General features: G+C 42.2%; 5 long non-coding RNA genes across 6 annotated transcripts in view; all 5 read left to right on the forward strand.

Annotated features, from left to right (window-relative positions):
• The first annotated feature begins 24714 nt into the window (after window positions 1–24714).
• LOC133141390 (uncharacterized) lies at window positions 24715–36301 on the forward strand. The gene is made up of 4 exons (XR_009710097.1): window positions 24715–24843; window positions 30619–30732; window positions 34266–34358; window positions 36224–36301. It is a non-coding gene; the product is annotated as an uncharacterized LOC133141390 (long non-coding RNA).
• Window positions 36302–38645: 2344 nt separating this feature from the next.
• On the forward strand, window positions 38646–42312 carry LOC133141389 (uncharacterized). The gene is made up of 3 exons (XR_009710096.1): window positions 38646–38731; window positions 39697–39789; window positions 42211–42312. It is a non-coding gene; the product is annotated as an uncharacterized LOC133141389 (long non-coding RNA).
• Window positions 42313–43815: 1503 nt separating this feature from the next.
• On the forward strand, window positions 43816–47200 carry LOC133141388 (uncharacterized). The gene is made up of 3 exons (XR_009710095.1): window positions 43816–44317; window positions 44714–44767; window positions 46769–47200. It is a non-coding gene; the product is annotated as an uncharacterized LOC133141388 (long non-coding RNA).
• A 6667-nt stretch (window positions 47201–53867) lies between these two features.
• On the forward strand, window positions 53868–57176 carry LOC133142467 (uncharacterized). Its single transcript, XR_009710185.1, has 2 exons — window positions 53868–54006; window positions 55144–57176. It is a non-coding gene; the product is annotated as an uncharacterized LOC133142467 (long non-coding RNA).
• Window positions 57177–60989: 3813 nt separating this feature from the next.
• Window positions 60990–72089, forward strand: part of LOC133141656 (uncharacterized) — a 23225-nt gene continuing 12125 nt past the window's right edge. The window contains exons 1-6 of one of the 2 annotated variants that reach the window (XR_009710107.1): window positions 60995–61211; window positions 62371–62457; window positions 65028–65096; window positions 66234–66308; window positions 70044–70157; window positions 71324–71422. This is a non-coding gene — a long non-coding RNA (uncharacterized LOC133141656). Of the gene's footprint in view, window positions 61212–62370; window positions 62458–65027; window positions 65097–66233; window positions 66309–70043; window positions 70158–71323; window positions 71423–72089 lie in introns of those variants that run through there. The other variant, XR_009710108.1, reaches the window with a different exon arrangement.

Here is a 72089-nt window from a genome sequence, read left to right on the forward strand (position 1 = left end):
CAGTGCAACAGCCTGGCTACAAGAACAGGGTAAGTATGAAGTAGCATGATCACATACTGTATGCAATCATCTGAAAATAAATGGTTGGGTCTCTTACACAGAAATTCACTCCAAATTAACTAGAAAAGGGTAAAGCACAGAGCATATTGTGTTTTAATAGTGAAATACCGATGTTTTATTAATTATATATTTATGCTTTGAAAATGCTTTGCATTTTGTCATCCAGTATATTTTGTCATAACATTATGTCTAACATTACAGTCTAACAGACCGTACAGTGTACCTAGAATATAAAATCTAAAAGAATGGTGAATACAATCAAATTTTCAAGTTATAAAAGCATATGCTTCTGCCTGAAATCTGTTCTAATGTTATTGTTGTGTTTTTCCTTCCTTCACGATTCAGACCTGGTTTAAGGGCTCTTCAGCATGCATGGTTGCTTTCTTAGTTTAAAGTCTGTCCTTCATGTTTCCATTTTGGTGGATTTGGCAACACCTGTGGTGACTGGTGGTCTTTGGAATGCCTCCCTTACACCAATCTGTTATTTAGATGTAGCGAGCGCTACCTGGTCTCATGTGCAGTGTGCAATTAATTCAGATCACTGTTCTCATATACAGTGGTGTGAAAAAGTGTTTGCCCCCTTCCTGATTTCTTATTTTTTTGCATGTTTGTCACCCTTAAATGTTTCAGATCATCAAACAAATTTAAATATTATTCAAAGACAACACAAGTAAACACAAAATGCAGTTTTTAAATGAAGGTTTTTATTACTAAGGGAGAAACAAAATCCAAACCTACATGGCCCTGTGTGAAAAAGTGATTGCCCCCCCTGTTAAAACATAACTTAACTGTGGTTTATCAAACCTGAGTTCAATTTCTCTAGCCACACCCAGGCCTGATTACTGCCACACCTGTTCTCAATCAAGAAATCACTTAAATAGGACCTGCCTGACAAAGTGAAGTAGACCAAATGATCCCCAAAAGCTAGACATCATGTCGAGATCTAAAGAAATTCAGGAACAAATGAGAAAGAAAGTAATTGAGATCTATCAGTCTGGAAAAGGTTATAAAGCCATTTCTAAAGCTTTGGGACTCCAGCGAACCACAGTGAGAGCCATCATCCACAAATGGCGAAAACATGGAACAGTGGTGAACCTTCCCAGGAGTGGCCGGCCGACCAAAATTACCCCAAGAGCGCAGCAATGACTCATCCAAGAGGTCACAAAAGACCCCACAACAACATCCAAAGAACTGCAGGCCTCACTTACCTCAGTTAAGGTCAGTGTTCATGACTCCACCATAAGAAAGAGACTGGGCAAAAATGGCCTGCATGGCAGAGTTCCAAGACGAAAACCACTGCTGAGCAAAAAGAACATTAAGGCTTGTCTCAATTTTGCCAGAAAACATCTTGATGATCCCCAAGACTTTTGGGAAAATACTCTGTGGTCTGACGAGACAAAAGTTGAACTTTTTGGAAGTTGTGTGTCCCATTACATCTGGCGTAAAATTAACACCGCATTTCAGAAAAAGAACATCATACCAACAGTAAAATATGGTGGTGGTAGTGTGATGGTCTGGGGCTGTTTTGCTGCTTCAGGACCTGGAAGACTTGCTGTGATAAATGGAACCATGAATTCTGCTGTCTACCAAATCCTGAAGGAGAATGTCCGGCCATCTGTTCGTGACCTCAAGCTGAAACGAACTTGGGTTCTGCAGCAGGACAATGATCCAAAACACACCAGCAAGTCCACCTCTGAATGGCTGAAGAAAAACAAAATGAAGACTTTGGAGTGCCCTAGTCAAAGTCCTGACCTGAATCCTATTGAGATACTGTGGCATGACCTTAAAAAGGAGGTTCATGCTCGAAAACCCTCCAATGTGGCTGAATTACAACAATTCTGCAAAGATCAGTGGGCCAAAATTCCTCCACAGCGCTGTAAGAGACTCATTGCAAGTTATCGCAAACGCTTGATTGCAGTTGTTGCTGCTAAGGGTGGCCCAACCAGTTATTAGGTTTAGGGGGCAATCACTTTTTCACACAGGGCCATGTAGGTTTGCATTTTGTGTTTACTTTGAAGAATATTTAAATTTGTTTGATGATCTGAAACATTTAAGTGTGACAAACATGCAAAAGAAATAAGAAATCAGGAAGGGGGCAAACACTTTTTCACACCACTGTACGTGCACCTTACAGTTCAATGTTATTGGGAAAATGTCTGAGCTAGCCTGAAGAAGCTCTGGTATCCTTGTAGCTTTAGGGTTCTCTTCTTAGGGCTTGTTATCAATGTGATCTGGACAGATTCAGAATTTGTATTTTGGTTCTTGACTGGCATAGTTAACTGGGTCAGGTCTGGTACTGTTGCTCATATTAATCAGCTAAATTCACTTCTGGTTCTGTTACATTGTAAGTCACTCTGGACAAGATAATCTGCTAAATGACTGAACCTCTTCTAAACAAATCTCACCTGTATCTAAAGACCTCAGCCATATGTTATTATTGATTACCAATGATGAATTATTGAATGCTTAATAACATTATTATTTTTCAACAGTGTCTGACTACAGGGGGAATGGGGATAGAGATGGGTGTGGGCCTCAGATTCACTGAAATCTCTGTCACAGGTTTTTCCACCTTACATTTGTGCGTCCTGGGTTTAACCATGGCTGCTGCAGTTTTTGCAGTTTTAAGCTGCATTCCTGCTGTTTGCTGGATAAAAACAGCACAAAAAGAAAAACGAGAAAAAAAGAAAAAAAAGAAAGGTAGGTGTTTACATGTTTTCTCCTATTTCAATTTATTTAACACTTTGCTTCACACCAGTGTTCAGTTATGTGGTGTTGTCTTTATACAGCAATAATAACTCAGGCAGGTCAGTAGCTAGCTAGCTAACAGTAGTACACACGTTTTTAAAGGTGCACAAAGTAATTTTATCTCATTTATCTGTTTAATTGTCATCTTTTGTGTACTAGAATTCAATTTACATCTCATTTTTCAAGGCAATTGTTTTCCTAAACAAAGTAAACTTTATGTGTTTGGTTAGATTGAATTTTTTTCAAACATTGATCACGTAATTTAAAATCTTATCTTGCTGCATTGATGAATATAGTGCTGGTATTTTAAATACAATTTAGTTGGTAAGTAGAATGCAGGTCACTGGTAAGCAGGAAAACATAATTAAAGATAAGAATTTAACATCATTTTGTTGATCATGAGCACACTAAGTTCATGCAAAAAGCCACTAGTTTGTTGTTAGCAAATCTGATAAATGTGTTTTGTCTAATAGACCGACAGAGCCAGGGAGCTGCACAGCATCAGAACAGGAGCCTAGGTTGGATAAATAGATGTGCTTTTGGAGTCTTGGGCTACATTGAAGCATTTTGTAGTTGTTGAATTACATTACATTATATTATTGGTATTTGGCAGACGCTCTTATCCAGAGAAATGTACAGTTGATTAGACTAAGCAGGAGACAATCCTCCCCTGGAGCAATGCAGGGTTAAGAGCCTTGCTCAAGGGCCCAATGGCTGTGCGGATCGTATTGTGGCTACACCGGGATTAGAACCACTGACCTTGTTTGTCCCAGTTGTTTACCTTAACCACTATGCTACAGGCCTCCCCCTGTTTGAATGTTTTCATCTATGAAGAAGCAAGCTAACTAGAACATTACTAATAAAAATAGTTCCATAACTAAAATTATTTGTGGAAGGTTATGTGTTTATATATACAGTGGGAGCAATAATTATTTGATCCCTTGCTGATTTTGTAGGTTTGCCCACTTACAAAGAATGGAACTGTGTAGAATTTTAATCATAGGTACATTTTAACATTGAGAGACAGAATATCACAAAATAATCCACAATAACAACATCAGATGAATTTTATAAATTTATTATCGTATATTTGCATGAAATAAGTATTTGATCCCCTACCAATCAGCAATAATTCTGGCTCCCACAGACCAGTTAGTTTTCCTTTAAGAAGCACTCCTAATCTCAGCTCATTACCCAAAACATCTGTGTCAACTCGTTACATCGTTATGTAGCTGTATAAAAGACACCTCTCCACACAATCAATCAGATTCCAACGTTTCCACCATGGCCAAGACAAAGGAGCTGTCTAAGGACATCAGGGACAAAATTGTAGACCTGCACAAGGCTGGGATGGGCTACAAGAAAATAAGCAAGCAGCTTGGTGAGAAGTTAACAACTGTTGGAGCAATTATTAGAAAATGGAAGAAACACAAAGTCACTGCCAATCTCCCTCAGTCTGGGGCTCCACGCAAGATCTCGCCTCGTGGGATATCAATGATCATGAGAAAGGTCAGGGATCAGCCCAGTACTACACAGGAGGAGCTTGTTAATGACCTGAAGGCAGTTGGGACCACAGTCACAAAGAGAACCATCAGTAACACACTACACCGTGAAGGATTAAAATCCTGCTGCACGTGCAAGGTTCCTCTGCTGAAGAAATTTTGGGCGACAACCTCCTTCCCTCAGTGAGAGCACTGAAAATGGGTCGTGGATGGGTCTTCCAACATGACAATGACCCAAAACATACGGCCAAGGCAACAAAGGAATGGCTCAAAAAGAAGCAAATTAAGGTCCTGGCATGGCCTAGCCAGTCTCCAAGCAACAGCCTTGGAACCTTAAGGATTTGGAGAGGATCTGCAAAGAGGAGTGGACCAAAATCCCTCCCAAGATCTGTGCAAACCTGGTGAAAAACTACAACAAACGTCTGACCTCTGTGCTTGCCAACAAAGGTTTCTCCACCAAGTATTAAGTCCTATTGTTCTATGGATCAAATACTTATTTCATGTGAAAATATGATATTAAATTTATACAATTCATATGATGTTGTGATTGTGGATTATTCTGTCTCTCAATGTTAAAATGTACCTATGATTAAAATTCTACACAGTTCCATTCTTTGTTAAGTGGGCAAACCTACTAAATCAGCAAGGGATCAAATAATTTTTGCTCCCACTGTATATATATATATATATGTATTTCCAAATATTCATTTTCCGAAAGATTTAATTTTTCAGAGACATTTATATTTAATTGAAAAAAGTTACATATTACTGTAAGCAATTGACTACTTTTTACATAAAAACTTGATCAAGGCTGTCTGAGATCAGAAGTAAGGAGCCAACCAAAGTCTGCAGAAGAACTGTAGAAAGTTCTCCAACATGCTTGGAACAACCTCCCTGCTGATTGTCTTATAGAACTGCAGGACAGCGTTGGCCATCTCAGAGAAGTGATGCAGTTTTAACACTGAAGAATGGTCACAAAAAATATATTTTTGATTCAGTTTTGAATGTAAAATAATGTAAATAATGTATAGTACGTTTATTTAGGACTTTTCATTGAAGGTGCCAAAGACTTTTGCACGGTACTTTATATATATATTTCCTTCTTCAGGGTTAATGACAGAGGAGGAGGAAGATGAGGAAGAAGAGGAAGAAGATGAGGAGCTAATAGGTAAGCACCTGGTATTTTCAAAAGTCAAATACAATGGCCAAATTCAAGAAATTGTCCTATTTTATGATTCACAACATTTAAAAACTACTTCATTGACATAAAGGCAAAAAAACCCCATAAAAGATATAACTTACTCTTTTCACCTCGCCTCTCATTCTCAGCAGTCTTCGCAATGATTACATACGTCATATTTTTTGACAAAATGGGGGTAGTAATAAATTAGCCCACTGTGAAAATAGCTTTAGGCCATTAAAGAATGAGCTCTTACAACTTAAAGTGGCAATCTATTGCTCTTCATATGAGCAAATTTCAGACATATTCTCACTGGCATTTTTCTGGCAATGACCTTTGAGACCATTTGCGTTGTTTAATTTTATTTATCATTTCAAGTTAGTCAAAGGCCCGCCATTCCCGCCCTGCATGGAAATGTAGGCATGGCAACCACAGAAACACTGTTGCGAGTGGGGAGATGCTTGATTTGCATAACACGTAAATCCACCAAAACCAAGGAAATTATAGAATGTCCAATCCAAGTATCTGTCTCTGCAGACTGGAGTAGCATTTTTCCTGTGCATATCGAAAACTGTGCAATTGTAGAAAACCGCTATCCGTTTAAACCATCTAACTACATTTTAAAAATAAGATCAGTACTTGTATGAGCAAAACGTAGACATCTATGTCTTACCGGTCCGTTCCGGGCCACTAATAAAATGACTGACATATGGCAACCGAGCCTGCTGTCTTTTCGTAATGTTCTAGTCAGAAAATGTTCAACATTTGTCGCTACACACAACAACACATAGGTCTCATTTTCTGTGGATGTCAGGGTTGGAGGTAGTACTGGTTGTGGCCATCAGGGGACTTATTACTTTCACCTGATGGTCATTAGTGCTTACGTGATGCCTACCTCCTGAAGGTACTTAAAGCCCGCATTTCCCCGCAGTCTTCGCTTCGGTGTCACTGTTCGCTCTGCCACCTGGCCGGTATTAGCACATGGTAAGACTCAGCATTCGAGTCCGGTATTGTGCTGGTTCAGTATTCAGAAAAGGTAAGGAAGGGGTCTGCACGTTAGTGTGTGTACACTGCGGCCGCCTTCCTGTAGGTTCTTTGGTTCTTTGTTTCGTTTTGTTTTCGGCTCGTGTGAGTCCGTGGGTGAGGGACGTTGTCCCCGGTATTTTGTATTTTGGTTTGTGTGTTTTTTCGGAGCTGCGACTCCTGAGTCTTTATTTTCGTTAGCCCAGTCTTTTATACTGGGTTGTACTTTTATTTTGGGTTTTCCCCGGTCCGGGGCAGTAGTGCTAGCCTTTACGCACTCATTTTTCGTTTGTGATTTTCGCCCTGGTTTTGGAGGGTAGTTTTTATTTCCTGAGCCGTTATTTGGGGCTCTTTCTTTTATTTGTGCGGAGTTGTCTCCGTGTACAGTGCTGTCTCCTCTACCCCCCCGGGGTCTTAGTGGCGGGCTCGTTTGTGGGTCCGCTTACAAGGGGTCACCCCCTTAGTCGCACCTGGCTCTCCGCACCTCCTCAACCTCACAGAACACCGAAGCCAGCATGGAGAGGCCAGCGACTAGTGTGGGAGGGGATTCTCCTCTGGAGGCGGTTGTATCCGCCCAGCAGGCTGCTCTAGTTAGGCAGGAGCAGGAGTTACTAGTGTTGCGTGCACAACAAACTGCCACTGCCGAGCAGCAAACCAGGGTATTTCAACGGCAGGAGGAGATATTAACTAGGTTAGACCAACAGCAGGAGGTATTGTTCGGACTCGCCGAGACGTTCCGGCAATTAGCCAGCGAGTTTCGGTCTTCTCCTACACCTGCACCCATCTCTGACACCTCCCAATCGTCCCGTTCCCCCCCTACTTATCAACCCATTACACCGGTGGTTAGGGAGCCCAAGCTCCAGCTCCCTTTGCGGTATGGTGGAGAGGCAGGGAGATGTAGGGGGTTCCTCTCCCAGTGCCTAATTTTTTTTAAATCTCAACCCTCACGTTTCACCACAGAGGATGCTCGGGTCGCGTTCATTCTGGCTCTATTGACGGGGACGGCTCTGGCCTGGGCAGACCCGTTGATTCGCGGTCAGGCTCCCCTCATGAGTGACTCCCAGCTCCTAATGCAGGAGATGACGCGTGTATTCGACCACGATGTCACGGGTAGAGAGGCGGCATCTCGGTTGACATGGATAAAGCAGGGTGCCCGGAGTGTTGCCGAGTTTTCTGTCGAATTTCAGGCTCTGGCAGGTGAGACAGGGTGGGCGGACGACCCACTCATAACCTTGTTCACTAGCGCATTATCTGACCCAGTCCGGGATGCCCTGGCTACCATGGAGCCACCGGGGAGTTTAGGTGCGCTAATATCCGCGGCTATCCGCATTGACAACCGGGTCCGTGAACGGGAGAGGGAGAGAGTGGGCAGGGGAGGTCGGTCCAACTGGCCCATTCCGCTTCCTCCAGGCAAGGCTGTCAGTACCGTGGGGGCACAAGACACACACACAGGGGAGGTACCTATGCAGGTGGACAGCGCTACTCTGGTGCGCCCTAAGAAACGTCCCTGGAAAGAGGGATTGTGTTTCTTTTGTAGGCGACCGGGGCATCTAATTAGAAACTGCCCCGACCTGAAGGGAAAAAGCGCAGTCCCACTAGTGGAGCGAAAGTCACTAGTGGGACTGGTAAGAGGTATTAGCTTTCGCACGTTTCTCCCCGTCAACTTGACGTGGAAGGGGGGTGAGGCTCGGGCAAACGCCTTTATTGATTCCGGGGCAGTTGACAATTTTATCGACCGACAGTGGGCAAGACACCAGAGCCTGCCGGTTCGGTCTTTGCCACAGCCCCAATCCATCACGGCGCTGGACGGTCGCCCGTTGGGGTCCGGGGTTGTGCGTCAGATTACTGAGTGGGTGGTAATGCGGATTCCGTTTCTGGGGCACCGGGAGCGCATTTATTTTTTTTTGGTGGAGTCTCCGGTGTACCCTATTGTACTAGGCCACGGGTGGCTAGTAAAACATCAACCCCGAATAAACTGGGGAGACCGGAGCAATCCGGTGTCCCGGTGGGGTCCGCAGTGCGCCAATCACTCTGAGCAGACGCACACTCCCGCAGCCCCACCCGTAGAGACCGATATAAACTCTGAGGGGGACGAGGAGGAGGCTAGGGGGTTCCCCAGCCCTCGGGCTAGTTCTCAGGTGTCAGATGCGCAGGCGGAGAGTCTGGAGTGGGACTCCGTCTGTGACTGGAGTCCTCCCGTGGACGAGGGGGAGATCAGTGACGTCACTGACCGGGACTCTGAGGGAAGCTTGCAGGACTCTGACAGTGGAGAGGAGGGGCGGATGATAGGGGCTGTTACGTTTCCTCTTCCGCAGAACGTTCCCAGGGAATATAGGGAGGTAGCGGAGGTGTTTAGCAAACAGCGAGCCACTACGTTACCCCCGCACCGACCCTATGACTGTGCCATCGAGTTATTCCCTGGAACGTCGCCACCTAGGGGGTCGCTGTATTCGTTGTCAGCACCGGAAAGCAAGGCCATGAACGAATACATTTGCGATGCATTAGCTAATGGATTTATTAGACCATCTACATCACCAGCGGGGGCCGGGTTCTTTTTTGTGAGAAAAAAGGACGGGGGCCTGAGACCTTGCATAGACTATAGAGGGTTAAATACTATAACCATTAAAAATAGGTATCCCCTACCGCTAATGAACTCCGCGTTCGAGCGCCTGCAATCTGCATCTGTGTTTACCAAACTCGACCTCCGTAATGCGTATAATCTTGTACGCATACGCGAGGGCGATGAGTGGAAAACAGCGTTCAATACCCACACCGGGCATTACGAATATCTAGTTATGCCGTTCGGTCTTACTAACGCCCCTGCAGTATTTCAGGCACTGGTAAATGATGTGCTCAGGGAGACGTTGGAGAGATTTGTGTTCGTCTACCTGGACGATATTTTAATTTTCTCCAACAATCACACCGAACACATTCAGCACGTGACCCAGGTCCTCACGCGTCTTTTGGAGGCGCGCCTATTTGTCAAGGCGGAGAAATGCATTTTCCATGCGAATACGGTGTCTTTTCTTGGGTTCATTGTGTCTGAGGGGAGAATTGAGATGGACCCAACGAAAGTAGCGGCCGTTAAGAACTGGCCTACGCCCACGTCAATAAAACAGGTTCAGAGGTTTTTAGGGTTCGCAAATTTTTATCGCCGTTTTATCAGAAGTTTTAGCACGGTGGTCGCGCCCATCACGGCGCTTACGAAGAAGACGGTTCCACGGAGGCTTTTGTTCGGCGGTGCCGTGGCACCTGGAGCAAAGTACGGGCGGCACTCCTACGGGCTACTGCTACCCAGAAGCGACTGGCCGACAGACATCGCCGTTCAGCTCCTTCCTACAGGGTAGGGCAGAGGGTGTGGCTGTCCACTCGCGATCTGCCATTGCGAGTGGAGTCGCGGAAGCTCGCCCCCCGCTATGTGGGCCCTTTCCGCATTGTCAGGAAGATCAACCCAGTTACGGTGAGACTCCAACTGCCCCGGTCCATGAGGATCCATCCCACCTTCCACATCTCACGCCTTAAACCGGTATTCACCAGCGTGCTGGCCCCGGCGGAGGTTCCTCCACCGCCTCCACGGATAGTTGACGGGGGTACGGCCTATACTGTGCGCCGCATCCTGGCTGAGCGTCGCGTGGGCAGGGGCAGACAGTACCTTGTAGACTGGGAGGGCTATGGTCCTGAGGAGCGCTGTTGGGTCCCCACTAGGAACATTCTGGACCCGGAGCTCATCCATGAGTTCCGCAGGCGGGGGGCTGAAGGAGCGTCTGGGGCCGCTCCTTAGAAGGGGGGTCCTGTCAGGGTTGGAGGTAGTACTGGTTGTGGCCATCAGGGGACTTATTACTTTCACCTGATGGTCATTAGTGCTTACGTGATGCCTACCTCCTGAAGGTACTTAAAGCCCGCATTTCCCCGCAGTCTTCGCTTCGGTGTCACTGTTCGCTCTGCCACCTGGCCGGTATTAGCACATGGTAAGACTCAGCATTCGAGTCCGGTATTGTGCTGGTTCAGTATTCAGAAAAGGTAAGGAAGGGGTCTGCACGTTAGTGTGTGTACACTGCGGCCGCCTTCCTGTAGGTTCTTTGGTTCTTTGTTTCGTTTTGTTTTCGGCTCGTGTGAGTCCGTGGGTGAGGGACGTTGTCCCCGGTATTTTGTATTTTGGTTTGTGTGTTTTTTCGGAGCTGCGACTCCTGAGTCTTTATTTTCGTTAGCCCAGTCTTTTATACTGGGTTGTACTTTTATTTTGGGTTTTCCCCGGTCCGGGGCAGTAGTGCTAGCCTTTACGCACTCATTTTTCGTTTGTGATTTTCGCCCTGGTTTTGGAGGGTAGTTTTTATTTCCTGAGCCGTTATTTGGGGCTCTTTCTTTTATTTGTGCGGAGTTGTCTCCGTGTACAGTGCTGTCTCCTCTACCCCCCCGGGGTCTTAGTGGCGGGCTCGTTTGTGGGTCCGCTTACAAGGGGTCACCCCCTTAGTCGCACCTGGCTCTCCGCACCTCCTCAACCTCACAGTGGATTAATCACAGGAGATGTAGTATCAAAGGATCACTTGCTGGTAGACTCCACCGTTGTTGATAGGCGAGGTTTATGCTTGTGCATGTTTCAGAATAAACCGCCCTGCCCCCCCCACCCATATAATAATAAACATGATATGACATCATCAAATTTGACATCAGGGCCGGATCTAGGGGGGGGGGGGGCGTGCCCCCCCAAATTTTTGTTGTGCCCCCCAAAAACTTTGTCCATTGACCTAAAATAATCAATTGCTTTGATTATGTGGTTGCAAAGATACATGCACACACACACACACACACACACACACACACGCACACACGTATATGCAAAGGAGGGGAAAAAGCCTCGGAACTGTATGGCACACACAGTGCCCTAAATAAAAAGGTGCCCCCCCCCCCCCAAATTTCTGTCTGACCCCCCAATCACATGACATGATAAATGATAAACGTGGTTATATGGTTATTATACACAGATCACTTTATTAGGAACACTTTTACTTTATTGCACCTACTTATTCATGCCATTAACTAAGCCAATGGTGTGGCAGCAGTGCAATACATACAATCATGTAGATACGGGTCAGGAGCTTCAGTGAGCAGCTGTTCTGCAAACAGAAACGCCTTGTTAATGAGAGACGTCAGAGGAGAAGGGCCAGACTGGACAGAGCTGACAGGAAGGAGAGAGATAACAAATAACCATACATTACAACAGTGGTATGCAGAACAGTATCTCTGAACACACAACCCATCATAACTTTAAGTGGATAGGCTACAGCAGTAGAAGTCTAATAAATATCGAATAAAGTGCCCACTGAGTGTATATTATAATAAAATATCCATCCATCCATCCATCCATCCATCGTCACCCGCTTATCCGGAGTCGGGTCACGGTGGCAGTAGGCAAAGCCGGGTATTCCAGGGTCCCTCTCCCCAGCAACGCATTCCAGCTCCTCCTGGGGGATCCCGAGGTGTTCCCAGGCCAGGAGAGATATATAATCACTCCATCGGGCTCTGGGTCCACCTCCCGGTCTCCGCCCAGTTGGACGAGCCCGGAAAACCTCCAAAGGGAGGCGCCCGGGAGGCATCCTGATCAGATGCCCGAACCACCTCAATTGGCTCCTTTCGACGCAAAGGAGCAGTGGCTCTACTCCGAGCTCCCTCCGGATGTCCAAGCATCCTCACCCTATCTCTAAGGCTGAGCCCGGCCACCCTACGGAGGAAGCTCATTTCGGACATCCCAGAGGGAGCAATCCACCGTTTCCCGGCAGAGAACCATGGCCTTGGACTTGGAGGTGCTGACTCTCATCCCAGCCACTTCACACTCGGCTGCAAACCGCTCCAGTGCGTGCTGAAGGTCACGGTCCGATGAAGCCAGCAGGACCACATCATGCGCAAAAAGCAGAGATGCGATTCTGAGGTCACCAAACCAGACACTCTCCTCACCTCGGCTGCGCCTTGAGATCCTGTCCATGAATACCACAAACAGGACCGGTGACAAGGGGCAACCTTGGCGGAGTCCAACACCCACTGGAAACGTGCTTGACTTTGTGCCGAGAATGCGGACACAGCTCTCACTTTGGTAATACAGGGACCGGATGGCTCGTAACAACGGCCCCGGTACCCCATACTCCCGCAGTACACCCCACAGGGTTCCCCGGGGGACACGGTCGAAAGCCTTCTCCAAGTCCACAAAGCACATGTGGACTGGATGGGTAAACTCCCATGACCCCGCCAGCAACCCCGCCAAGGTAAAGAGCTGGTCCACTGTTCCACGACCAGGACGGAAGCCACATTGCTCCTCCTGAATCCGAAGTACGACCGTCGGTCGGAGCCTCCTTTCCAGCACCCTAGAGTAAGCTTTCCCAGGGAGGCTGAGGAGTGTGATACCCCGATAATTGGAGCACACCCTCCGGTCCCCCTTCTTGAAAATGGGGACCACCCCCCCGGTCTGCAACTCTGCAGGTACTGACCCCGACCTCCACGCGACACTGAAGAGGCGTGCCAGCCAAGACAGCCCAACAATGTCCAGAGCCTTCAGCATCTCAGGGTGAATCTCATCCACACCCAGCAACTTGCCACTGAGGAGCTTTTTGACTACCTCAGCAACTTCAGCCAGGGATTCAGCAGATTCCCCCGAGTCTTCAGGCTCTGCCTCTTCCATAGAGGACGTGTTGTTCGGGTTCAGGAGCTCCTCAAAGTGCTCTTTCCACCGCCCGACAATATCCCCAGTCCGGGTCAGCAGTTCTCCTCCCCTGCTGAAAACAGCCTGAGACAAGCCCTGCTTTCCCTTTCTGAGTCGTCGGATGGTTTGCCAGAACTTCCTCGAGGCCAACCGAAAGTCCTTCTCCATAGCCGCCCCGAACTCCTCCCATACCCAGGTTTTTGCTTCAGCGACTGCCGAAGCTGCAGCACTTCTGGCCACCCGGTAACTGTCTGCTGCTTCAGGGGACCCCCGGGCCAGCCAAGCCCGAAAGGCCTCTTTCTTCAGTTTGACGGCCTCCCTCACCGCTGGTGTCCACCAGCGGGTTCTTGGGTTGCCGCCCCGACAGGCACCGATGACCTTCTGGCCACAGCTCTTGCTTGCCGCCTCTGCAATGGAGGCTTTGAACATGGGCCACTCAGACTCCATGTCCCCAGCTTCCCCCGGGATGTGTGAGAAGTTTCTCCGGAGGTGGGAGTTGAAGACCTCGCGAACAGGGGCCTCCGTCTGACATTCCCAGTTCACCCTCCCTACATGTTTGGGTTTACCGGGTCTGTCCGGCAGCCTCCCCGGCCACTTGATCCAACTCACCACCAGGTCGTGATCAGTTGACAGCTCTGCTCCTCTCTTCACCCGAGTGTCAAAGACATACGGCCGCAGGTCTGATGATACGACCACAAAGTCGATCATCGATCTTTGGCCTAAGGTGCTCTGGTACCAAGTACACTTATGAGCTACCCTATGCTCGAACATGGTGTTTGTTATCGACAATCCATGACCAGCACAGAAGTCCAATAACAAGACACCACTCAGATTCAGATCAGGCAGGCCATTGCTCCCAATCACCCCCCTCCAGGTTTCTCCATCATTGCCCACGTGAGCGTTGAAGTCTATGCAGAACTATGGAGTCTCCGGGTGGCACCCTTTCCAGGATGCCGCCCAGTGACTCCAAGAAGGCCGGATACTCTGAACTGCCGTTTGGCGAATAAGCAAAATGACAGTCAGAGCTTTCCCCCCAGCGACATGTAGTCGCAGAGAGGCGACCCTCTCGTTCCCTGGGTGGAACTCCAACACAGTGGCGCTCAGCCGGTGACTTGTGAGTATCCCCACACCCGCCCGGCGCCTCTCACCTTGAGCAACTCCAGAAAAGAACAGAGTCCAGCCCCTCTCCAGGAGTTTGGTTCCGGAACCAGTACTGTGCGTGGAGGTGAGCCCAACTATATCTAGTTGGTACCGCTCCGCCTCCTGCACTAACTCCGGTTCCTTTCCCACCAGAGAGGTGACGTTCCACGTCCCCAGAACCAGTCTGCAAAGCCGAGGATCAACACGCCCGGATCAACACGCCCGGATCCCCACCTTTGCCTATATCATACAACATAATAAGCATGGTTTCGCCATATTGTTTATGTTGCTGTCTCCAGCTGCCGGCAAACGTTTTCCCCTCCATTTATGCATCTGCTCCTCCCCTGCCACTTCTTGCTGGGAGGTACCCTGGCTGTATGAAAAGGAGCGGACCCAGTGAATGGACTATTTCCACAGAAACAGTTTTCAGTCTTTGGAGGATACTTTTACATTATTGGCATTTGGCAGACGCCCTTATACAGAGCGACAACAAAGTGCATACCCATAACCAGGGCTAAGTGCGCTGAAAGACCCTAGAGGGAAGTACAATTTCAATTGCTACCCGTACAACAAAGATAAGGACCAGGGCCTATTTTTTTAAATCAACAAATAAACAAACAACAAAGCAAAAGTGACCAAACGTAATGATCCAAATACTGCTTACCTAGCCAAATAAAAATACCGAAACACTACGTAAATCACAAAGACAGCAATTAAGGTTCACAGGGAGGTAGGGAGGGATGGGGAGAGGTGCTGCTTGAAGAGGTGCGTCTTCAGTTTGCGCTTGAAGGTGGGGAGAGATTCTACAGTTCTGACCTCAACGGGGAGTTCGTTCCACCACCGTGGAGCCAGAACAGACAGTAGTCGTGAGCGTGAGGTTCAGAGAGGGGGAGGTGCCAAGCAGCCTGTGGAGGCTGAACGAAGAGGTCTGGCAGGGGTGTAGGGTCTGATGATTTTTTGTAGGTAAGCTGGGGAAGACCCCTTATCTGCTTGGAAGGCTAGCACCAATGTTTTGAATTTGATGCGAGCCATGACAGGTAGCCAGTGGAGGGAAGTAAGCAGGGGGGTGACGTGTAAGTATTTGGGAAGGTTGAAGACCAGACGAGCTGCTGTATACTGGATAAGTTGGAGGGGTCTGATGGCGGACGCTGGGAGGCCAGCCAAGAGGGAATTGCAGTAGTCCAGGCGGGACAGAACCATCGCTTGGACCAGGAGCTGGGTCGAGTAGGGGGTGAGAAAGGGGCGGATTCTCCGTATGTTGTTTAGGAAGAACCTGCATGACCGGGTCATCGCCTCAATGTTCTCGGAAAGGGACAGTCTGCTGTCCATCACCACGCCGAGGTTCCTTGCACTGGGTGATGGCCTGAGTGTGGTATCCCCGAGGAAAATGGAGAGATCCAGGTGGGGAGAGGTTAGCAGAGATGAATATTATTTCAGTCTTGCCTGGGTTGAGCTTTAGATAGTGGTTATCCATCCAGCTCTGGATGTCACTCAGACAAGCAGAGATACGGGCAGAAACCTGTGCATCAGATGGTGGGAACGAGATGAAGAGTTGGGTATCATCCGCATAGCAGTCGTAGGATAGCCCATGTGCAGTGATCACAGGGCCAAGGGAACGAGTGTAACGAGAAAAAAGAAGCAGGCCTAGGACTGAGCCCTGGGGAACTCCTGTGGCAAGGGGTCGAGGTGTCGATACCGTACCAGCCCAGGCAACCTGGAAGGAGCGACCAAAGAGGTAGGACTCAATCCAGTCCAGGGCTGTGCCACAGATGCCCGTTGTTGACAGGGCGGACAGGAGGATGGAGTGATCCACAGTGTCGAAGGCAGCAGAGAAATCTAGAAGAATGAGGACAGAGGAGAGGGAGGCTGCTTGTGCGGCATGAAGCGACTCACTGACGGAGAGGAGCGCGGTCTCTGTTGATTGGCCTGATCTGAAGCCAGACTGATGGGGGTCTAGCAGGTTGTTGTTAGAAAAGAAAGAAGAAAGTTGAGTAGAAGCAGCTCGTTCTATGGTTTTAGAAAGAAAAGAAAGAAGAGATACCGGGCAGTAGTTCTGGATGATGGAGGGATCCAGGGTAGGCTTTTTTAGCAATGGAGTGATGTGGGCCCTCTTGAAGGATGCTGGAAAACAGCCGGAAGACAGGGAGGAGTTGACAAGGGAGGTGACAAATGGGAGAATGTCTGGTGTGATAGTCTGGAGAAGAGAAGAGGGAATAGGGTCAAGGGCACAGGTTGTAGGGTGGTGGGAGAGCAGGAGTTGAGAAACATCAGAGTCTGTAAAGGGGGAGAAAGTGGAAAAGGAAGGGATGGGCCTAGAGGGGGGGAAGGGCACAGTAAGGGGGGCGGTGGTTGTAAAGGATCTGCGGATGACTGTGACCTTCTCATCGAAAAAGTCAGCAAAGTCATCAGCAGCGAGGGAGGACTGAGGTGGAGGAGGCGGTGCGTTGAGGAGAGAGGAGAAAATGGAGAACAGTTTCCGGGGGTTAGAAGCAGAGTTCTGAATTTGTGTCTGATAGTATTTTGCTTTGGCGGCAGTGACAGCAGAAGAGAATGCCGCCAGGAGAGACTGGTTAATTGTGAGGTCTGAAGGGTCTCTGGATTTTCCCCATTTCCTCTCCGCTGCGCGGAGGCTGGTCCTGGAGGTACGGAGGGTGTCAGATATCCAAGCACTGGGAGGGGATGTGCGAGGTGGCTTTGAGACAGGGGGACAGAGAGAGTCAAAGGCGGAGGAGAGAGACGAAAGGAGGGTGGCAGATGCAGAGTCAGTGGGGAGTTTGAAGAAGGATTCGAGAGGGGGGAGTGAGGCGGTGACAGTGCTGGCAAAGGAAGAGGGTGAGAGGGAGTGGAGGTTACGGCGGGCTGAGGAAGTGTGGGTGGGAGGAGGGGGAGGAGGATGAGATGAAGTGGTGATCAGATGTATGCAGAGGGGTAACCGTGAAATCGGAGCATGAGCAGTTCCTCACAAAGACAAGGTCTAGGACATTGCCCGCCTTGTGGGTTGGAGGAGAGTGTTGCAGGGAGAGGCCGAAGGAGTGGATTAGCGGTAGGAAGGCAGCAGCCTGGGAGGCTTCAAGGTGGATGTTGAAGTCTCCAAGGAGAATCCGTGGGATGCCATCCTCAGGGAAGGAGCTGAGAAGTGTGTCCAGCTCATCAAGGAAGTTTCCCAGGGTCCCCGGAGGACGGTAGATAACTGCAATGAAAAGGTTAGTAGGGTAGGATACTGCAACAGAATGGAATTCAAAAGTGGATATGGACAGGTCAGAGAGGGGGAGAAGAGAGAATTTCCATGAGGGGGAAATTAAAAGACCAGTACCACCGCCACGGCCGGAAGGCCGGGGAGTGTGCGAGAAGGAGAAGGAGGATGAGAGGGCAGCGGGAGTGGCGGTGTTGTCAGGTGTGATCCAGGTCTCTGTGAGGGCAAGGAATTGTAGGGACTGGAGGGAGGCATATGCAGGGATGAAGTCAGCCTTCCGAGTGGCAGACTAGCAGTTCCATAGTCCCCCTGTGACAGCAAAGTCCTCACAGGGGATCGGCGGGGGGTAGCTGAGGTTCGAGGGGTTCCGACGCCGTGGAGGCCCACGTCGAAGGGGGGGTCTTCGAGGGAGAGAGCAGACTGGGATTGGGTGAAACATAACATCACAAACTGGGATGGATCGTCGCTCTGACACGCCTATTAAAATCGCCTACAATCGCTCACAAGCAATATCAAATCAAAGCTAATCTACTGATAAACTCCACAGCTATTTAAGCTATTTAAGACAAACGTTCAATCCCTCTACAGGTATGCAACTAGTAGAAGTGATTAACAGCAATCGAGACAAACAAACTGGCTCAAGCCCTAACCCTTGCTGTTCAAATTAGCAATTTAAACGTTACCGCGTCTAGAGGAAAATCCGCAGCGATACTAGAACACCTGGTTGGAATGATGCACTTACTTTTGATGAGTATGATTATTGTGTATGAGTATTGCTTTTCTTTGCTCCTTAGTTGAAAGCAAAGGGACTGTGTTGCTATTTTGCCTTCAAGTCTCCGTTCCCTGCATCTTGTTATCTATCGCCTTCGCCATATGGGGTAAAATTGAAAGTAAGTGTCTGCTTTACTTTTTTTGTATTAAGATTTCCAAGTCTAGTTCCCTCCTTCATTTTGAATATGCAATGAGCTATTTACAGTCATGTTCATGCCGTAATCCCTACAGTTTATTTTGGAGAGTGTAGGCACAAACGGTTCTCCCCTGAAACATGTGGTCTCGGCTGCCAATCAAGCAGTGGGGGTCACAGGAGGGTTCGATATTGTTTGGATTTCATCAATTCTGATTCTGATTGTGATTTTGCTTATCGAATCTGATTCTTATTGAATCCTGGTTCTGATTCAAAGTGGTCTGATTCAAAATGTTGTTATTCAAAGTCATTTTAATACTGAACAAAAAGTATTGAAACAGGGCAATTATTTTGTTTTTGTTATACACTGAAGACAATTTAGTTTGAGGTCAAAAGATTTACATGAGATGACAGATCTGTATTTCAGGTTTTATTTCCTGGTATTTTGATCTAGATTTGTTAAACAACTTAGAACATATCACCTTTTGTATCAGACCACCCAATGTTTTGGTGAGCAAAAGTATTTGAACATGTGACTGACAGGTGTTTCTTGTTGTCCAGATGTGTCGTGTTAGATTTATTGTTAGGTAACTATTAAACAATAAATAGTTAAATAGTTCTGAATGTCTACTCTTGGTTTTAGCCTTGGGTTTTGCCTGTGAAGACTGCATTTGTGTAAGAAAAGATGAACCAACCAGAGAGCTGTCTTTGGGTGAAAAGCTTCAAGCTTAGAAAAGAAAAATCGATCAGCCATTGCCCAACATAGATTCTTCACCTCTTGTACTTTGATGTCCTTTTTTTCGCATGTTCTGTTGGAGAGGCCTATGTTTGCAGTGCTATAAATCTTGTGAGGATCCTCGTAATATTTAAGGTGGCTCCATATGTACTTGGTGGTAAGTTTCAATTTTATGATGCAGAATTTTCTGAAAATATGTACAAATTACACAATTAATGTTTCCATTGTGTCCAAAAATCCATCAAACACATGGAATCGATATTGCTAATATTGTACTTTAATAATGACCTTATTAATGATTCTACTTACAGCCATACATCTCTCAACACGACAAAATAAAAACTCAGCACCTTTAAAGTAGCAACGTACAATTTTTTCATATGCACAATTGCTATATGAGACGTATTCCCACTGGCATCTCTCTAGCAATGACCATTGAGACCAGTTTCATTGTTTAATTTCATTTCTACATTAATATTAAGTTGGTGGCCGTTACTTGCAAGCCAATGCACGTCAGTCACCTTGCAACACACTTACGACACACGTGCGCCAAATCCCAAGAGAAACCTGTGGAGACACACAGCACCATAAGCCAAGGTGATAGGTGAGAAAACCCAGATGCAGCAACCCCAATATCTCACCTCAAAAACTGTGCCGGGTGTATGCACCAACCAGAGAAAGGAATTCACCACCCGGGGCGCCGCTGCCAGCTACTTCAGGGAACACCTGAGACAGGAAGTTACACTATAATATCAATGGACAATGGGGGGCTGGGCAACCAGAGGTAGCACTGCAGGTAGCCAACGCTATGGCTTAAAAGTATGTGCATGCAGTCTTGGCAGGGCCGAGAGGAATAGCCGTAGTGGCTAGCATACAAATCATAGGCCCAGACAGACACCAAACAAAGCATGCATTAATGAAGGTAACCAATCTAAATAAGAAGCAAATCAAAATGAACAGAAGAAATAAACACTGGCAAAGCAGCAGTGGTGTAGCCATGTATGCTAGGTCACCTCAACAACCACACAATGCAGTCCTTCATGCTGTTATGGATTTCACGTCCCTTCTTCGCAAGGAGCTGTAAACAACTTCGTATGTAAACAAACTGTGCGTTCCTTTGGCAGCTGTAGGTTACGTGTACATGGGAGAAAAAGACCAGCATCAGGCAAAGGAGACGAAAGATCCATGAAGAAGTAGGCCTACACATAGATCCTTGTACGCAACCAGGCATTTGCATAGCCACAGACAAACAAAGAGAGTTCCCGGAAAAAGTAGAAACGTAAAAGGGTGTGTCCAATACGGGGCCTGAGCAAGATAAGGCAACTGGTCACACAAGGAAGCAGGGACACAGAGCTATGCTAATACTGCCACCGCATCCCCAGATCCAGAAACTGATGCGGGTCTTGAGACGAGAGAGATTTGTGTCTGTAAGAGGACAGAAGTGCGAGAGCTCTCTCCGGTGACTGAAACTTGTGGAACAGAGAACAGTGCTCGCCAAGTTGAGCAATGTGCCTTCTCTAAAACATTTCAAATAGACAGAGTCAGCTATCATTCATGGGCTTATCACGAACTGTACAGTATGTAGCTAAAATGTGAGATGACATGAATATAAGGCATAGTTATGTAATTAAGGCCAGAACTTGGCATGGAAACCAGAAACAGAAACGGCCCCGTTGCTCACTCTTCTTTCTTTTTATTCCCCCCTCTCTCCTTTCTTTTTGCTTATTCAAGCAAGACACAAGGACATCTCAGACCCAGCCAAAACTGGAAGGGGACCTGGCAGACCCCAAAAACGTAAGAGTGCAACACCACCGCACAGTAATCTTCCAATTTAGGGGTCAGTGGGGCATGCTTCATATCTATATCGCACTGAGAAGTTGGTACAGCCTCTGCTAGAGAAATTACTGGCATAATTCACCATGCAGCCATGTTGGATCATGTACGAATACCATTTTAATTCATCAACTGTTTTTCTGTGAGGATTTTAGCATTTGTTAGCAGGGATGCTGTTTTTGATCTCTTCAGATTTACACTCCATCTCCTGGACTGGTAGTCAACAAGCAAAAGCATGTTGCACATTTAAGGCACCATTAGTTCAAAATAAAATATATATGCTGAAGATAATGGAAGATAATGAAGAATTCAAAGGCAAAGCAAATAATAGCAAGGCAAACCTGCATTGTGTTGATATGTTTAAGGAAAACAGTAACACGTGTTGAACCCGCCTTATGCAATACACCTGACATTGTCAGACCACACTTACAGTATTGTGTGCAGTTATGGGGACCACACAACAAGATAGATATAGAGGCGCTGGAAAAGGTTGAATGAAGGGCAACCAGATTGATTCCATGTACAGAATAAAAGAGAGAATTTATGACGAAAGACTTAAGATTCAGTAAATCTTAGTGAAAGGAGACTTGATTAAGGCTTTTAAATCCATTAAAGGCATAAACACTTTCTACTTTGTGCCCCCTAGAGGGCAATTTCCACCTATTTTGTACTAGTCCTATAAAAGTGTAAATATCTCAAAAAACGATTTACTGTGCACACGGTTGAAGATACTTGTATCATTCAGAAACCTGATACAGAACAAATGTATGTCAGAGCATGTACATACAATGTACACTAAAATTACACTAAAATAAAAAAAAAAATTCAAAACGCCTTGTGTTTTTATAGGTTTATGAACTAACAAGGTTTATGGCTAACAAGGAGTAGCAACAAGTGCATACCACTGCATACATGGCTAACAATGAGGGTCACAATAAGGGGAGATAGCATTACATATAATTACAACGTAATAAAACCTTATAGCTTGTCTTATTATTTGCTAAATTAAACAAAGTTCTTCAGCTATATGTCAAGAGCAGCTCATTTTATAACAAGGTAACCATAATAAATGATTCAGATTCATTAAATCACTTTATTTTGCCATCGGTTTCATTACAGAGTTTTTTTGCTTTCATACAATTCAGTTCACTCTGAATTTCAACATGCTACATTGCAGGGATGTGTCTTTTTATCGGACTTAACTGAACTGGAATGATTACACTATAATGAAATGCCATTGTAACACAGTTTTTAAACTCATATCTCCTGATATATATACACAATATACAGAGAGAAAAACAATAATTTTCCACGTATGGTTCATTTCAGGTTTGTGGCAGTCTATGTAAAAGTATGCCAGTGCTACGTATCACCTAAGTATGCACATTTCCATTAAAATAACAATAAAATAATTGTGACATTAGACTTTAGACCAGATTTTGGTTGGTCTATAGTGCAATTGCTGTCAGCTACAGTACCTCAAAATAACTGGATGGGAAAATGACAACTGCTTCGGTCTGACACTATCAATGGAACTCAATGTTTGGGATCTTTCTGTTTTGCCCGGGTGTAAGATAGAGCCAAATATTTGTAACGTGAACATTTTGCCCATCCACCACTTTGATGGGCCCATCCAAAATGGCAGACCTGGCACCACTACTGATTCTGACACATAGTTTTTGCATTGAATATATCAGTATAGCATTTTGGCATACTTTTGACTGTCTGACTGTTAAGAATGCCATGAATGCAGTGATTAATGTAACATATTGTGTTACTCGCACTAGTTCATATAGTGCTTCGCTTTCCATACCTGCAACCTGAACCTCAGGTGTGCCTGTTGCTCTGTTGACTGCGTAGCACAATAAACAAGATGACTCCAAGCTGAGTTGTGTAGTCACTGTCCGCAACATTACAATTACTGCATTTTTGAAAGAGGTGTGATTGCAGTAACTTGGCATATACGTGTTTTGTGTGTCAATGCAGGAGTGAAGCAAGGAAAGAAATCATGCATGGTATGCCTTTCAGGCAGTTTTTTTCTGGTAATAGGCAGATTTATTATTTATTTGTTTTATTTTTTATTTGTTTAATTTATCCTTTATTTATGCAGGGGGACCCCACTGTGACCAAAATCTATTTTTCAGGAGGGCCCTGCATCCATATAATGACAAAACAGAAAATAGACAATTAAAGTAAATTATACAGAGAACTATAAGATATACATTTTATCATCAACACTCGTATAGCTGGTTTGGAGATGGCATAAAGTACTTCTTCTGAGAGGCGAATCGAAAGCGTATACTTTAAAACAGACCATTTTAATACGTTTTACTGATTTTCTGGTGTATTTTTGTTAGTTTGTCAAATAGTTTCATAATATAAGGGAAATAAGGCAATAATAAACTCTACTGTTTGTGTTTCCTTGTTTATAATACATTTTTGTAAATGCCAATATTCTCCTTATGAATATGTTATGTTTTAGCAAAATTATTATTTTAATAACCATTTAAATTCCCAACAATCCACAGTCGGCCTCTTCTCATAGGATGGTAATGGGACTGTATGGGATCACAATTAATGCCGCCAACCTTGATAATCTCTAAATGATGTTGTTTTATGTATACAAAGGTCTGTATCTTCTATATATCTTCGATATCTTCCTATATCTTCTTGTTACCTTTGCTCCCTGACCGTAGTCAGGACAGCTTCAGCTCCAGGTTCAGAACCCGGTGAACCAAATTCTGAGGTAACTCAGTATTCCAGATATAGCTAATACAATCAATACATTCAAAACAATATGTTCTCTGCCACGGCAATCTCGCAACCAAAACCACAATGCACTGCCCTTAAAGCCTCAAAACACATTTTCTAAGATTTTGTAGTAATACAAGCAGCCTACTTAGATGGTAATGCCTCAATGGAGGAAGTACACTCACCGAGTACTTATTAGGAACATGTGCACACCTACTTATTCATGCAATCATCTAATTCGCCAATCATGTGGCAGCAGTGCAATGCATAAAAACATGCAGATACAGGTCAGGAGCTTCAGTTAATGTTCATCAACCATCTGAATGTGGAAAAATGTGATCTAAGTGACTTTGACCACGGAATGATTTCTGGTGCCAGACAGGGTGGTTTGAGTATCTCAGAAACTGCTGATCTCCTGGGATTTTCACACATACTAGTCTCTAGAGTAAATAATCCAGTGAGCAGCAGTTCGGCAGACAGAAACGCCTTGTTAATGAGAGACTTCAGAGGAGAATGACTAGACTGGTCAAAGCTGACAGCAAGTTGACTGTAATGCAAATATCCACACATTATAACCGTGGTATGCGTGGTAAGCTCACTTTTATTGCACGTCCCGCCAACATATTTCCGGTTTGGTAGGAATATAAGTTTGTTTTGCTAATTATTTGATGCAATTATGGAACCAAAATATCCCACCTGGTTATGAAGCTATGACTAATGTTGAAGTTTATTTTGTAATCCGTTCAGCCGTTTTCAAGAAATATATTTTTCCCCGGACTATATCAAAGCAAATGCTGCTTGTACTACTCGTTGTTGTTGTTGTTGTTGTTGTGTAAAGTGTGCCTATGGAAAGGATCCTAACTAGCTACAGAAGAGTGAACTTTAGGAAGCTCTCTGGTGGTGTTAGCAGGGCTCTGTGTCAGGCTCTGGCTTTCTCCAACTAGGGAAATGCAGCAACATCATGAGCACTGGATACTGCTGTTAAAATGACTGGTTTCTTTTTGCAGGAACATGTTTCAAGAGACTCACAAACTTGGCACTGCATTTGGAGAAGTTTGTCATTACAACAGGGATAAATTCTGGTAAGTATACGGTATGTGTACCTTCGAAAATAGTTTTGGTGGCTAAACATTTCCTTTCTATGTCACATGGCTTACAGTGAGCAAGATACTGATATGTGTTTTAGCTTTTGAAACATTTATTCTTTGTTTAGTTATGTTCGGGCATGTTGAAGTAGACATGGGGGACCTACTACAATGGAAGCTTAACATACCCAGGGTTTCTCTGCTTTTGGTGGCTTGACAAAAACAGCAATCGGGCCGAACCTCTATCATGAAGGTGGTTATCAACTTGGCGATTCCCCTGCACTTCTCGTTTCCATATTTGGATTGTCCATTGATTCGCAACAGGATAATGGGCATTTCTAAATATCACTTCTGCCTGTGCTGCACACTTTTTATTTGCAGGAGAATTCTGCCCACTCCCGAGTATCAGGGAGCAGATGACAGGAGACTCCTCGGCCTTCCATGAAGGGTCTGACTTACCAGAAATAAATATTTATCTTGGACTAGATAATGTACTATGTTTACAAAATTACAGTCTTTAACACCTTAAATTACAGGATGATATGGGCAGATACTGTGAGATCCCAGGTCAAAAACCAGGCAGCAAAAGGTTTTTAGTGAAAACTGAGGTTGATTTATTTATTTATAACAGTGAAGGGTAAGGGGCGGTGGGAAAGAACAAAAAACAGCCGTTCCAAAGCTTCCGGCTGGTGGGTTCCTGGTTCCTAAGCTTTCCTTGGCTTAGGGGCGCGGCACTACTCCAGGCCTGGGGCAAACTGGATGAAAGATCACAAAAAATCAGCACAGTCACATAATTCACCATCACACACTCTCCTTAGCTCTTGAGGATTCCTGTCCTTAAAGCTCTTGGCCCCATCACTCTGTGCCCATCTGTGCTTGAGGGGGTGTGGCCAGGAGCAGTTCACACTCACCAGGTGTGCCTCGTTGGGTCCTGATCAGCTTCAGTCATTCAATTATTGTCCTCAAGACTGGCACTGCGTTTCTCTCCATGGTCTTAAAGCCCTCCAGCATTTCAGCAGGAAAATACTTTCCTTCAATCACCTGACCCAGAGGTATCCTCCAGCGGCAGGCCCTTGATGAGCGCCAGGTTGACCTCGGGGGGCCACAATACTCAGACCAGCCTCGAGCCTTGAACGCTCCTGCTATTGTCATAAGGGTCGAGCCCAAAATCAGTCTGCTTATCCTGTAATGTGCACTGGACGTGTGTTTAAGGCGGTGAACATTAACATTCCTTTATTGGCATTTGGCAGATGCTCTTATCCAGACTGACAGTATAACAAAGTGCAAAGTGCATAGACACCACCAGGAACAAGTGTGCTGAAAGACCCGTCCAGAGAAGTACAGTTTTAAGTACTAAGAGGACAACAAAGATAAGGACTAGGGCCTATTTGATGAATCTGACAATGGATTATATCTAAAACTATTTCAGCACAATGCAATAGAATGAAAAACCCATTGGATCAATAAACAGCTTACATAGCCTGACAAAACTAGCAAAAATATCATCCTTGCAAACAAGTTACACAAGTAGAACTGAAAAACTACCAATCAGTTAAAGTTTACAGGGAGGTAGGGATGGGTGGGGAGAGGGTCATTATCAAACTTTTAGCTAACATCAGCTAAATGTTCTGGCGAAATGTTCGTAATGCAAGCTAATGTTTGCCATCTTCAATGCAGCTCAGGTAGCTGCAGTGCATATATCTTTCAGTTGTATGTCATTCAGGCAGCCCCAGAGGTAGATGCACTCTGGGCAGTAATTCACTCAGATACACATTACATTACATTAATGGCATTTGGCAGACGCTCTTATCCAGAGCGACGTACAACAAAGTGCATACCCATAACCAGGGATAAGTGCGCTGAAAGATCCTAGAGGGAAGTACAATTTCAACTGCTACCTGTACAAAGATAAGGACCAGGGCCTATTTGAATTATTATTTATTATTATTTTTTTAAACAAACAAACAAACAAACAACAAAGCAAAAGTGACCAAACTTAACTATTGTGGTGACCCGCTGGTTGAAAGAGAGAGCAAAAGGTGTGAACAAAAATTATTTTATTTTTCTTAGTGTCTTTCAGACACATTTCAATTGTCCAGAACCAAAAATTTGGTTCCTTTCAAAAAATATAAATAAACGGCCAAAAAATTAGGAATTAGGAAAAATTAGGAAGACCAAAAAAGAACCGGCATCCACGTGACAGCGTTCGTCCGTCTTTGTCCGTGGCTGGGCCACTCCTGGCCTCCGTGTCTCCCCGGCCTCGGTAGTCCGCTTTACAGCCTGTCCGCCCTCCTTAGGGGATTCTGTCTGAATTTAGAGCGGGATAGGTTAGCTGGTTTTACAGCAGGAGAGATACGCTCACGTGAGGCTCCGGGTTAAGTCTCGGTCGGGGGGTTTCTTCCCGGAACTCCGCCACGTTTTCCGAGTGGTGGCTCGTTCGGCTTTAGGCTGCACTCTTTAGTCAAGCACGGGCTTCGCCTCTCTCCGCCTCCGTCATCAGCCCTGCTCTGTTCTCCAGCCCGGCTTTTTGTAGCGTGCTGCTCTCCTCCTCTCATTCGGTTCAGCTGTGCCTGTTCAATCAGAACTGGTTAGAGGTTTGCATTCCGCATGCGCCTCGCCCCGGTGGTGCTGGCCGTGGTGCTGACTCTTCCTCCCGGCTCTCTCCAAGGTGCGGCTCTATTTAAAACGGACATAGGGAAATATTCGCCGTTAATTACCTTATGTCCTCCTGATGTCAGCGCACTGGCCGTTCCACTCCAGTGGTGTATCGATCCCTGATCGGGCCACCACACTATCCAAATACTGCTTACCTAGCCATCTAAAAATACCGATACACAAAGTAAATCACAAAGACAACAATTAAGGTTCACAGGGAGGTAGGGAGGGACGGGGAGAGGTGCTGCTTGAAGAGGTGCGTCTTCAGTTTTTTGCGCTTGAAGGTGGGGAGAGATTCTACAGTTCTGACCTCAACGGGTCCAGGGCTGTGCCACAGATGCCTGTTGCTGACAGGGCGGACCGGAGGAGTGTCGAAGGCAGCAGAGAGATCTAGAAGAATGAGGACAGAGGAGAGGGAGGCTGCTTGTGCGGCATGGAGCGACTCACTGACGGAGAGGAGCGCGGTCTCTGTCGAGTGGCCCGATCTGAAGCCAGACTGATGGGGGTCTAGCAGGTTGTTGTTAGAAAAGAAAGAAGAAAGTTGAGTAGAAGCGGCTCGTTCTATGGTTTTAGAAAGAAAAGAAAGAAGAGATACCGGGCGGTAGTTCTGGATGATGGAGGGATCCAGAGTTGGCTTTTTTAGCAGCGGAGTGATGTGGGCCCTCTTGGAGGATGCTGGAAAACAGCCAGAAGACAGGGAGGAGTTGACAAGGGAGGTGACAAATGGGAGAATTTCAGGTGTGATAGTCTGGAGAAGAGAAGAGGGGATAGGGTCAAGGGCACAGGTTGTAGGAGAGCAGGAGTTGAGAAACATCAGAGTCTGTGAGGGGGGAGAAAGTGGAAAAGGAAGGGATGGACCTAGAGGGGGGGAAGGGCACAGTGAGGGGGGCGGTGGTTGTAAAAGATCTGCGGATGTCTGTATGTCTGTGACCTTTTCATCGAAAAAATCAGCAAAGTCATCAGCAGCGAAGGAGGACTGAGGTGGAGGAGGCGGTGCGTTGAGGAGAGAGGAGAAAATAGTTTCCGGGGGTTAGAAGTGGAGTTCTGAATTTGTGTTTGATAGTATTTTGCTTTGGCGGCAGTGACAGCGGAAGAGAATGCCCCCAGGAGAGACTGGTTAATTGTGAGGTCTGAAGGGTCTCTGGATTTTCCCCATTTCCTCTCCGCTGTGCGGAGGCTGGCCCTGGAGGTACGGAGGGTGTCAGATATCCAAGGACTGGGGGGGGGTGCGAGTCGGCTTTGATCACAGGGGGACAGAGTCTAAGGCGGAGGAGAGAGATGAAAGGAGGGTGGCAGATGCAGAGTCAGTGGGGAGTTTGGAGAAGGATTCGAGAGGGGGGAGTGAGGCGGAAGAGGGTGAGAGAGAGTGGAGGTTACGGCGGACTGAGGAAGTGTGGGTGGGAGGAGGGGGAGGAGGATGGGGAGGAAGAGGGAGGGAGAATGAGAGTGGAGTAGCGGTAGGAAGGCAGCAGCCTGGGAGGCTTCAAGGTGGATGTTGAAGTCTCCAAGGAGAATCAGTGGGGTGCCATCCTCAGGGAAGGAGCTGAGAAGGATACACAAAGGCCTTTGACATGTGCATTGACCTCAACAGTCCACTTGGGTAGCCTCTGCTTTCACAGAGCTCTACCCTTACAGTGACCTCTTGGCAGGTAAAAAGCTTGTCAGGCCTACGACTGGCAGTTGGCTCAATCTGTTCGCCACGAACATCAGCTAACGTTCACTATCGGTTTAAAAAAGTAATGCGCGGCGAACAAAAATGAATTCTGAGAACAAAAGTTGACATTATTTGGCTGTTATAATACACTTTAATCAATATATTTGTTCTTACCTTTAAAAAAATAATCACAGGGAAGCAACTAATCAGCTAGTTGGCATTGTTAGATCTAATTCCATTTGTATTAAAAATGCGTTGGAGGCAAACTAAATAGAATGTGCTAAACGTCCAAAAACGTGCCAAAGTGCTAAACGTCCTCTGATGGTCATCTATCCGGTATTCATAGAACTGTAGTTGCATGCATGCTGCATTAAACTGTGCATTGTTTAGCTCTGTTGAGTAACTGTTATACCGTATTTGGAAAGAGGCGTTTCTGATTTTTAAATGGAAATTCTTGGCGGCTTCATTACCAGAAAAAAAGTCCATAGAAGTCCGTAGTAAGCTCCGTTATCATTCAGCTACTAAGCAGCTTAAGTTGTTTATGTTTAAATCAATATAAAAAACGGTTCCTGTACATGTAGCCGGTGGGCGTCAGGCACTAACCACAGCCTCCACAGCACCTTGATCCAGATGTGGGTCTTGGGGCAAGTAGGCACAAGAGGAAGGAAGGGCTTTCTCCAGAGCTGTTAGCGACCGAATTTCTGGGACTGGAGATGGTGGAGCTGCATCCTCGCCAGTCCAAACGTGTGCTTCCTCCATCTTACAAAAATAATAACGTACTACTGGTGCTGGACCGTTTTTCAGTGGTTGCACAAACAATGGGAACGTATGAATAAACATCAATAAGGCATGGATTGTTCTTAGCTCACTGACGCTAGCCAGTTTGGCAGAGCAAATTAGTTTACTAACATTGCATAGTGTGACGTAGGTTAGCTCAGCTAGTTCGCTAGTAGTCACAGTGACGCGCGGTGAAGGCTCGTAGCAGGTTACCGCCGCAATGCTCCCTGGTGACAACGTAACTGGGAACGCATTTGTCTAACAAATCTTTGGATGAGTGAGAGGCTGGGATTGAAATCCCACCTCGGACTATCAAAATCTCTAACTCGTTACAATAGCAACCACCAGGTACTACCTATGGGCAGCCAGGAAATACTTTTTTGTAAATTGTTCTTGCATTGAAATTGTTAATAAAAACTTTGAATTGGACTATAATGTCTATATTGTCATATTTGGTAACCGTTTTATAAAAGCAGTAACTCTGTGGTATATTATCATTATATGGGTGTAGTCTGCAACCCCCCACATCACAATTTAACTGGTAATTGTCATATTATGGTCAATGTAAAAATGCATAAGGTAGGAATTGTCATAGACAAAAAAAAATCACATTGTCTTTCTTTGCTTTGACTCTGCTTCCATATTCTATGCATATTTTAATTATCTCTCTTTTCTCTTCATTTTAGTTGTTCTCCATACATTTTTGACATACCGTGCCCCGGATCCAGGAAATAAACTCTTTTCTGGATTCATGATTGCAGTTGTGCTATTAGAAGATTTAATTTCAGTTTGTTTTTCAGGTAAGATGATATTTTACAATCTAGTGAATACATTGTATGTATAATCACAGTGTTTGGCTACAGAAGTCTCGTGGGATGTGTAATTGTGTAGAACATAAGTTAAATAAATGATGAATAATGTATTGCTTAATTATAGGTTTTAAATGTATTTTGCTCAGCCTGCCTTTCTTTAAGAAAACAAGAAAATCTAAATCAAAGTATCACTGTCTCACTGAAATGTGTACATGCCCAAATGAAAAAATGAGATGGGTCGCAGTCAAAAAAATAGTTTCCAGGCTTTTAGTGTTGAATAAACTATTTCACTTTTTTTTCAAATGCAGAATAGCCATCTTGCACAGGTCTTTCAGCTTTGCCTTCTCCAGTGTTCAAGTTCAAAAGCTTGTGACATTCTGCCTTCTTTTAAAACAAGGTAGTTTCAGCTTCAATCAAGTAAATCTGCTGGCTAATCTAAAGACAGTGAAGCTTCAGGTTATTACTGATAGGATGATGAGAGTAAGTCGGGGGTAAATATGTCCATGAGTCACTGTAGCAGAGCTCATAGATGCAGTCACAAACACAGAAGTATTTGGGCAACACGTACCACAGCAACACTGGTGAAGAACATCAGGGGCGTCACCGAGGTTTGAATGCATTTGGCGCTGAGCCGAAGTCATTTGGGGCTGAACTGGGAAGGGGCGTTCCATGAATTTGACCTTTACCAGTTAAACTGCTAGAATGTTTATCAGTCTGTATGTATAAACATGATAAACAAGGAGTCTGATGGCAGTGTCACGGTACTGGAGTTCTATTCTGATGAATTTCCTGCCACTACCGTTTCTTGCCGTATTTCTGCCAATTTGGTAATCAGTTTCACTTTGGCAATGAGCAGCGCTCAGGTAATCAGTACCCTCGTGCTGACAACTGATTACAGGTGTCTTTCGCATGCGGTCTGATTACCGATTCAGTTGCTTGTCTTTCTATTAAAACCCTGCGTTTCCTTGACTTGGGGCTTGTGTGTTCTTTCCCCATTTCCCATTGCACGTTTCTTTTATTTTAATTTGTGCACTATGTGAGGTATGTGACTGACGATTCTCATTTACCTGTTGTGGCGAAGGGTATCGGAGCTGAACATGCAGCAACCCTTAGGATAGTGAGGACACTGTCACACTTTCACCTGCACATTTCATTTTGTGCAAAAATGTCAGACACACGACAGTTGGAAAACAGGATTCCTCTGGGAATTGAGGCCCCGTTCATTCTTCATTCTGTCTCGGCCACGTGTTAGGGATTGAGTTTATTGCACCCTTTCCCGCACACTTGCTCTCATTTGCTGTTCGTCCACACAGTTTGTTTCTGTCTGGTTTGAAAGCTACCTTTAAACTCCACTTCTTTTTTCGACTGTCTCTTTAAAAAGCCGAAATTCCATATATGGTGTTTAAGGGGTGTCAATTTATGCTAATCACAAATTTTGTGAACACGCCTTTGATATAAGATTGCTTGCTATTTATCAACATACACACGTGGACACAAAACTTTACTGCAATATCCACAATGACTGTTAAAATACCACATCAAGCTAGCTAACTATGTTTACACTAGTTTGCTAGCTAGCTAAAATGTGTAAATTGTAACCGTGACTAGCTAATGTAGACTGGCTTTATTATGTGGCATGCTAAGATGATCACTTTGGTTAGCCAATATCAACATACCCTTTCTGTGATCAAGGAAAGCGTAGGATAGAGAGAGGGATGCGGACAAGGTCGATCAATATATTAATTAGAGAAATTTCACAGTGCATTAATATGGCCTTGGACAGTGCTTCATCCCACAGCACGACAATGATTCCATACATGGACCAGTGCTCTCTTTCTTCTTAATTATTTTCCAATATTTTGTCATTTTTTGTTTTGGCAAGCCTATTTTTGGCCGATTAAGGCTTCCTGGACTGTCTTTGGCACAACTCTGGGCCTCATGTTAACTGACTCCAAAGACAATCAAAAGCCTAGAATAAGGACTAGGTACTGAAAACTAACCTAAAATATGGAATCCACTGAATAAAACAAATCAGAAATAGCTGTGAAGTGAACTGTCCAATTACTTAGTCCCATAAAATGTATAAGAGTGTATAAAAAAGGGACGTAATTCCTACATGGATCATCCAAAATGGATGTAAGTACCCTCAAATTAACCTCATAGTTTCATTTCAAATCTAATGTGCTGGATTCAAGATACAAAAGAACAGAAATTGTACCAATGTCCAAATACTGACAGACTGCACTGCAGTTCAACAACCTTTTTCACATCTTGTGAGCGAGTGGGGGCGGAGGACCTGGAGCGATTGTGTAGGGGAACAATAAGTTACCACACAGCTAGTAAAACAAGAAAGGGAGCGAGCACCCCAGCTAACCTTGCCATACAAAAGCAACACAAGAAATGCGACGAAAAGTCGTATTGTCCGAAAATAGTGATATTAATTATCTGTGAGAATAAAAGTAAAAATCACGGAGAAGCTCAGCCTCTCGCCACCTCGTCGGCCGAAGGAGGAAAAGTAGGAAAATGAACAGAAGCGCGGCTGCCACGATAGGGACAGCACGCCGAGCTCTGAGACCCAGAGGGGAGGAGTAAACACTCCACCTCGGAGGAGCTCCACTGCCAGGAGCAGTTTGGGGAGAGGTGAGGCAAAAACGAGAGTAGGCCCAAACAGCCAGGACTGCCCGTCTCAGGGAGGGAAACTCAGAACAGAGCAAGGCCAGGACTGCCCGTCTCAGGGTAGGAAACTCAGAACAGAGCAAGGCCAAGACTGCCCGTCTCAGAGTAGGAAACTCAGAACAGAGCAAGGCCAGGACTGCCCGTCTCAGGGTGGGAAACTCAAGAACAGGGTGAGAGAGAAAGACAGGGAGCAGTAGGAACCAACCCAAACTCTCGCCCTAATTTCAATACATTTTGACAGAAAATCAGTCTTTCGACTACCTCTTTACCGGCTCTGTGCCACTCTCAGAATAAGACATCAAAGCCCTGAGCACAGAGCAAACTAATCTTGAATAGGGTAGCCACACCTGTAATGAATACAGGGTAATTAGGTCTGCCGGTTGCAGGAGGGAAATAGCTTGTCCGTAGTGCCCTCCGGTGACCCTGAGGGGCAACACCCAGAACAGACCAAAGCAAGCAGAGACCCATGACACATCTCTTCTGGAATTACCTTTGATTGTGGCAGAGTGTGCTTTAGAAACTTTGTGGTGATTACTCTACTCTGATGGTAAGGTTCAATAAGGATGGGGAGATGGAGTGTTTTATCCACCGGCACACGGGGGGGCCTGAGCTTTTGTGAGCCTTAAGCAATCTTTTATTTTGGTGCCCCTTCTCCTTTCAATGGAAAATAGTGTATTTTGTATAGGGCAGACTGGCACTACACCTGACCGTTTCACCTTTTTGGTCTCTTAATACAGAATGTGCAGGATCCTAGTGGCTTTAATGTGCAGTAAAAGGCAAGACTGTGGTGTTCACATGCATTAGTAACCAAATGTGTCCAACAGTGTTCTTTTCTTTTCTTACAGCACTTTTCTGGGACATGAGGATTCTATCTGAAAATTTAGACTTTGAAATGTTCTTTCTGATTCTCACACATAGTGCATATGGTTTCTCAGTGGGTAAGTTCCCCTTCAAAATAATTCAAATGTAGTAATACCAAGCATATGCAGGTAATGCACAGAAATGTCAGCACTTGGGTGAATGAGGGACAGCTCTTGCGTGGCTGTCACACCCATGTGGCTCATCACATAAAGCCAGTAAGATCTCAGAATGCTCAGGGTTAGAATGCCAAAGTCTAGTCCTGGGCTGGTTTTGATTCAGAATGAAATGCTTTCATCCTGACGTTCACTTCCCTTGATTCAAGGGGGGATTTCCAACAAAAAATGTCAGGATTAATTTTGTGTATGGATTTCACTATCCATAAATCCATCTATAAACGTGCAATGAACTTTTCCATACTATTCAAACTTTTCAAACTTTAAATGCCAGTGGCAAAAGGCTGTCAACCTACAAAACTCTACACCTGAGTGCTTATTGCCAGTAGTGAAGTGCTGTGTTGGATGCATGATGGTGTGTGTGTGGTACATTTAACTAGTATGGATTAGCTGCACTCACACGCTTAGAAGGCAGAGTTAATGGCAGTCCTTACTTCAAGTTCTGTATAACTGTCCTGAATTATACAATGTTCAAAATATTATTTTTATAAAAGAAAGAAAAAGGTAATTTAATTTTCCTGCAGAGAAGGGTGTCTCTGAAGATGACAAATACCACTGTACACAGACCATGAGTAGTGTTATGCCATATGTCTTCAGGGATATGTTCCGTTTCAGTGATCATATACAGTCAATCTATCATAGTCAGACAGGATTGAGGAGCAAGGCACTGGAATTGTATATGTCATGGCTATCTCAGCCACCAGATCTGTGAGCATTTATGGCATATTCTGGGAGAGACAGGGACAGCATGGCACTTCACAACAGAGCAAGCACCAGTTAATTGACTCTAATGAAGAAACGTGGCAATTCTTCCTGCAGAGTTCCAGACACCACTAGATTCTGGAGCACACAGGACATGCGTTTGGCCCAAAACCTTTTGAATTGGCTTAGATTTGTGTTTGCATTTCTGTTTACTAACTGTACATGAAAATAGCTTTTTTGCATTTCTCTGTATCAAATATATGGATAGAATCAAAATGTAAATACATTTTTTTCAATTAATGTGTTGGTGATAATCTGTACATCTCATTGCATAGCATTATCATGCTATTTTGAGAATATACGTCAGAATGTAAGATGCCTTAAATTAAAAAAAGGATTAACATTCATCAAAGGACTAAAACCCCAGAGAAAAGATGTGTAATTCAATAAAATTATGAAATTAAAGCAATTTCTCACTGCGCATTGTTCCTCAGCCCCGCACTTCTGACAATATCAGTCTTTCTCATTGCTATGGAGGAATCTCAACCTATTTCTTCTTCAATTTGACTTTGACTAGACCACTCCTAAACTTTAATTTAGATTTGTATCAGACAATTAGATGTGGACTTGCTTTTGTGCTTTCTTTCGATTGTTATGAAATGTAACCTCCACAGTGGTGCGAAAGATTAATATCAAATTGTAGGAAGTGTTTCATTGCAGTTGTTGCTGCTAAAGTTGGTGCAACCAGTTTTTAAGGTTAAGGCAGCAAATACTTTTTTTACAGGGGTGGATTTGGGTTGATGATGTTTTTAATTGAAAAATTAAATAGTTGTTTAAAAAATGTGTTTTGTAAAATTATATTTTGTTGAAAGATCTGAAAGCATTCTGTGTGAAAAATATAAAATAACAGAAAATAAGGGAGGGGGCAAATACTTATACGTCACAGCACGGCAAATTTAAAATAAATGTATATATTAAATCAAAGGGATTCACCTGCATCAGTTTATAACAATACATGTTTAATGTTTCTCTGTTTAATGTGTACCTTGTGTGCTTCTGTTTTTCAGTTATCTTATTTTGGTTTATTCTGCCTCGTTTATCTGTGGTGATACACATATTGACTATGAATTTGCAATCGCTAAAATATGGATGTAAGTATAACTTGCTGCACATATTGTGAATGGTAAATGGCTGTTTTAATTTTAATTTATTTATTTTTAAGTATTTTGACTTACAGACTGTACTGTAATAAATAAGGAGGTTAAAATGCTGACTGTCACCTTTACTTTGAGGGTATTTACATCCACATTGGGTGATGATAATAATAATGTGTAGAGTAATTTGTGTTGACAGACAGTTTGCAATTGGTTTTGATTAGTCAGGTGTTTCAATCTATTCCTTCGTTCATGTATAAGAACGCGTTCAGTATCTAGTCTTTATTCTAGGCTTTTGATTGTCTTTGGAGTCAATGTTAATGCTGTTTGTCAACATGAGGACCAGAGTTGTGCCAATCGCAGTCTAGGAAGCCATTTCGAGGCTGGGCAATACAACAAACACAGTCAGAGACATGGGCCAAACAATAGGCATGCCAAAATAAACAGTTTGGAACATCAACAGTTTGGAAAGAGAGCGATAGTGAGCTCAGTAATTGGGGCTGGCTTCACAAAACCTGACCACCATCAGGTTTAACTAGTGTCAAAGTAGAGTAGGCTGCTCAGGCTATGTATTTCTTACTTGATAAAAAACTGATGAATGGATATAATGGAAGCATAAGAAGAGCTTAGAACACACACAGTCTAATGCCAATCAAACCAGAGACAAGCGTTGGCAAAAATTGATGATAGTGGAAATGTGTTTGTTAAAACCTTATTTCTGGGGTCAGCCCCATCAAATGGTAAATGGTTGGCATTTATATAGCGCCTTTATCCAAAGCACTGTACAATTGATGCTTCTCCATTCACCCATTCATACACACACTCACGGTGATTGGCTGCCATGCAAGGCACCGACCAACTCGTCAGGAGAATTTGGGGGTTCGGTGTCTTGCTCAGGGACACTTCAACACAGCCCGGGCGGGGGATCGGACCGGCAACCCTCCGACTGCCAGACGACTGCTCTTACCACCTGAGCCATGTCACCCCATGTGAACGCAACTGGCGTTAGCCTTAGAACATAAACTGTTACAGTAAAAATATTATATTTAAATATAACATGACTAATGGCAACATATTTCTTTCAGATTTATCTCGGAAAGTCCTTCGGGCACTTCAATTCATTCTTCCAAATATAATCTACCTTCTATTTCTGGCCTTAATTTTAGATCAGGATAAAGGTAAGGCGTTTGGGATTAATTGAATCATTTTTGCTCCACTTGATTGTTTAAGCTTACTCTGAGTTATTACTCTGAATTATTGTCCCTAGCTTTACATTTCTTTACGTATAGGGCATATGTGTATCGGACTGGGAGAAATCATTTGAATTTATAATTTCACATAATTACATTTAATTACATTTCCGTAGCCGTTGCGAGAGAGTGTAGACATTTTCCTCTAGCGTGTGATGTCACCAGGTGCTTCTGTTCATACTGCAACCCAGAAGTCAAGCTACACAGACATGAGTCAGAGGAAGACCCTTTATATGCAGCTTTAGTCAGCAGACTGCAGGTTTGTCATCAACCTGCAACACGTTGATCCAGACCATGGAGCCCATCCATGCACTAGAACAGGGCCTTAACAGATACCAGACCATGGGGCCCATCCATGCACTAGAACAGGGCCTTAACAGATACTAGACCATGGGGCCCATCCATGCACTAGAGCAGAGCCTTAACAGATTCCAGACCATGGGGCCCATCCATGCACTAGAACAGAGCCTTAACAGATACCAGACCATGGGGCCCATCCATGCACTAGAACAGAGCCTTAACAGATACCAGACCATGGGCATATCCATGCACTAGAACAGGGCCTTAACAGATTCAGGCCATGGGGCCCATCCATGCACTAGAACAGGGCCTCAACAGATACCAGGCCATGGGCATATCCATGCACTAGAACAGAGCCTTAACAGGTACAAGACCATGAGCATATCCATGCACTAGAACAGGGCCTTAACAGATTCAGGCCATGGGCATGTCCATTCTTTCCAAAAGGAGAACCTGGCCTCTTTTCATAGATTTGTAATCATTCAGACAGGGAGAAAGCAGAGAGGGTAACAGCAGGGGGTGGCAGCTCAGAGGGTGTTGTGGCAGGGGGTTGAGCCCCCGCTAACATGGGGGGATTCATATGTAGCTGCATAATCATGATAATGAATCAAGATAATTTTGTTCATTAGCTCATACTTTTTAAATGTAATTATTCTGAATGAACTTAATGAGTGCTTATAATTAGAAGTCATGCAAATTATGGGATCAATTTTGTTGTACTTTTTCTTTGTCAAAGGTGAATTATTTTGCTCTCAACGTTAACAAAGTGACGTGTGTGTTTCTGCAGATCGTCCTGCATTGATGTGTTTCATGGTGTTCTTCATCATCCTGATGAAATCAGTAAATCTTCAGCACAGGAGTGATTTACCTGGTACAGTGTCATTACATCCCTGCATTTAACTCATTGAGTAGGGAGCTTAGTAGACTTGTTGTCAGTGTTAGGGTAGTTACTTTCAGTGTTAGGGTAGTTACTTTCAAAAACATATTACCTTCAATTAAAAGTAATGTCACATTACAATATTGCCTTCTCTACCAATTATGTTACAGTATGTTACTTTGTCTCAATAGTTTTGCCATAGCCACCACACATAAATGACAGGGGAACCTTTCTGCCATAGTCGACTGGTTCCTATATTTTGTCCACGCAATCTACCAGTTCAGCTTAGATTTAACAATCCTTCCCTTTGTTTTTATTTTAATTTGACAAAATTAAGAAAAAAGTATTTAAAGAAAAGCAATAACTTTCTGTATCAGGAGTTATTCTGGGATCAGAAAAAGAGGAATTCTAAAAAGGGGACGATTATTAAATGTAGAATAATTCAAAATGACAGCTGCATTTAATTAATCAATGTGTGAAGTGAATTGTAAAAGCTTTATTATTCATTTTCTTATGAAATGATACAACCGTTTGTTCCGGTCCAGTAACTTGATTGGACAAGTGCCATTCCATTGGTTCTGATATACAGTACAGCATCACTCTGACCTCATCACCATCCAGGACCAATCCACGTTGTTTACAGACTTCTATTAGCTACTGTAACTGTCTCGTGTTGCTAGGTAACTATAAAGAAATGCAAAGACTGACTGGCTAGCTAGCCAACTAAACTAGTCAGTCTTTGCATCTGTTTATAGAGTTACCTGTCAACGCAAGACAGTTACAAGGAACTAATTTTGTTGATGCCTAATGAAGTAATTTGTTCCAAATTACCGTTACTTGATAAATCGTTTTGTCTGTAGAGCTGTTGTATGAAAGCAGTATCACACTCGAGGTCATACTGTTGTACTGTTTATCATCATGGCTTCAAACTTACTAAATCTTCCTGCATTGTTTTTCAGATGTAGCTCATATCCTAGTGTATGTGTTTGGTTCTGCTGTCCTAAGTGTCCTTAATGCAGTTGCTCTTGCGACAGAAGTCTTTCTGAAAGCAGGTGAGTGCAGTAAAAAAACATTTTACATCTCAATAAAACTATGACTGGTGATTATTTCCTGTATGTGAGATACACATATTCTTCATTAAAATGTACGCCTACGGCCTAATTTATATTGTATTTTGTACTACCAGTACATTCATAAGTGTTAAATACTCATTTTAAATATGATCATCTGTATGACAAATGTGATTGTAGGGGAGAGCGGGTAAGTTGTCACACACAGTTCTCCAAATCAAGAGGCAGAACCTCAAATATTTAATAGCCATCTTGTGTGACTTCATGTTCTGAGGTCAATGTCCAGTTTACTGTACATGTGGTCAAAGTCACGAATCTGCGATGAGGACAGTTGTCTTATTTTTCACCTACAAAAGTAATATACTGTAACATACAGTCCCCTCAAAACGTTTTGCTATACACTGAAGACAATGAAAAATTTACATTTTTATTTCCTGGTGTTTTATCTAGATTTGTTAAACACTTTGGAACATATCACCTTTTGTATCAGAGCAAAAGTATTGAAACATGTGACGAGGTGTTTCTTGTTGCCCAGATGTGTCCTGTTAGATTTATTGGTTGAACAAAAAATAGTTCTGAATGTTTACTATTGGTTTAGCCTTGAGTTTTGCCTGTGAAGACTGCATTTGTGTTAAAAAAGATAAACCAACATGAAGACGAGAAAGCTATCTTTGGGAGAAAAACAAGCCAAGAGGGGAAATCGATCAGATCAGAGCCATTGCACAAGCATTGGGGATAGCTTGTACAACTTGGAATGTCCTGAAAAAGACATCGGGGCAACAGACATTGAACACGTCAATTGTTGTCTGTTGATGACAGAAACATTCAATCTCCACAGGGCAGGGGTTAACGTATCTCAATCAAGCATTCAAAGAAGACTTAGAGAGCAGCACTATAGAGGCTATACAAAAAGATGCAAACCACTCATCAGTAGTAAGAATCGGAAGGCAAGATTAGAATTTGCAAAGAAGTACAAAGATGAGCCACAAAGATTCTGGAACAAAGTTTTATGGACTGATGAGACCAAAATGACCCTCTACCAAAGTGATGGAAAGGCCAAAGTGTGGAGAAAGAAGGGATCTGTTCATGATCCTACTCATACAAGATCATCTTTGAAGCATGGTGGAGGAAGTGTCATGGCTTGGGCTTGCATGGCTGCTTCTGGATTGGTCTCACTAATCTTTATTGATGTAAATCATGATGGTAGCAGCAGCATAAATTCAGAAGTCTGCAAAAACATTCTGTCTGCCAACTTACGAAGAAATGTGTCCAAACTAATTGGGAGGAACTTCATCATGCAGCAAGACAATGGCCCAAAACACATTGCCAACATAACAAAGGACTTCATTAGAGAGAAAAAGTGGAAGGTTTGAAAAAAAGTCAGTCACCAGTTGGGCATGCATTTAACCTCCTGGAGAGGAGATTGAAGGAAGGTGCTATGTTATAAGTAGTTTAACATCTAGGTGTAAATACCAGGAAATAAAAGCTGAAATTCTGAACTTTTGTTCAGAACACTCCTGTGTTCATCTTTTTATCTCAACCCCAAATGTATTCAGTGTATTGTAAAAACAAAGGAATTGACCTTGCTGTTCCAATACTTTTGGAGGGGACTGTAACATACAGTAATAGTGAGAACAAGCCATTCAGCTCTGCAATGCTTACCTTTTCCTCCCACGAAAGCATCTTAAGTATACCTTTTAGGTATATTCCAAATTGTATTTTTATGTAATTTTAGAGGAGATAATAAAGTGTGTTTTGAAACTTTAGCTGCAGTATTTTGACACTTTAGCTATGTCACGCTTCACATAGTATAGCCATAATTAGAATACATATCAGTTTTGGGCAAGTTGTCTCAATTATATAGTGACACATTTGCCTCACTATAAATTGACATATGGAACTTATTTTGATATAGTGTAATCAGCAGCTAGGGTTTTTCTAAAAGTTATTGTAAATTGATTATTATATACAGTGCAGTCTGTAAGCATTTGCACATTGCTCCAGTTTCTGTTCTTCATTTTTTTAATGTAATTACTTTTTATTACTTCTTTTTTTCACATTTAACATGCATGCTGTATATTCCATCATACCTTTGTACAATATTGATTCAGATTTTAACAGACCAAAAAAAGAATAAGGAAATGGAACAAACATAGAACATAAAGGGACGCAAACAAACAATCAGCCCCCCGGTTTATTACCACTCATATCCCTGTATGAACTCCCCCCTCCACGCCCATGACCAGCCTCCTAGATCTAGACTAGGTCTCAAAACCTAAACAACTTGTTGTATTACTTAGTTACTCATAAAAGTAATAATATTCATGTAATGCATAACTTAAATAGTGTGTTACCCACAACATCTCTCTGTAACAGTTTTTGTAAATATATATTCATTTTCAGAAAAGGGGCAGCGAACTGTGGAAGATCTTCAAGTGATCGTCTTGCCTCTTGAATCTTTCTTTTTGGTCTGTTGGATAAGTTTACATGAGTATACAGACTGTAAGAATCCTTTGGAAATATTACTAACATTTTGCACATTTCATATTTGTCTAATATTACTCACATATTAATCACTCAGTATTTCTCAAATTCTTTCAAACTGAAAAAAATTGTGCATGTGTTAATGCAATGATCATATTTAGCAAAAAGTTGACAATCTTTGTTACTTTCTGCAATGCAGGTATGCAGGATACCAAGTAAGTAGTAAATGCATTGGCCTAAATGATGACTGTTTATCTGTTATAAATCATTTTAAGCATATTATTTGGGTTTTTCTTTTTACCTTTCTTGTTATTCCTGTATTTCAGGATATGAGAAAAGCATCATGTTTCTTTCTTTCTATATTTTTAAGTCTAGTTGTATAAAAGTGGTATTGTGTCTTGTTCTCTAAATTCCTTTCACTGTTGGTTGTAATATTGTCATTTGCTTTTTACTTAGAATATCAGAACAGCTGAGTCAGCTTTTTCAGAGCTGCAAAAAACGACTCCGATGTCCAACATCATCTCAGCAAGATCCGGTGTGTTGTGATGAGAGAGGGATGGAGTGTTTCTTTTTCTTAATATGACTGTACAATCTCCTCATGTAACTGTTCTGTAACCGCCATCAGCTATTCATGCTTGTAGCTCTGAGCAAAGAGCAATGAAGTTTCTGAATGACCAGGGGTACGTTTCCTGAACAACAACGAAAGTCACCGTGTAACCACCATCGTATGATGGATCAGAAGAGAAACTACCAACCTACTCATGACTGCTCCCCAAAACCGTAGTGACCAGGTCACCAACAGCACCACTGCAGTTTGTATCATAAGAACCCAAACAATGTTGAGTGTTACAATTTCTCCCAAGACTAACTTGTGTCGACAGAGTGTTCCTAAACTCATACATTGTCAGGAAAGAACTAGAAAATTACAAAGGGGTGTGTGAAGAGTTTTGTATCCTACCATATTCTGTTTGCTGATTTAGGATAAGACAATTGTGAGTAGGCTATGTATTAAAGTTCCACAAAATGATGGACAGTCCGGTGACTCTGTAGGCCAGGGGTGCACAACAAGGGCCGATCCGTTTCAGGATTTTGTGCCAACTTCTGGTCTTAAGTACAGGCTTGAACCAGGGTAATTAATAGAGCGGTCAGCAAATTCAATAAAACAAGGCAATTGGTTGGAACAAAAACCAGTACGCAGACCGGCCCTTGAGGATCGGAGTTCTGCCCCCCTGCTGTGGGCTGTGATGCATGCTCGATGCTGCTGCTGCTTGCACTGTTGCAGGTTCAAGTCCAGTCAAGCATTTGATACACGTCATCTTTATGTTTTATCCTGTTATTCTCTGCCACATACTAAAGCTGCATTAAACATAATGGAGCAGGATGATCTATCTGCCACAGTTAGTCTGTACATTTACAATGAGGAAAGAAAGGTAGAGGTATTTTCAAAATCTTGTTGGCCTTTTAAATCCTGAGAATAGCTATCATAAACTATATTTCCAATCCCTTTCAGGGTGATGATAAAACAAGAGGGAAGCTTTTTCATGAGGCTAATTCAATAAGGCAGACAGGTGGTAGTAGAGAGGGGTACAGACAGGGGGCAGTAGAGAGGGGTACAGACAGGGGGCAGTAGAGTGGGGTACGGACAGGGAATTGAATCGCTGGCAGCTTAGGGGTATTTAGTATTTTGACCAAAAACCCCAAAATCCAACATATGGTTTTAAGTAGATGAAGTGTTGGGATTGTTCTCACAAGTGTAGATCATCAGCAGTGGGAAAAATACTGCAAGAAACCGACTGAACTACACATTTAAAGCAATTTACAGTATCTTATGAAAGAAGGGAAAATAAATCCTGGGACACTGACTTGAATCAAAGTGTACATGTCTATGAATTTTCCAATATTCAAACTCTTCCATAAAGTTCACATGTACGTTTGTAACATGAAGTTCAACCGTTTAAGTGATGTTAATCATGTATAATTTCAATATTGTTTCTCTTTGTAGACGTCAGAGGAAGATGAAGAGTCGGTAAGTCTCTCTCCGCCTGAGCAGAGAACAGCACACAAACAGGAGATATTTTCAATGAGTCAGTCTGTCCACATGGGGGCAGTCCTCATGATGGCAACTTGAACAGTTTCTTGTGTTGAAACACATCGAAGAAGTAGAATTTGCAAAGCATACTGGGACATATGGTACACAGACCAGTTGTTATTGTTCCGCATAGCAGTGTAGGCCATTTTCGATTTAAGTTCATCTAGTATTTTTAGAACAGGACAGAGTTTAACATGATTATGGGTGAAAAAAACAAGAAGCTCAATCTGGGTCACAACTGTTTTCTGAAGTGTCCCTAAAGGTCGTTTTAACATGTTCTCACATTTGAATGATGTATTTCATGTGTAATTAAAATGTTGTTTCTCTTTGTAGTCGTTAAATGAGATGATCCGTCTCTCTCGACTCTCTCGAGCATCCAAACCTCAGGTATTTTCTATTAATTTGTCCTGCAGTCCTCAAGAGGACAAATTGCAGCTTTGAGTGTAGAAACTGTGAAGAAGTTGAATTTGCAAAGCATGCTGGGAGATCTGTTACAGGGACCAGATGTTATTGTTCCATACACAAAGGTTCTGAAGGATCAAAGATTCTGAAGGATCTTGAAAGATTTTGTGCTCAAACATCCCCCGATACATCCCCCAATATATTCACCCTTCTCATAAACACTGCAGACGACTCAGTACTATTATTCTTGCTGAATATTGGTCAATATTTCCCAAATTTGCAGATTTAAATAATCTCAATCTTTGAATATCCAGATATTCTGATGTGTCACTAAAGTTCCCGTGTAGGTTTCTAAAATGAAGTTCTCACATGAGCAGCACGTACAGTATGGAATATGCAGAGCAGGTTCGGTCAGGGAACTCCACTGTCAGGCAGGCTCAGTAGTCACATACACACACGTTTCCATAATCAACCAATCACATACACACAAGTTTCCATCATCAACCAATCTCATACACACAAGTTTCCATAATCAACCAATCACATACACACAAGTTTCCATAATCAACCAATCACATACCCACAAGTTTCCATCATCAACCAATCACATACACACAAGTTTCCATAATCAACCAATCTCATACACACAAGTTTCCATAATCAACCAATCACATACACACAAGTTTCCATAATCAACCAATCTCATACACACAAATTTACATCATCAACCAATCACATACACACAAGTTTCCATAATCAACCAATCACATACACACAAGTTTCCATAATAAACCAATCTCATACACACAAATTTCCATAATGAACCAATATCATACACTCAAGTTTCCATTATCAACCAATTACATACACACAAGTTTCCATAATCAACCAATCTCATACACACAAATTTCCATAATGAACCAATATCATACACTCAAGTTTCCATTATCAACCAATTACATACACACAAGTTTCCATAATCAACCAATCACATACACACCCATTTCCATAATCAACCACACGCAACTCTCACTCATCCAGTCACATGCACACATCATTACATCAATGGCATTTGGCAGACACTCTTATCCAGAGCGACGTACAGTTGATTAGGCTAAGCAATGCAGAGTTAATGGTCTTGCTGAGTTAAAGGCCCAACGGCTGTGCGGATCTTATTGTGGCAACACCGGGATTAGAACCACCGATCTTGCATGTCTCAGGCATTTACCTTAACCACTACGCTACAGGCCGCCCACATCACTTTGGAGTGTCTTCTTGGATCTGCTTCTAGGTACTGGGGAGGGTTCTGGTATTCTTCCTGTTTAGGAAGAAGTATTGTGTATTGTGCTCCCTGTAGCACACTTGTGGGTGCACTGTAGTACCTGAAGCAAATCCGCAGCAAACCTAAAAATCTTACTTGCATATTCATTAAAATATGCAAGTAATGAGTATGCACCAATATTGCAGTCCTCAAGATGGCAACTTGCAGTTTCTAGTGTAGAAATAGTGAAGAAATGTCATTTGCAAAGCATTTCAGCACTCATGCTATTTATTTTATATCAACTTGTCCATCTTCATCAACAGTATAAAGTGTGACCAAAATAAACTATTAATTCATTCATTCATTCATACAGTATAAATAATTTTGTTATTATACACATATACATTGAGAATTATTGTGAGGGGATGTTTAACCCAAAATTTAGTCATTATTGAATATGTTGTTATTATATACGCACAGCAAAACAACAAGAATTGAGTGTTATATCAACTCTGAGAATATTATTGTGTGGACTCATATTAGCCAGTTAGAGTTCATTAACACTGAATATTTAACTGTTCAGCGCACTGATCAGACTGAACTCTAAACTCACCACAGTTGGGATGAGTTCACACCACGCTCACAAACTGTCATCCTGTTTATCATATATTTTCATCATCTGTGTTATTGTTTTATCAACGTTTTATCATCTCTGTGGTTTACAGACAGTATGAAGATGGTCTCAATGACGTGAAAAGGATCCTTTATGGTCAACACAAGAACACAAGAAGGGCCAGATTATGTGTACCCACAATGCACTTTGCTGTACTGTTCTTTGCTAATTGGTACACTGAATTATGACATCATTCATCTGTAAATATCATTTAACTCACATTCCTGGGAAAGCCTAGCTAACAAACATAGCTTTAGTTAATGCTGCCAAAACGCTCATCATGATGTTAGCAATCTGTTGCTGTTGCAATTTCTAATTAATTCATTTTCACCTCATTTGCCTACTGCTTTTTTCTGTTTTACAGAGCTCCTAAAGTCAGCTTAGAGGAACGCTGCACTTGAATGGTGCATTATGACAGGGTTATGTTAATAAATTTATGTTACTTGTTTTGCATTTGTATTGTGTGATTTTCAAAAAAATTAAAGATATTGATTTTCATAAAATATATATCTATGTATTTTTTTATATAAATGCATGTTGTTTGAATGTATTTGTAGGGGTTTTAGATGGTGAAGGTTGATACTGAGTACATGACATTATGTTCAGCTCTGAGATAAGTACAGAAGTTGTCACGATGCAAGTTTGGCTAATTTTTAAAGCAATTTTTATCTTTAAAGCAAATTTATTTATATAGCACATTTCATCTACAAATATAATTCACCGTGCTTTAGATGGTAAAATAGATTTTTAAAATGTAATATGAAAAATACTAAATTATTAAAAAAGGTTTAAGGATGTTGGTAGTTCATCGTATTTATAATATTTGTTTTAAAAGGTGACTGGACACACTGATTTGCCAGCAGCACTGTACATTGCAGTCACTTCCTTGAATGCAAAATGACTTTACATACAGTACCACCACACAGACCTCTGCCTGAGTTTAATTAATTAAATCAAAATGACCTTACAGACCACCACACAGAGCCACCTGAGTTAAATTAATTAAATCAAAATTACCTTACAGACCCGGAACCGTCTGAAGACTGGGTCACACTTTAAAAAAATAATTCAGATCAAATAAAGAAAGAAAGAAGAATGAAAACAAATCAATCAATCAAAGGCAAGGCAAAAAAGGAAAGGACTGTGATTCGCCACGGTCTTTAATTGGATCTGTTGGGTTTTTTTGCCCTCTTTATGTAATGCAATATCATGCAACGTGAATACAAACTTTTATTCTTCATGGCATTCTTAACTACTTATCTAATGTAACATAAGTGTAGAAATCATCCCTCAAAACATGAAAAGCGCCATTAAGAAAAGTTGACAGCTTGGTAAAATTCTGGGTTGCAAATATAATTGTTGGGATGCCGAGGGCTGCGTAGGAAACTGCTTTAGACAACAACTCCAGAAAGGGCGTTATCCATTTAAGATTTTTTAAAAAATTAAAAATCTTTGACAATACACACTCCGGCACAGTAGATGGTGGTAGCTGTATAAGAACCAACCTAAATCCATCGAATAAGAATTTATTACGTGTTAAAACCGCGACAACATAGCAGGGAAACTCATTGGCATCACAAGGGATGAGACTACAGATTATTATAAACTGAAATAAATGCATAGAGTGAGCAACCGACTTGCTCAGGGGCATTGCAGATAAATACATAAACACACCTCCAGTTTTCTCAACAGCATTTGATTTTTGATTAGCCAGCTGGACAAGCACTAGAAAGAGCAAAGTGTCAAATCGTCGCAGTGATAGTTACTGAGGTAGCTACCAAGTCCATCATCCTAGACGGTGGCAACTTGGCATACGCATTTTATATGTATAGGTTTCTGTCCGGTTTAGGGGAACATTTTAATCAAGAAAATTCGCAGTTCGCTAAGAACGACATCTTTCTGCATCATCACAGAATGAACGAAGACGGTATGTTACCTATTGTACCTTTAACAGAGAACCGGTGATTGGACCACAACAGGCCGTTTCTTTTCTGTGTAAAATGAGGACCAAAATAGGCCGTTTCTTTTCTGTGCTAAATGAGGACCAAAATAGGCCGTTTCTTTTCTGTGTTAAATGAGGACCAAAATAGGCTGTTTCTTTTCTGTGTTGAATGAGGACCACAACAGGCTGTTTCTTTTCTGTATTAGGTGGTGTTAGTAATGGGCTGTTTCCTTTCCCAGGATCTGTCACAGTGCAAGAAGGTAATGGTTGAAAGAGGAGAACTTTTCCTGAAGAAAATCTTGCTGTCCAGGAACAAGGTCGCAGAGCTGTGCCACACCTTCATTAAAGATGGAGCGGTGAGACTCCAGACTGTTCGACACTCTTCAGATGTAGCATTTCAATAAGGTTTCAGTGCGTTTTAATTTGAAAACCTTTGTTTTCGGACGTTTGGGTGCGCATTGAACAACATGCTAACAAAAACAAAAAGCTCCTCCAACAGAGAATGTATTCTCAAACCAATCAGGTGCCTGTAGTTTTCAGTGTAGTATTGATCCGTAACCGCAGGCTTTCCGACTTCGAAAATGAACCGTGAAAATTAAAGCTCGCAAATTTGTGGGCGTCAAGAATTTACGTTCTTTTTTGTCAATGGAAAGCATTTACACTTCCTGCCTACACTACTAGCCAAAAGTTTAGACACACTCACTTCCTTTTTCTGCTTTTTCTGATTGTTTCATTTTCTCTGTTTGTAATAATCTGCACCACACATAAATTAGTTTATGAGGGTACCTGTACATTTTGCTTTCACCGTGTCGTAATTACAGCATTTCAGTGTTTGGGACAAATTAACATAATGTCAAATAAAATAATGTTTTGTAATTGTTTGCATTGAAATGGGGGGGGGGGGGGGGGGCTATGTATAAAAAGTAATGTACGCGCACTCACATGCACACATTACATTACATTACAATAATGGCTTTGGGCAGACGCTCTTATCCAGAGCGACGTACGGTTTATTAGGCTAAGCAGGAGACAATCCTCCCCTGGACCAATGCAGGGTTAAGGGCCTTGCTCAAGGGCCCAACGGCTGTGTGGATCTTATTGTGGCTACACTGGGATTAGAACCACCGACCTCGCGTGTCCCCAGTCATTTACCTTAACCACTACGCTACAGGCCGCCCACGTACACACGCACGCACACGCACACGCACACACACACGCACACACACACACACACACACATACCCATACACACACACCCATACACACCCACGCACATGCACACACACACGTACACACTCACACTGCAGCACAGTACACGCACACACATACGTGCGCACACACACACACACTGACACGCACACATACACGCACGCATACACACACGCACGCGCACATATACACGCAAGCACGCACACATGCACGCAGACACAGACAGACACATGCATACACGCACTCACGCATACACACACACACACGCACTCACACATACACGGATGCACGCACGCACCTACACATACACACATCCACGCACGCACACGCTCACATTCTCTCTCGCGCAAACAACCACACACTCGGAGCAAGCCTGCAGTGACACCAAACCGGAAAAGACACACACACACACACACACACACACACACGTGTCATGGTCACATTTTATGGTCAAATACTCTGACTATTTTGCAGGGTTTTTTTTTTATTTTTTTTTTTTTGAAGGAAAAAATGGCGGAGGCATTGAAGAATCTCAACATTCCCGTCACTGTTGTTTTGGATGCTGCTGTGGGGTAAAGCTGCATCTTTTTTTTTTAAAAGGGTCCATTTCCGGGCCTAGGTCTGGGCCTTACAGCTCTGTCTGGCTCACTGGCACCACAGCTGAGGGTTTGGCCTGTAAGAACATCTGACACTTTGTCCAGTACAACAGCTGAATAGCCTTCCAGCTGACCAGCGGTGTGATGAGCATGCCCAGTCAGCAGGGATTTTGGCAAAATGAGCTCGATTCTTTACTTGAAACGGATTAATCCATTATAACCTCATTCAATATCCTGGATGTTAATGTCATTTATTAAAAAATATATACGGTACTGTGCAAAAGTCTGAGGCACCTGTATAACATTCTGTACAGATAAGATTCTTTCAAAAATAATTCAATGAAAGGTCCTAAATAAACATACTATACATTTTACATTACATTTGAGTAATTTGGCAGAATTGTTCAAAACTGAATCAAATCAATATTTTTTGTGACCACCCTTCGGCGTTAAAACTGCATCACTTCTCTGAGATATAGAACTGCAGGACAGTGTTGGCTAAGACAATCAGCGGGGAGGTTATTCCAAGCATGTTGGAGAACTTGCCACAGTTCTTCTGCAGACTTTGTTTGGCTCCTTGCTTCTGATCTCAGACAGCCTTGATCAAGTTTTTGTGTAAAAAGTAGTCAATTGCTTACAGTAATATGTTACTTTTTTAAATTAAATACAAAAATGTCTCTGTAAAATTAAATCTTTTGGAAAACGAATATTTGGACTTGAACACAAATGTGTTTTTATACTAACACACACAAAAAGAAACATACAATGCATCCGGAATTTATTAAAAATAAAAAACTAAGAAATCACATGTACATAAGTATTCACAGCCTTTGCCATGAAGCTCAAAATTGAGCTCAGGTGCCTCCTGTTTCCACTGATCAACCTTGAGATGTTTCTACAGCTTAATTGGAGTCCACCTGTGGTAAATTCAGTTGATTGGACATGATTTGGAAAGGCACACACCTGTCTATATAAGGTCCCACAGTTGACAGTGCATGTCGGAGCACAAACCAAGCATGAAGTCAAAGGAACTGTCTCGAGGCACAAATCTGGGGAAGGGTACACATAAATTTCTGCTGCTTTGAAGGTCCCAATGAGCACAGTGGCCTCCATCATCAGTAAATGGAAGAAGTTCGGAACCACCAGGACTCTTCCTAGAGCTGGCCGCCCGTCTAAACTGAACAATCGGGGGAGATTGCCCTTAGTCAGGGAGGTGACCAAGAGGTGACCAAGAACCCTGAAGAATCTCTGTGGAGAGAGGAGAACCTTCCAGAAGGACAACCATCTCTGCAGCAATCCACCAATCAGGCCTGTATGATAGAGTAGCCAGACGGAAGCCACTCCTTACTAAAAGGCACATGGCAGCCTGCCTGGAGTTTGCCAAAAGGCACCTGAAGGACTCTCAGACCATGAGAAACAAAATTCTCTGTTCTGATGAGACAAAGATTGAACTCTTTGGCGTGAATGCCAGGTGTCATGTTTGGAGGAAACCAGGCACCGTTCATCACCTGGCCAATACCATCCCTACAGTGAAGCATGGTGGTGGTGGCAGCATCATGCTGTGGGGATGTTTTTCAGCAGCAGGAACTGGGAGACTAGTCAGGATTGAGGGAAAGATGAATGCAGCAATGTACAGAGACATCCTGGATGAAAACCTGCTCCAGAGCGCTCTTGACCTCAGGCTGGGGCGACGGTTCATTACATTACATTAAATTAAATTATTGGCATTTGGCAGACGCTCTTATCCAGAGCGACGTACTGTTGATTAGACTAAGCAGGAGACAATCCTCCCCTGGATCAATGCAGGGTTAAGGGCCCAGCTCAAGGGCCCAATGGCTGGGCGGATCTTATTGTGGTTACACCGGGATTAGAACCACCAACCTTGTGTGTCCCAGTCATTTACCTTAACCACTACACTACAGGCCACCCCGGTTCATCTTTCAGCAGGACAACGACCCTAAGCACACAGCCAAGATATCAAAGGAGTGGCTTCAGGACAACTCTGTGAATGTCCTTGAGTGGCCCAGCCAGAGCCCAGACTGAACATCTCTGGAGAGATCTGAAAATGGCTGTGCACCGACGCTCCCCATCCAACCTGATGGAGCTTGAGAGGTGCTGCAAAAAGGAATGGGCGAAACTGCCCAAAGATAGGTGTGCCAAGCTTGTGGCATCATATTCAAAAAGACTTGAGGCTGTAATTGCTGCCAAAGGTGCATCAACAAAGTATTGAGCAAAGGCTGTGAATACTTATGTACATGTGATTTCTTAGTTTTTTTATTTTTAATAAATTAGCAAACATTTCTAAAAACTTCTTTCATGTTGTCAGTGTGGGGTGTTATGTGTAGAATTTTGAGGAAAAAAATGTATTTATTCCATTTTGGAATCAGGCTGTAACATAACAAAATGTAGGAAAAGTGAAGCGCTGTGAATACTTTCCGGATGCACTGTATATATAATAAAGTCTAGGGTACCTAAGACTTCTGCGCAGCACTGTATGTTAGAAGAAAAAATGGTCACCCCTTTGTAGAGAAGAACACCTTGCCAACTGTTGAGCATGGAGATGGATCCATTATGCTTTGGGGTTGTGTGGCAACTGGGGGCACAGGAAATATTGTGCAAGTGGAAGGAAGAATGGATTCCTCCAAATATCAATACATTCTAGAGGCTAATGTTCAAAGGTCAGTCCAGACATTGAAGTTGGAGAGAGGTTGAGTATTCCATCAAGACAATGATCCAAAGCATACCTCAAAATCAACCATGAAGTACGTCCAGGAAAAAACGGATGAAGATTCTGGAATGGCCACCACAGCCCCCAGACATGCAAGGAGGCTGAAGAATATTTGTGAGCTAGAGGTTGAAAGTTAGTATTCCAGTGCAATTCATTTCTCTGCTGTTGCTGATGCTTAACATATAAGATAATAACCCCAGACAATATAGTCTGAAGCCATTCACAATTGACCTTTACAGTCACTTTAAACGTCTTTTTTTTTAGAATACACTGTACTATGTTAAAAGTTTATTTTGAAAATTAGAACGATGTATTAGTTGTTTGCTCTTAGTATAGTTGTAAGCCTAGTTGTGTAAAATGAAGTCATAACGTAAAAGCTAAATTAGTGGTGTTTTGTCTTTGTCTTTAAATTCCTTCCACAGTTTATTGTAACAGTCATTTGATTTTCACTTAGAATAAAATAACTGAAGTGTACAACATCATCTCAGAAAAATCAGGTGTGTTGTGATAAGAGGAGAGTTGTTTCTCTTTCTTAAAAACAAAAATCCAGTCAGGAAGTAGTTAACTGTTGATGTTGATATCGCGGCGCTGTTCCGAGAAAAACGAATGACGTCCTTACAGTGCGAATTCCTTAACTTTTCCCATTTATTTTCAAAGGAAGTTCTTATCACTTCGGATGCGATATATTCTTGGCCGCACGTTGACATCGCGGCGCTGTTCCGAGATAAACGAATGACGTCCTTACAGTGCGGATTCCTTAACTATTCGAAATCGCCTGGAGCGAATCATTTCCATGGGCTCCGACGCACGTTTCGGTAAGTCTGTCTAGATAATTATTTTACTATTAACGGGTCCTCGAATGATATTTATGTTGTTGAGGTATTCCCACAATATTTTCAATAAAATTGCCTGTAGTTTAATCAGTTACTGCGATGTATTATTGTTATTTTGAATGTTCCAATTGTTCGTTTTTTTTGATGTGGGAAAATTACAGGTAAACGGGATAATGTCTCTGCATGTCTGTTTCTCAGCGTCGTAGCCAGCTACATTAACATCACATTACGGTTTAAAATATCACCGTCATTAATAGTATTGACAGTTTGTATACACGTTTGATTCATGAAGGTTTAGACATAAAATGTATTATTGTTGCTCTTATTTCACTGCTATTGTAAAAGCAATAAGTATCGCCAATGCCAATTGTTTATTGACATAGGCCTAACTTACTGTCATTCAGACATCTTGGTATATGTTCCTTTATTTTCCATTAATATATTATTATTGTAGGCGGCACGGATGGTGCAGTGGGTAGCACTGCCGCCTCACAGCAAGGAGGTCCTGGGTTCGAATCCCCGTCGGCCGGGGCCTCTCTGTGCGGAGTTTGCATGTTCTCCCCGTGTCTGCGTGGGTTTCCTCCGGGTACTCCGGTTTCCTCCCACAGTCCAAAGACATGCATGTTAGGCTGATTGGAGAGTCTAAATTGCCCGTAGGTATGAGTGTGTGAGTGAATGGTGTGTGTGCCCTGAGATAGACTGGCGACCTGTCCAGGGTGTATTCCTGCCTTTCGCCCAATGTATGCTGGGATAGGCTCCAGCCCCCCTGCGACCCTGATCAGGATAAGCGGGTTCAGATAATGGATGGATGGATGGATATTATTATTGTTGTTGTTGTTGTTGTTAACTTGCCCATATTATGTAGTTCCCCAGCTAAGTACTTGAATAATAGAGCAGTTTCCACAATAATTATATTATACAATATTTACACCCAGGTTACCTTAAATTATATGAATGTACAGTAAATACATATACTTATTGTTCTGTTTTTTCTTTGTTTTGTACAATAATGACTGTAATGCCAGGCATTACAGTATAATTAGGCACACGGTATAATTAGTACAGGTCTCTTGGTTACTTTCATACATTTCATAACTAATGTTACTTTGATATCTCCAGGTGATCAGCATGTGGAGGCGTGTATATTTTCTCCCAGGAAGGCTACAGATGTGCTTCCGAAGAGTCTGTGAAGTCCTTGGCAAAATCGGAAAACAATACCAGTACTTCAGGAGACCCAGCAGTTGTGGCAGCATCTGACTGTCGGGAGATAGGCTGTGTGCGTGCCAGTTGTCACCTTCCCTCCTGCCCTGGTTATTTCAACTGCCCCAGTCCCAAGCCCAGTCTCCTTTAATACCTGTGCATATCAACCGTGCTAATATTGTTACAAACAACAATATATAGTTATTCATTTATATTTTTGTTGCGGTTGTTATGTTTATATGTATATAAGAATTGTAATATGCAATGCCCTCCATAATGCTTGGGACAAAAACATTAATTTAGCTCAGTACACCACAATTTTATATTCATAAACATACGATTCAAAGTGAAAGTTCTCATATTTTATTAAAGGGTATTTTTATTCATTCTGGTTTCACCATGTAGACATGACAGCACTTTTTATACATAATCCCCCATTTCAGGGCACCATAATGTTTGGGACATATTTTTGTGATGTAAATTACAGTCATGTTTACTGCATATTTTTTCTATGCATGACTGGTTGAAGTCTGTGACCCACTAAGACATGACTGTAGTCTCTGACACATCCACGCCTGCCTCCTGAAGGGTGTTTCTGATCGGTTGGACACATGTTTGGGGATTTTTCTTCATTATGATGAGAATTCTTCAGCTATCAGCTGTAGAGGTCTTACTTGGCTTGCCATGCCCTAGGCCCCATTACATGTTCTCTATCTTTAATGCTGTTCCAAACAGTTGAATTTGTTACACCTAAGGTTTGGCATAACAAAACAGAAATTACAGACTTTTTATTTAAATTTTTCAGTCTCATAATGGCTTCCTTGACATTCATTGAAACTACACTGGCCCTCATGTTTAATGACAATAATACAAACCAAAGGCAAGAAAAAGCCTAGAAAAAAAGGTGTTTATTGTTACTATGTATAAAACACATTGTAATTTTAATATGGTGAAACCAAAGTCTGTAAACATGCCCTTCAATATTTGCTGAGAATATGCATTTTTACCGCATGTCAATTGTTTGATTGCAAATCTAAAATTGTGGAGCACAGAGGCAAATAAAAAAATGTCTTTATCCTAAACATTACACATGGCACTGAATATAACATTGTAATCTTTTTTTGTGTTTGTAATAAATTGCAATAATTGATCTAATGTCAGTAGTGATGTAATGTCAGTTCTACATCTAATGTAGAACTTTCCACATATTGTTATACACTGCTATTTGCACACACATACTACTGTACTACTTTTATGTTGCCTCATTGTGTTCGTGTAAATATGTTTATACAGTTCTGTACTTTAATAAGCTATACCCTTCACCTCAGTTACATATTTTGCATCTTCTATTTGACAATATACACTCAATGAGCACTTTATTAGGTATTTATTAGACGTATTAGGTCTTCTGCTGCTGTAGTCTATCCACTTAGAGGTTTGACGCATATTGTGTTTAGAGATCTATTCACTGATGTACTGTATGGTTATTTGCGTTACTGTCACCTTCCTGTCAGCTTAGACCAGTCTGGCCCTCCTCCATTACCTCACTCATCCTCAAGCCATTTCCGTCCACATCACTGAATGTTTTTTTGTTTTTCGCACCATTCTGAGTAAACTCAAAGAGACTGTTGTGCGTGAAAATCTCAGGAGATCAGCAGTTACAGAAATACTCGTACCTGCCCGTCTGGCACCAACAATCATGCCACAGTCAAAACCACTATTGGTTGATATGAACATTACCTGAAGCTCCTGACCCAATCTGCATGATTTTATGCATTGCACTGCTGCCACGATTAGGTAATCGCATGATTAAGTAGGTGTACAGGTGTTCCTAATAAAGTTGTGAGTGGATATTTTTGCAATTGTTGTCTGTATCTGTGTGCATGGATAGTAGACAAGTTGTAAATATTGTTCTCCTTCAGTTGCCATAAAAACTTTTACCCAACATCCAACCAGCTGCCTGCCTTTCATTTTATTTCCTGCTTGATATTATTCATTTGAATGTAAAGTTGGTCAGGATTAGAAGATATTAAATTATGTACTTCATTATCTGTCACGACCTGGCTCACTGGCCATGACAAAGAGGGAGACGCACACTGACGCATTTAAAAAACAAGGTCAAATTCATTCGAAATAACCAGTTAACAAAAATGTGTAGTGTGAAAGTCAGTTGCATCAGTAGTGTGAGTGAGTGGATGTGTGAAAAGTATGCTGAAGCAATGTTGTCTGATGCAAACCCAAAAAGAACCAACAGGTACGTGGGCAGAGAGTTCCCTCCTTCAGACGAGAGTCAATTGCGCAAACGACCTGGTACTCCGCCAACAAGGCACCTGTGAGGTAACGCCAGAATAAGTAGCACAGAGCAGGGGGCCGTAACATGTCCCTCATTTTAACAATTTGAAACAATAAAATTAAAAAAACATTTACAGAGTTACAATAACTGCAATTAAAAACAATATACTTAAAACAAATTGCATATCCCATATTGTTCAGAGTGAACAGTGGGGGACAAAGCCAAATACCTTAATTGTAATGTGAGATAACTATTAAGTAGAATGATAGCAGAAAGGATTTCCTATCCATAGTGAAATGGAGCTGGAGATCTAATGACACTCAAACATGATTATGGGACAATTCTACAGAGAAATAGTTTCCATTATTTATGTCATGGTTTGGCAAAGGGCGGATTCGAGTCGTAGTGACCATCGTAGGGCTCTACACCTACACGCGACTGGCCCCTTGCTGTGAGGCGGCAGTGCTACCCACTGCACCATCCGTGCGGCCCTTCAGACGTCTGTATCAAGTTGATAATTTTGTATTTGCATTGTTTTTTTCTGTAAGTTAGAGGGTGATGTCGGCTACATGTACTAAAGGCGTGGGAGACGCAAGTGAAAGTAAGCGAATAATTTTTTATCTTGCGTTGTAAGAACGTATGAGTAAGCAGCTTGTCTTAATCTAATTCACTACCCACTGCACTATCCGTGCCGCCCTTCAAACGTCTGTTTCAAGTTGATAATTTTGTATTTGCATAGTTTTTTTCTGTAAATTAGAGGGTGATGTCGGCTACATGTACTAAAGGCGTGGGAGACGCAAGTGAAAGTAAACGAATAATTTTTATCTTTGGTTGTAAGAACGTATGAGTAAGCAGCTTGTGTTAGTCTAATTCACTTTTAGTAGCATAGCTTAATTACTTTCGAGTTTTCATGAACTTATGTAGACTTATGTAGACCTAATGATGAAGATCAAGATGAGAGTTCTCTGTTTGTTTCTGTCGTTGATCTGCGCCATCAGGACCGAAGGTAATTGACGTGATAGTACGGCGATAACTGGTGTTTTACAGGAACAATATGTCATATAACATTCATACAATTTTGCCTGATTTTCTGTAATTAATCATCTGTGTATGTCGACACACTATTAACCTGAAAACGTTTCGATTGCTACATCATTATTTCCGAAATAATTCAGTTTAATTTTTCATTAAGTTCCTGTTTATTTATTCCTCAATTAACAGAACAAATATATTTCTATTTCACTCGATTTATATTCTAGACTATGTTTAGTTTCATATCGTGCTCATGAAATTAAACGGAGGTTTTTGCACGTATTCTGACGGATTTTCAAAGTGATCTGTTCTGGTCTCAGGTTTGTCAGTGCGAGGTCCTGCGATGCCACTACGTGTCCAGCTGGGGGCGTCTGTGACGTTGCCCTGCTCTGTGGATACCCCAATACCTCTGCATGAGCTGGAGGTGCAGTGGATGAGGGAAGATTCTGAAAGCCTGGTGCATCTGTTCCAGGAAGGAGAGAGTCGGCCAGAATCACAGAGCCCAGCGTACAGAGGCAGGGCCGAGTTTTTCACCGAAGAAATCTCCAAAGGAAACTTCTCTCTGCTGCTTAGGAAAGTAACCACCGAAGACAAAGGAATGTACAAGTGTGTAGTTCACACTGAACACGAGTCAAGTGAAGCAAAGGTGAAAATAGATACTGGTAAGTACCCCCATGCCCTTTTTCAAATACAATACAGCTCTGTTTTTTGTTTTTATATGCATGCGTTCTAAAATTTTGAGAAGCTCTTTAGCATAATAATACATTGCTATTTGCTGACAAAGCAACTTACAGTTGACTAAGCAGAGGACATTGCCCCTGGAGCAATGCGGGGTTAGGGCCTTGCTCAAGTGCCCAACAGCTGCATGCATCTTATTTTGGCTACACTGGGGCTTGAATCACCAACCTTCCAGGGCCAGTTCCATTCGATACAAAGCACATCGAGTGCTTCTGTTTCTTAGAAGATAATCCAGCGGTAGCATATTTTGGAGAAAGAAATATAGATGACAATGATGTCATCTGACACAATAATAGGGCGGCTCTCTTCTCTTCTCTGTTGAAGAGAATCTGCTAAATGACTGAACCACTTCTAAACAAATCTCACATGTATCTAAAGACCTCAGCCATATGTTATTATTGATTAACAATGATGAATTATTGAATGCTTAATAACATTATTATTTTTTTAACAGTGTTCGACTACAGGGGGAATGGGGATAGAGATGGGTGTGGGCCTCAGATTCACTGAAATCTCTGTCACAGGTTTTTCCACATTACATTGGGGTGTCCTGGGTTTAACCATGGCTGCGGCAGTTTTTGCAGTTTTAAGCTGCATTCCTGCTGTTTGGTGGATAAATAAAGCCCAGAAGAAAGGTATGTGTTTATATGTTTTCTCCTTTTTCAATTTACAATTATTTAACACTTTGCTTCACATCAGTGTTCAGTTATGTTGTGTTGTCTTTAACAGCAGTAATAACTCAGGCAGGTCAGTAGCTTGCTAGCTGACAGTAACACATGTTTTTAAAGATGCACAAAGAAATTTAATCTCTTTTATCTGTTTAATCATCATCTTTTGTGTACTAGAATTCAATATGCTGCACATATTTCACAATTGGAGATTGAAGGGAAAAACCTCTTGAAACAAACAGAAAGAGGCTGCAGTAAAAGCCTGGAAAAGCATCACAAAATAAGAATGCAACAGTGATACCAATGGGTCACAGGCTTGATGCAGTTATGCTACCAAATATTAAGTTTTATTTACTTTAATTTACTTAAATTCTCTCTGTTTCAGTACTTTCGCTCACCTAAGAATTGGGTGGTCTGATACCAAAGGTGCTGTGTTCTAAGTAGTTTTACACATCTAGGTGTAAATACCTGGAAATAAAAGCTGAAATTCTGAACTCTTGTGTTGTGTTCATCTTTTTAGCTCAACCCCAAATGTATTCAGTGTATTCAGTGAATTGGCCTTGCTGTTCCAATACTTTTGGAGGGAACTGTAACATCAGTACAGTGCTTTTTAATACAGTTATTTTTAGAATGTGATTCACTGGCAAGCAGGAAAACACTCATTGAAGTTTGAGTGGTTAATCGTGAGCACACAAGGAGAATGGCCATACTGGGCAGAGCTGATAGGAAGGAGACAGATAACAAATAACCACACATTACAACAGTGGTATGCAGAACAGTATCTCTGAACACACAACGTATCATAACTCTAAATTGATAGGCTACAGCAATAGAAGTCTAATAAATATCTAATGAAGTGCCCACTGAGTGTATATTATAATAAAATATCATAACATAATTACATTATATAATAAGCATGGTTTCGCCACGCTTATTGTTTATGTTGCTGTCTCCAGCTGCCGGCAAATGTTTTCCCCTCCATTTATGCATCTGCTCCTCCCCTGCCACTTCATGCTGGGAGGTACCCTGGCTGTATGAAAAGGAGTGGACCCAGTGAATGGACTATTTCCACAGAAACAATTTTCTTACTCACGTCTTTGGAGGATACTTTTAATGAGTATGATTATTGTGTATGAGTATTGCTTTTCTTTGCTCCTCAGTTGAAAGCAAAGGGACTGTGTTGCTATTTTGCCTTCAAGTCTCCGTTCCCTGCATCTTGTTATCCATCGCCTTCGCCATATGGGGTAAAATTGAAAGTAAGTCTGTCTGCTTAACTTTTTTGTATTAAGATTTCCAAGTCCAGTTCCCTCCTTCATTTTGATAATGCAATGAGCTGTTTACAGTCATGTTCATGCTGCAATCCCTACAGCTTATTTAGGAGAATGTAGACACAAACGGTTCACCCCTGAAACATGTGGTCTCACCTGCCAATCATGCAGTGGGGGTCACAAGAGGGTTGGGTATTGTTTGGATTTCATTCATTCTGATTGTGATTGTGATTTTGCTTATCAAATCTGGTTCTTATTGAATCCTGGTTCCAATTCAAAGTAGGTTTTTTTTTGGTTTTTTTAATCAAAGTAATTTTAATACAGGACATTTTAAAACACATTAACTGATTTGCAAAACATACAGTCTCCTCCAAAAGTATTGAAACAGGTCAATTAACCACAGGTCAATTATTTGTTTTTCACAACAAGATACACTGAAGACAATTTAGTTTGAGGTCAAAAGATTTACATAAGATGATAAATCTTTACATAGGGGCGTCATGGCTCAGGCAGTAAGAGCAGTCGTCTGGCAGTCGGAGGGTTGCCAGTTCGATCCCCTGCCCGGGCTGTGTCGAAGTGTCCCTGAGCAAGACACCTAACCCCCAAATGCTCCTGACGAGCTGGTCGGTGCCTTTCATGGCAGCCAATTGCCGTCGGTGTGTTGGTGTGTTGGTGTGTCGGTGTGTGAGTGTGCGTATGAATGGGTGAATGGAGAAGCATCAATTGTACCGCGCTTTGGATAAAGGCGCTATAAAAATGCCAACCATTTAGATGACAGATCTGTATTTCAGGTTTTATTGCCTGGTATTTTAGATTTGTTAAACAACTGTGTCAGACCACCCAATGTTTTGGTGAGCAAAAGTATTTGAACATGTGACTGACAGGTGTTTCTTGTTGTCCAGATGTGTCGTGTTAGATTTATTGTTAGGTAACTATTAAACAATAAATAGTTAAATAGTTCTGAATGTCTACTCTTGGTTTTAGCCTTGGGTTTTGCCTGTGAAGACTGCATTTGGGTAAGAAAAGATAAACCAACCAGAGAACTGTCTTTGGGTGAAAAGCTTCAAGCTGAGAAAAGAGAAATCGATCGGCCATTGCCCAACATAGATTCTTCACCTCTTGTACTTTGATGTCCTTTTTTTCGCAGGCTCTGTTGGAGAGGCCTATGTTTGCAGTACTATAAATCTTGTGAGGATCCTCGTGATATTTAAGGTGGCTCCATATGTACTTGGTGGTAAGTTTCTATTTTATGATGCAGAATTTTCTGTTTCTGTCTGTCTGCAGAATTAATGTTTCCATTGTGTCCAAAAATGTAAGAACTCAAACACATGGAATAGATATTGCTAATATTCCACTTTAATAATGAACTTATTCATGATTCTATTTACAGCCATACATCTCTCAACACGACAAAATAAAAACTCAACAACACGTGTTGAACTCACCTTATGCAATACACCTGACATTGTCCGACCACACTTAGAGTATTGTGTGCAGTTATGGGGACCACACAATGAGATAGATATAGAGGCACTGGAAAAGGTTGAAAGAAGGGCAACCAGATTGATTCCATGTACAGAACAAAAGAGAGAATTTATGAGGAAAGACTTAAGATTCAGTAAAGTTTAGTACTTGATTTAGGCTTTTAAATCCATTAAAGGCATAAACCCTTTCTACCTTGCGCCCCCTAGAGGGCAATTTCCACCTATTTTGTACTAGTCCTATAAAAGTGTAAATATCTCAAAAACTTACTGTTACTGTTACTGCGCACACGGTTGAAGACTTAAATTGAAGAAGAGACTTGTACCATTCAGAAACCTGATACAGAACAAATTTATGTCAGAGCATGTACATAGAGTGTACACAGAAATTACATTAAAATACAAAAGAAATTAAAAAAGCCTTGTGTTTTTATAGGTTTATGAATTAATATCTCAATTTCTAAGTCAAGGACCAACCCAGAACTGTGGTGTGTTTGTGCACAAACTTGTGTCAACTTGTGTACAAAATATGGTAAAGATATCGACAGGCATTCAAATTTCACATTCGTTAAATAATAATTTTATTAATAAATTGATAGTTCTCGGTTTTATTCCCTTTTTAATGACCAGCACTACAATAAATCACCCAGTTCCTCGAGGATGTTGAACCTCAATTTCCCCGGCTAAATGAGTTAATAGGATGTATAAATCTTGCAATCTAATTGGTTAATAAAATAATAGATGTAGCACTGCTATGACTTCTAATGCTGGTTTACAGTTCTATTTAAATTATCACTCTGCGGCAAAGCAGTCAGTCAAAATAAAAAGCCGTTACTTGCAAGCCAATGCACATCAGTCACCTTGCAACACACTTACGACACATGTGCGCCAAATCCCAAGACAAACCTGTGGAAGTTTTAGGTACAGACACACAGCACCATAAACCGAGGTGATGGGTGAGAAAACCCAGATGCAGCAACCCCAATATCTCACCTCAAAAACTGTGCCGGGTGTATGCACCAACCGGAGAAAGGAATTCACCACCCGGGGCAACGCTGCCACCTACTTCAGGGAACACCTGAGACAGGAAGTTACACTATAATATCAATGGACAATGGGGGGCTGGGCAACCAGAGGTAGCACTGCAGGTAGCCAACGCTATGGCTTCAAAGTATGTGCATGCAGTCTAGGCAGGGCCGAGAGGAATAGCCGTGGTGACTAGCATACAAATCATAGACCCAGACAGACACCAAACAAAACTAGCATGCATTAATGAAGGTAACCAATCTAAATAAGAAGCAAATCAAAATGAACAGAAGAAATAAACACTGGCAAAGCAGCAGTGGTGTAGCCATTTATGCTAGGTCAGCTCAGCAACCACACAATGCAGTCCTTCATGCTCTTATGGATTTCACGTCCCTTCTTCGCAAGGAGCTGTGTGTTCGCGGGGCGCCCTGTAGCGCAGTGGTTAAGGTAAATGACTGGGACACCAAGGTTGGTGGTTCTAATCCCGGTATAGCCACAATAAGATCTGCACAGCCGTTGGGCCCTTGAGCAAGGCCCTTAACCCTGCATTGCTCCAGGAGAGGATTGTCTCCTGCTTAGTCTAATCAACTGCACGTCACTCTGGATAAGAGCGTCTCCCAAATGCCAATAATGTAATGTATGTAAACAAACTGTGCGTTCCTTTGGCAGCCGTAGGTTATGTGTACACGGGAGAAAAAGACCAGCATCAGGCAAAGGAGACGAAAGATCCATGAAGAAGTAGGCCTACACCTAGATCCTTGTACGCAACCAGGCATTTGCATAGCCACAGACAAACAAAGAGAGTTCCTGGAAAAAGTAGAAACGTAAAAGGGTGTGTCCAATACGGGGCCTGAGCAAGATAAGGCAACTGGTCACACAAGCAACAGGGACACAGAGCTATGCTAATACTGCCACCGCTTCCCCAGATCCAGAAACTGATGCAGGTCTTGAGGCGAGAGAGGTTGTGTCTGTAAGAGGACAGAAGTGCGAGAGCTCTCTCCGGTGACCGAAACTTGTGGAACAGAGAAAGCAGAACAGTGCTCGCCAAGTTCAGCAATGTGCCTTCTCTAAAACATTTCAGATAGACAGAAGGAGCGTCCTCAGCTGTCATTGATGCGCTTATCATGAACTGTACGTAGCTAAAGTGTGAGATGACATAAATGTAAGGCATAATTATGTAATTAAGGCCAGAAGTTGGCATGAAAACCAGAAACAGATATGCCCCCGTTGCTCACTCTCCCTTTCTTTTTCTTCCCCCCTTCCTCCTCTCCTTTCTTTTGGTGGCTGCTTGTTCAAGCAAGAGACAAGGACGTCCCAGACCCAGCCAAAACTGGAAGGGGACCTGGCAGACATCAACCCCAAAAACGTAAGAGCAACAACACCGCACTTTAATCTGGCAAGCTAGGTGTCAGTGAGGCATGCTTCATATCTATATCGCACTGAGAAGTTGGTACAGCCTCTGCTAGAGGAATTACTGGCATAGTTCACCATGAAACAAATGCAGCCATGTTGGATCATGTACAAATACCATTTTAATTCATCAACTGTTTTTCTGTGAATGAAAAATGAACATTTTAGATTTTAGATTTACATCTCCTGGACTGGTAGTCAACAAGCAAAAGCATGTTGCACATTTAAGGCACCGTTAGTTCCTAATAAAATATATATGCTGAAGATAATGAAGAATTCAAAGGCAAAGCAAATAATAGCAAGGCAAACCTGCATTGTGTTGATATGTTCAAGGAAAAAGTAGCACGTGTTGAACCCACCTTATGCAATACACCTGACATTGTCAGACCACGCTTAGAGTATTGTGTGCAGTTATGGGGACCACACAATGAGATAGATATAGAGGCGCTGGAAAAGGTTGAATGAAGGGCAACTAGATTGATTCCATGTACAGAATAAAAGAGAGAGATTTATGAGGTTAAGACTTAAGATTCAGTAAAGCTTAGTACTGGATTTAGGCTTTTAAGTCCATTGAAGGCATAAAACCTTTCCACTTTTCACCCCCTAGAGGGCAATTTCCAACTATTTTATATCTCAAAAACTATATTGATTACACATAAAGTTAACTACTTCAAGCCTTTTTTTGTTTTTATTTTGATGATTACAGCCAACAACAAATGTCAACCTTCTGAAAAGCTAATGGCATTTGGCAGATGGAGGGAAAATTGACAAATGCGTCTTTCTGAAACGGGCAATGACACTTGCGTTTGGGTTAAGTCCAGGATAGAGCCCTTAGTGAGTCAGGGATGGGTGACTGGCCATTGTTCTGTGGCTAACCCCTTCCTGGAGGCGGAGCCTAAGCCAAAGGCAGAGATGGCAGCGCAGCATGCCAATGGAAAGGATCCTAACTAGCAACAGAAGAGTGAACTTTAGGAAGCTCTCTGGTGGTGTAAGGAGGGCTCTGTGTCAGGCCCTGGCTGTCTCCAACTAGGGAAATGCAGCAACATCATGAGCACTGGATACTGCTGTTAAAATGACTGGTTTCTCTTTACAGGAACATGTTACGAGAGACTCACAAACGTGGCACTGCCTTTGGACGCTTGTCTCGTTAGAACAGGGATTAATTCTGGTAAGTGTACTTGCTGTTTGTACCAGTTTTGATGCACATCCAGTTTTGATTTATTAACCAGCGGAGAAGGCAAATGAGCAACACACACAGAGAACTGTTGGCATGTTTGTGCGATGTGTTTTGATAAATGATGGGTATAATCGGGTCAGTCGCAGGTAATGGGTTAACCAGCTGAGAAGGCTAATGAACAACACACTTGCCAGACTTGGCTGCATGCAGAGGCAGCAGCTCCCCCTGTGGCCAGTATGCAAATATATTTACACATTCACACAAAAACCTCTACAGCTAGTTATCTTAAGGACTGTATGAAGTCAGGTTCTGCATACCGGTCCAATGAATTCCTATGGGAGCTGCTTAATGGGGCATGAGCTGTGTAACTTCTTTCGATCCAGCTCTTGAGCTATAATTTTCATTATTAATAGGAAGTCGCACCCTAGTGATACCTATATTTTTGCTCAAAAAGCCTATTTTCCCATACACTGTATTAATTTGCAGAAAAAAATACAGCTACTTACTTTCATATATTAATGTTCAATCTATGCTACATGTTTTCTTTTTTTATTATTCCTTTAAAGCAGCGCTACCTCCCTCCGACCGTGCGCTACACCACCTGATTACACTAATTATTTTACCTGCTTGGTTCAGATAATAAGCTAATTAGTGAAATCAGGTGGTGCAGCGTGCAGTTGAAGCAAATACTTGCAGACACTATGGCCCGCAGGACGTGGAGTTGAGAAGCGCTGCTTTATACCCACATAGCCTGGCTAATGAATCAGCACAGCCTGTGCTTATGGAGAATTCCTTTACTCACTGAGACCCCTGCAGGCCCCCAGTTATAACTCATTATAATGCTTTATAATGGATCATGTCACCAACATCAACCCCTTCATATGTTAATGGCATAATCCATTACATCTACATATGCATACACTGCATAATATATAATTGAAATTTTATTCATCATAACTGTCATGATCATACATATGTAAGGTACAAGTTAAAATTCAGTGCCATGAAAAAGTATTTACTCCTTCCTGATGTCCTCTGTAATGAAATATTTGTCAGACTTAATGTTTTCAGATCATTAGACAAAATAAAGCAAAATAATTAGATAAATCTTTCACATCGCTGTGGAGGAAGTTTAGCCTACCTTTCTTTGCAGAACTGCTTTAATTAGGACAAATTCATGGTGAGCCATGGTCAAAGGAAATTCCTCAAGAGGTGAGAAACATGTTGAAATATATCAGTCTGGAAAGGGTTACAAAGTCATTTCTAAGGCTCTGGGACTCCATGGAACCACAGTGAGAGCCATTATCTCTAAATGGAGAACACTTGGAACAGTGGTGAATATTCCCAGGATTGGCTGGCCTGTCAAAATTCCTCCAAGGGCACAACTGATCCAGGAAGTCACGAATGATCCCAGAAAACCATCCAGAGACCTGCAAGCCTTGCTAGTGTAAGGGTAATTTTTAGGGATAGCATAGGGAGGCGGAGTTATAGAACAGTGCCGAAAAACTAGAGGTTAGTGAATTAGTTACGTGAATATTTCTAAACTACCCAATAAAAGTGATTGTTAGTTAGTTAGTTAGACAGACAGTAAGTGTATTAATCGGATTAGTACTGTACAATACCTAGATTAGTAGTAGTTAGTAAGAATAGTGCTTTACAACATTTAACTACCAAGAAAATCAGGAAGTAAGAATCGCAAGTTTGGAAGGAATTTTGAAAACCCGAAACTACCATAAACACCCGAATAGTGGGACACGCAGACAGGGGAGTGACTAGGCTGGTAAACATTCAGATGCAGACATAAGAGGGGATCACAAATGAGAAACTGTAATGGAAAACAATAACCAAGGATGTATGAAAAATGAATAAATAACAAGAATAAACATAAATACACACAGGACAGATACTGAAACATTACACTTACTGTGTCTGATGCAAATCAGAAAGCCGGTAAGCTTTCTCACTTTCTGTAATTTCTTTGCAAATAAATACGAAAGTTAAAGAGAAGCTATTGTTGTGTGTTTTTACTGGATCTGTTTCATCAGACGATGCTCACCTGTTAAAAAAGGCATTTTTCCCTAACACTAGCCTCAGCTATATCAGTGCTCATGACTCCACAATAGGAAAGAACAGCATACCAAAAGTCAAACATGGTGAAGTTAGTGTGATGGTGTGTGGATACATTCTTAAGGAGAATGCCTGGCTATCTGCCCATGAGCTGAAGCGTAACTGGGTTTTGTAACAAGACAAACATCCAAAACACAAAAGCAAGTCCACATTGAATTGAGTGAAAAGAACCTAAATGTTTTGGAGTGGTCTATTCAAAGTCCTGACTTGAATCCTATAGGATACTCTGGCAGGATCTGAAAAGGCAATTTGTCTTTATGAAAGAAGAAGAGTGAGTCAAAATTCCTTGTGATGTGAAAGGCTGATATCAAATTATAGGAAGTATTTGGTTGCAATTATTGGGGGCGACCTTGGGTCAGGCGGTAAGAGCAGTCGCCTGGCAGTCGGAGGGTTGCCGATTCAATCCCCCGCCCGGGCTGTGTCGAAGTGTCCCTGAGCAAGACACCTAACCCCCAAATTCTCCTGACGAGCTGGTCGGCGCCTTGCATGGCAGCCAATCGCCGTTGGTGTATGAATGGGTGAATGAGAACCATCAATTGTACAGTGCTTTGGATAAAGGTGTAATATAAATGCCAACCATTTATTGCTGCTAAAGGTGGTGAAACAGTTATTACGTTTCAGGGGGCAATTACTTTTTCACAGGGGTGACATGGATGTTTGACTTTTTTCATGAAATAAATTCTGGAATTATTCTATAATCAGGAAGGGGGCAAATACTTTTTCACAGCACTGCACATCAATCAATTTTGTATATTGTTTCAGTAAACATTGTGAATTTATGAAAACTGAAAATTGTTACATAAAACATGAACAATTTCAGGCATATTACAAATGTGTAAGCATAATTCTATTTCATACATAAAATTATTTTACATACATTTTGGAATTGCAAACAAATACAGCTTGACTGTATTTTCTGTTTCTCAGTATTTAGCTGATAATTGTGATACACGGTCAAGGTAATAACAGTAAATGACGGCACTATCCACAAGGTAGGAATTGTACTGTATACAGTACATGCAACTCTGGCACAAATTATGCTTCATTCAAATGCGGCATTAGGATGAATGATTAGCAATATCTCTTTATGACATAATACATATAATATGTTATAAATGTAATACCATGAAACAAAAATGAAAAATAATAACATTTTTGTAAAAAAAGTAATGATAATTACACCTTCCTACAAGTATGTATGAACTCATACTGAAATAATTGAGCAGTCTAATGTATCCTACTTTGGGAAATTCTATAATCAGCTTGAATTCCTTTTATTTTTGTACGTAAAATTTAAAATGAATGTAAAGAAAGCCATTTTTTCTTTTCTATACTTTATTTAAAATGCCCAATGGTCACATAATGTCATTATCGCTCATAATTGTTTGTTAGTTCTGTTTTTACAGACTAAAATGGCTCCAAGAAACCCTAAATAAAGGGCACAGATAAATGTTTTAAAATGACTTCTTTATGCAGTTTTTCCAAAATGTGTGGCAGTACTGTACTTATTTTAAAACATTTTTGCATTGCCTTTTTTTAATGACATTTTCCTTCAGTGTACTGTGCATAATTTAATTATCTCATTTCTTTTCAAATCAGTTCTTCTCCATTCCGTTTTGACATACCATGCCCAAGATGTAGTAAGAAAACTATTTTCCGAATTCATGTTTGCAGTTGTGGTATTGTTCGATTTATCAGCAGTTTTTTCTTCAGGTAAGACTATGTTTTATAATATATTAAAATACACGTTTTTTATATATGTTGCATGTATTATCAGTGTTTGGCTACAGATGTCCAGTGGGATATATTGTAGTATTATGTAATAGTGCAGAACTTACCTTGAATAATTATAGGTCAATAAATATTTTATGTGCAGCCTATCTTCCGTTCATGAATCAAAATGTCAACATGCACGCATTTCATGCATAAATACATATTACAGTAAGAATGTCTGAAGGAACTCTGTTTGAACAGTCTTCTAACTGTAGAGTTGGGGTGGTCAACCCTGGTCCTGGAGAGCTTCAGGGTCTTCTGGTATCAGCATTTACTTGATAAATTAGAGCATTTGATTGGGTTAATGGCCATGCTCAAGAGCCCAACAGCTGTGCAGATCTTATCGTGGTTACACCAGGGATTGAACCACCAACCTTGCAGGTCCCAGTCATGTACCTTAACCACTAAACTACAGGCTGCCTCACCTGGTTGCTTGGGTCTAAAGTGGTTGTTGTATTAAAGGTAATGGGGTCCCCAGAACCAGGTTTGGCCCTAGTAGAGCTAGAATATTTGCCTCTGTGCATAAACTCAGTGTCTTTCTGGTTAGAGAATTGTATGGTAAGATACATGTCAGGTCCGTAGGCCAACATTACAGATGCAGTAATGGTGAGGGTAATGTATCATGCTATTATGTATCTTTATAAGTCTACTTACTTAATATTACACTGCATAAGTGACTGACTTGCTTTTGCATAGGAAGATAGGATAGGTAAGAATGGTCATTTAAAAAAAGGTATTTGTTAGTTTTTTTAAATTAATTCAGTTCTGTAGCATAGTGCCTATGTGTTTGCATGTTTTTGTTCTTTTGTTTTTTCATTTTGCATCTCAGTTGATTAAAGTGACAAAAGAATAGGAAGAAATCTAGTTGTCATGGTGGATTTTTCTCTTCCTGATTTTTAGTGGAATCCTGTGTTTCCCAGTAATATCCATCTGTTTGTCATGTTCATAACTGTTCCACCCTTTACCGGTGTTCTCATACCGCAGGTCCAAATGCAGACCTGATCCTAAAGGCTTTAGTTTCTGCAGCAGAAAGGCAAGACTGAGATGTGTGTACGCATGCATTAGTAGACAAAAGTCTCAAACACTGTCCTTTTCTGTGCTTACAGGGATAATGTTTACTTCAGGGTATCCATATCTATACAACACCATTTTCACGGAAATGTTCTTACTGATTTTCTCGGGTAGTGCATTTGGTTTTACAGGAGGTAAGTTGCCCTTCACATAAAACAATGACATTACATTACATTTTATTTAGCAGATGCTTTTATCCAAAGTGACGTACAATAGGTGAGTACCTTAGGTCATTAAAGCAAACTACAGAACAGGCTGGATAATGTACTATTCACATACCAGTATTTTGGATAATAAAGCCTGTTATTAAAAAGGTCCTGTAAAACTGTCTTTTTCTCCATGGCAGAGAAACATTCTGCTGTGATGGAGTGAGGTTAGCAAAGCGGTCATCAGCTGGTTAAAAGCTCCATCCTGTATCTTCATGTCTTGTCAATCCAGGCTTTAAAATGTTACGTTTGTGTAACTTATCAATATGGACGTATTTCATATTGGGTTACAAAATCAACTGTGTGAGTAAAGAAATGAATGGGTGCCTGGAAGGTAAATAAAAAATATCCTTTCAAAATTTGCAGCACTGTAACGTAGGCTACACACACTTAAGTAGATCAACTTTTAAAGGTACAATAGGTAAGATTTTTGTGTTAAAACATTGTTACAAGACCATTGTATCATTGAAAAAGGCTCACTGACATGTTGACTCACCCTTAAAATATACAGTTGACGGACCGACTATAGCCTTCCACAAATCTGCCGCATGAGCATGAACTAGCTAATGGGTCCGCCTTCTCGAACCCTGACCCT

The sequence above is a fragment of the Conger conger genome, chromosome 12, assembly GCF_963514075.1.
Source record: "Conger conger chromosome 12, fConCon1.1, whole genome shotgun sequence".
NCBI classification, from domain to species: domain Eukaryota; kingdom Metazoa; phylum Chordata; class Actinopteri; order Anguilliformes; family Congridae; genus Conger; species Conger conger.